The sequence below is a fragment of the Bidens hawaiensis genome, unplaced genomic scaffold (assembly GCF_021521415.1).
Source record: "Bidens hawaiensis isolate Kalapana, Puna unplaced genomic scaffold, B.hawaiensis_p1.1 tig00048041_1, whole genome shotgun sequence".
Lineage (NCBI taxonomy): Eukaryota > Viridiplantae > Streptophyta > Magnoliopsida > Asterales > Asteraceae > Bidens > Bidens hawaiensis.
The window spans coordinates 11,856-83,944 of record NW_027498577.1 but is presented as its reverse complement, the minus strand read 5'-3'; the positions used below and the strand labels follow the sequence as shown (position 1 = coordinate 83,944).

General features: G+C 36.5%; 2 protein-coding genes and 1 pseudogene across 3 annotated transcripts; all 3 read left to right on the top strand.

Moving 5' to 3' along the window:
- The first annotated feature begins 43,327 nt into the window (after positions 1–43,327).
- LOC143597256 (uncharacterized) lies at positions 43,328–53,525 on the top strand (annotated as a pseudogene). The gene is made up of 5 exons (XR_013146860.1): positions 43,328–43,488; positions 43,651–43,951; positions 44,608–44,771; positions 45,730–46,023; positions 53,251–53,525. The product of XR_013146860.1 is annotated as an uncharacterized LOC143597256 (transcript).
- Positions 53,526–61,103: 7,578 nt separating this feature from the next.
- LOC143597258 (protein FAR1-RELATED SEQUENCE 9-like) lies at positions 61,104–64,362 on the top strand. The gene is made up of 3 exons (XM_077075813.1): positions 61,104–61,172; positions 61,455–62,819; positions 64,117–64,362. Exons 2-3 carry the CDS (start codon positions 61,455–61,457, stop codon positions 64,282–64,284), a joined length of 1,533 nt encoding a protein of 510 aa, XP_076931928.1. The 5' UTR covers positions 61,104–61,172; the 3' UTR covers positions 64,285–64,362.
- A 1,463-nt stretch (positions 64,363–65,825) lies between these two features.
- On the top strand, positions 65,826–66,842 carry LOC143597257 (uncharacterized). Its single transcript, XM_077075812.1, has one exon. It carries the CDS (start codon positions 65,826–65,828, stop codon positions 66,840–66,842), a length of 1,017 nt encoding a protein of 338 aa, XP_076931927.1.
- Positions 66,843–72,089: the final 5,247 nt, after the last annotated feature.

Below are 72,089 nucleotides of genomic sequence, written 5' to 3'. Positions count from 1 at the left end.
TAGCCATGTTACCCGACATGACAATTCCTTCAAACGATTAGCGTGTTCTAAGTGATCAGCACACAACATTTCTATCTTCCATAGCTCAGTTTCCAATCGCTGAACTTAATTACTCGAATAAAAGTGCTCTAGCACAAGAATTTTAAATTCCGACCATATCGTCTGAGTAATAATTTTCTAACTATAATTTTGTACCATCGTGTTCCATCACGATACAACATAATCTACCAACATATCTGTAGCATATTTCACTACACCACGTTCCAGACTCTTACCAATATCCTTAACCATTTCGATCTTTCCTATCCACTCGCTAATCTATTCCTCCCTTTACCATCAGTAAACTATTAATAATTTCCTTAACACATCCAACAAACATATCCTTCATACCGGATCTAATTCATTACGACTACTATTCATGTTTAGTTTATAACTAATACTTGTAGTCATAATAGTATTCGGTGGGACATTATCACTCTTAGTAATACCACTAAGAATTGAAATATTCATATTCATGTGATTGCTCAATCTATAATTCTGCGATCACATTTGCATCAACACTAGCAGTGATCTGTGATACGACATTCGGTATCATCATCTGCTATCTTTGAGTAATCAACTGACTCATATCAATCTCCATCATTGGAGTTATTCTTTTTATGTCATTATGCCGTACCCATCCCGTACGCAGTAATCAATACTAATCTCATCGTATAACTCGTTACTAGCTCAATCATAACAGCAGGTACACATACACACCAATTATTATCATACATATTACACATACCAGTATCTAGTATATATGTCCCACAAATATAATAACATATGGACTTAACCTAACGTCGGTTAACGTTTAAATATTTTTCATAACCCTTGTCACCAACTGACATATAGATCTTTCTCAACAAAGATCAATGTTTAATATGCTTGATTTCAATATCCTTCTGCATGTCAGCATAACCGATACATGCTCACCGTGAGCACCAAACGATTACGTACCACGGAGTTATAATATCCGTGTCTATTTGTGTATCCGGTATACACGGTATACCACCTACGAACGAACAACCAACTATGCTCTAATGATTCCAACACCTCTTTGTGTATGGGTAATCATTCTATTCGAGTATACACGGGTATAGGCATCTAACGGATGTAAGGATAACATAGGGAGTTGCAAGGTTTAAGGTAATCGCGCAACATGGGTTGCCTTCAGATATTATCAATTACTATTATGGGAAACTCTACACTTGCTCAGTCAATGTCCTCAGCCGTTCTAGGTTTGCTAAAATCGGTAATTCTCGATTTGGAGGTGGTATGTCTTGTATGTTCGAGAGTGAGAAATACATATATATATTTCTATATATTATTTTTATCTGCTCATTTATTATCAAATTTATTATTATTATCATTTTCTATTTATTTATTTATTTATTTATTTATTTACCTTAATGGAATAAGAATGGGTTCAGGTACAGGTCCGTCCGTACGTGAGGGTCGGCGGTTCGGGTGAACATAGGGAGTTATTACGATATACGGTACCGGTGTTGGTAGGGTAAGGGATTTATCAATTTTGGTTGGGAGTGACGGTTACTAGATATTTCTGGTTAATGTCAAACAGGAGATCTAACTTGGTACTATCATAACTATGGCCCGATAAGTCAGACTTATCATCACCCGATGCTCTAGAAATTTCAGCATCCTCGGTACTTTTATTATTTCATCCCCCGGTTCCTTATCCGGGTCCTATTTCTCAATACACGTATCCACCAGATATGTACATATATATATATACACATTAGCACGCATAAATAATATTATATACTTTACACATATGTTGCCATTTTTACCTATTAATGTACCCACTGACTTCCCCTGAATTCCCTCGTGCGGACAAGTCTGTTATTATGTTCCGGACCATAATAACTCACTTGTCCAATCAAGTTCATCCAGATCCCGTCACTATATATTATTAGTTGATATTCAGATCCTATAATACTTGAGCTACTGGTTATATTTTAGGTATCTTTTAAAGACATCCTAATTCTTTTATAACCAATGGCTCTGATATCAACTTCTGTAACACCCCGTAACCGTAGCGGAAACGTAATCCGGGGCGCAACAGACACCTCTGATATCAACCACATTGTATATAAAGAAAACTGAATACATTAATATACTTCAAATTACATTATCTCGTATTTCATTACCATCTAGGTGATACACACATCGTACAATACGATACATAATTCTATTTAATCTAACGTATCATAACATCCTCCACGCAAATCTTACACACATCAAGCACTTAGCACGTAAGCAATCACTTCATCTTAATTGTACCTGAAAAGCATGTGAGAAAACGGGTCAACTACGAATAGTTGGTGAGTTTCACAATTCGAGTAAACCATGATAAATCATTATCAAAATATAATATTATCGATGTAATTATGCTGAGCCCACAAGTGAAACCTCTGACTATCACACACAACCCCGTGGCATACTCCGCCCACGAACCTGCCCCAAACCGCTATGCCTAACATTACATAGCAAAATAAATATAACACCCGATATAGACATGTGCAACTGGCTGGGAAACATCAGCAAATCCATGCCGGACCAGTTAGGTTTGTCAGACCAATAGTACTATCCACACTCTACCGGCTTTCAGTTAATCACTCGTGTTCCGGGGCCTTAGAATGTTAGCAACTCAGACAATTACCATCTTAGTACATTTCCGTACGATTCCCGTACAATAAAATATATATAAATACACGCAAATCCATGCGTTCAGTATGTACTTAAAAATTTCAGTAGTAACATGCTTCCGCCCCGGGAAAATATTTAAAAACAATTCAGAAAAAGGGGCTCGTGAAACTCACTTTAGCACATGCAAGCAGGTAACAACAATCATTATCAGTTAACACGTCCAATCTGTAATATGATCCCTACGATCGTTACTATACACTCATTATTATTATAACTTTAACCGTGTTAACCGGTACATCTGGGGACACTGTTAACCCAGTACTGTACCCATTCCGGGGGCAATGTTAACCCAGAAACACTTCTCCGGACTCAGATTGTGATATCGTTTAGAGTTCCATGGTCACAATTACTATTAGTCGTTTTTCTCGTTTTGCGTGCCTAGCACGGTTATCCGTTTTTACGTTTCAAAAATGAGTTTGGTCACACACGACCCGAAAGTAGTGGTGACTGATAATTTAATTAAAGTTGTGAAATTTGAGCTCGGTTTAGACGTCCCGATTGGCCGCGAGACCCGTTTCCGTCTTTAGCGTACCGGAAACTGTTAAATCATTTAAAATTACCCAAATCATCCGAATTATTTTCGGATGATTTATTTTTACTTGTTTAACTCAGTTATATAAAAATAGTACATTTTTAGGGTTTTTACACACCAGTCAGCTCGCTTAAGCGAACTTTACCGGTTTACGCGTTTTAAACCTTAAAAGTTTGTTTTTTGCACAAATAATTATCCGTTTAATCTCGGATCTTGAAATTTTGCAAAAATCACTTTTTGACAGTGGGGAATTTTATAAAAATATTTCCAGAATTAATTTCTATATTTAAAATTTATTTATCTATTTTTAAACACTATTTAAACACTAAATATGTCGTAAATACCAAACGACCTTAGAAAAATCCCAAATTTTTCCTGGATGTCCCCTGCATAGTCCCCTGTAATTTTTCCAGAACCAAAATCTTCTTTTACATGCCATTTTCACTAAAACCGAGCTAGAAAACCCTAGAACTCGTTTAACCGAAAAGCCTACTTAGACTTCTCCAACTGACCTCAAATTTTGTGTGTGACTTATACATGTTATAAAAAACTTATCTGGAATTTCCCAGAATTTTTCATGATATTTAACTATTTTTCACCATTTTTGGCCAAAACCGAGCATTAAATTCACCAAATATTCATCCTTTATCCAAACATTACCAAAAATTCACAGAACTCTTATTTTCATGTGTAGAACATCCATGTAAAATTTCATGACCTAACTCTACACGTATCACAATCTGTCCAAATATCCAAAACCGAAAATAAACCGAATATACCTTTCGTTTTCCGCCACTACAAGCTACAAACTCGTCTTTCCGCCTTATCTACCACTAAACACAGAGCCTAAAACCAACATACCACAATACCAAGCAAGTTACACTCACGATCAAGCCTCTTACACTATAGTTTCGGTTATGATTCAAAAACAAAGATTTAAACCGTAAAAATTCGTTTTTGGTTCGTTTAACTCCTTTCTTGGACCAAGATCCCTTGCATAACCCGTATACATCACTTGATCATGCAAGAATCGGTTTTCATCTTTGAAACCTCATTTTCTTGCAAACAAACTCAAGAAACGAAGATGAACACGTGATTAACTCGATTCTTTACCTTGTTTTCTTGCTACAAACTCTTGGTTTTGGATCATGATCTTGAGAGGATTGAAGGATGTTGATATGTTGGTGTAAAAAAAAAAGAAATGAAGTAATGGGGGAGACCCATGTCCGATCGGAACTATGTGGGGGGTGGGGTGGGACCCACCTCTCCATTCTAGGCCACATGTTTGGATATCCGTAATCCGGATAATGTTTTGGATAATCTGGTTCAGTTCGTTTTTCGGTTAAATGTCTAATTCGGCTTAAAACGAGGTTAAAACGGTCGTTTTTCGGCTTAAAAATGAAATTTATATAAACCGATTTAAAAACTTTAAAAAAACTTAAACCATGACATTTATTAACTTAAAACATCATATTATTAATTATTGCGCATCTTTTTCGGCTTGATCGATCATCTCTTGCTCGGTTTGGTATTGAAGGTTTCGTTTAATGTACCGACGTACCATTAAATCGAAATTCTTTTTCTGTGCCGTACTTTACTTACCCCGAAGCATTAATGCTTCGTAACATCACTAAATATTATAGATATCGTCTATAATTGAACCCTCGATTCGTTCGGGTTTCAATAACTATCGACCGATTAATCGCATAATCAATACGATGAATTATATATTCACGTTCAATCAATACAGTGAACCATGTATTCTCGTATAATTACTATGGTAATTCATGTACCCAACATTAAATATGACGTAACTATTGTCTACCGGTTAGGGTATACCGGGTTTCGTCGGAATCGTTACACATATTCGACATGCCTTGCTCTATCTTGATTAAGGAGTGCTTGAACATATCTTGAATTGTTTATAGCAGCCTGCCCTGCCTTGCCCTCGTAAGAATCCAACATGAAACCTCCTAATGTATAAAAAAACATAATTAAAAACATAATTAGTATAAACAATAGTAAAATAATAGCTAGTAAAGAGCATAATTCAAGTAAAAGTGAAATAAAAATGACAATAGTTAATTTGATTATTTACTTATCCAACCTCTTCACCATAGCAAATTAAGAGCATCATTCAGGTGATTTTCACCTGTTCATATGTTTGTACCTGTGTTTCGCCGAGTGCATACCTAAACCAGATCATTTCCCATTTATTACTGAAACCAGAATTTGAACCAGACTTGTTTCTAATACCGATTATTCTAAACAGTTTTAGTAAACCATGTTCGTAAGTCTAACCCATAAGATGCAATAGTTAATTTCATGTATACTGCATTATATCACATATATGTAGTACACAAAACATTATATTACATATATGTATTACATGGATAAAGATGTCACTTTGTTGTTCAACACAATCATATTGCAATAGATTTCTGGTCAGGGTGCCTAAATTTGACTTTACATCTGCAAATGATCTTACATATATCAGGTTATTTATTTTTTAATTAACTATGTATTATTAATAATAATACATATACGTAATACTCAAAACTCAGTATTAAACATATGTAATACCGTATTTTACACATATATAAATATCATACTGCATATTAGGGTTTTTCTTTTTTTTTCTATTATTGCTTATGTATAATACTAATAGTATTACACATATGCAATACTAATAGTATTACACATATAAAATACTCTGTTTGACACATTATCACCCAGCTGTAATACTCAATTATCTCTTAAGAATCTATAACACATGATTCATCACTTAAACTATCAAGGCAAAACATGAAGCAAGCAAATTCTGGTATTTCCCTAGAGTAATAGCCGTTTTAACCTAGAATTAGCAACTTTTGGGCTTTTTTTACCTAGAATAACCAAATTCATATCGTTTTTGACCTAGAATCACAAAATATGGACTTACAATATAATTATTGATTGTAGAATTAGCATATAAAACAATATCTAATCAATTTAACAGTCTAACAATGAGAATCAGTTGAAACACATATGAATAAGGAAGAGATACTGTCACACCCTCAAAATCCACTAACGGAGTTTTACCGTCAGAGGGTGTGAACTAACAGGATCGGAATCATCAGTTATAATCAAACCATAAAATAAAGTTTCAAAACCATGAAAACGTTTACGAGTAATTAAATGCGGAAGCGTAAAACCATAGAAAACAATGTTACGTCACGCATGACGATTTAAAACCAATGATAACAGTTATAAGTAAGTTTGCATAGTTAAAAGTTTTTCAAGCAATGCATGTTCCTAAACCACGCGCCCGCCTCGGCTACCTGAGAATAACATACTAAAAGTGTCAACACAAGGTTGGTGAGTTCACAAGTTATATAAAAATAAATGTTTAGCGTTTGCGTCCAGCGTTTTGCGTTATAGCGTTTTTCGTTAAGCGTTACCAGATAGTGTTATGTCAATTATATATCTATAGGTAGCTAGCCTATAAAACAAGTATTACTAAGTGTTCGACACCGAAGCTGACTGTTTATCAAGTGCCTTGTCACCAGGTCATCCAGACCATGGTACGTGTTAGCCAAAACTACACCCGCTCGACCTCCAGTCAAGTTTAGCGTTGGGTGGGGTTTGTCAAACCCAGTAGTACTACTCAACAGTGACTCGCTATTCCAAATATTAACCGGTTCGATGTGTAGGACTTCAATTGTTTCGTTTGCCACTTAGCCTTTACAAGTGATATGTAATTTACTAACAAAATCCTAAATGCGTATACCGGAGTATGTTATCTCCCCCAAGTGAAAAGCGTTTAAAACAGTTTAAAAGGGGTAAGTGAAACTCACTGTTTGCGAATAATTTCCCAAATTAAATCACCAAGATGCGCGTCACAGAAAAACTCTCTCTAGCGTTATAAAACAACAAAGAGATTTTTCTAAGTGTCGGAATATTATCGAGTCTCTAGACCCGGCACATAATACCTATGCACATAACATGTTTCGTGTTTCGTTTGTGAATCGTGTGTGACTTTAACAAGTGTATTTGTGACACATTACATGTGTAAGCAATCATATACGTGTCATGTATTCATAAAGTACATCACTAGCAATTATTCCCCGTAAGGGCATTTTGGTCAAATCATGACAATTAACTAGCCATTATTCCCCATAAGGGCAATTTGGTCAAATTATGACAATCAATTAGCAGTTATTCCCCGCAAGGGCATTTTAGTCAAAACACGACAATTATCTTGCAATCATTCCCCTCAAGGGCAATTTGGTCAAAACACGATAATAAATTAGCAAGTATCATATTTCATGCATTTTCACAAAACTCAGCAGCTAATTTCACCGAGACAGAAATCCTACTTGAAAGATTGTACTATTCCACCGATCATAGTATCTCAATTAATTCACCAAAAATCATCACAGAAGCATATATGTCTTAGGTTTCCAGAACATATTTTATTATATTTTTATTTCACATAGTTTTCTCACAATCATCAAATCATTACAGCAAACACATAACAGTCACATTCATGCGCAACAGAATGTTATTTGCAATTCCCGTTAAACGAAAAATCCAATAAATGCAAGACCACTTGATTTAGGTTCCTAACTCAATGAGTCAACTTCCAGAAGTGGAACTAACCCAATTGGTCTCGTAGTTCATGAGATATAACATTTACAAAACAACCTAACAGCAGGTCTAGCAGCTCAGCTTTGCACAACGTTTTTGTAAAATCATAAAAGTTAACCTTTACTTGTCCAAAAATTACAAATTTATACTCTATAGAAACTAGACTCAACCTAGTTTACTGTAGTACCAATAATCTCAACCAATTTACACTTCGTTACAGTCACTTAAACATCAAATACACATTCTGTCCAGAAACTGTTTGCATCCAAACTCAATATATTAACAACCTATGAACTATCATGCATTCATATAACACTCTAGACTCCATAAACACCATTCATGCACATCAATTACCCATTACATACATGATTAGGGTTTTTATTTGAACTCAAATCATAGACACAACAATCAACATGTAACAACATCAATACTAGTTATCAATCATCATTAATTCAACAACAATCATGTTAACACAACACCATACAAGAAATCGGCAGCTAGGGTTTGTTATTAACCCAACAAACATCAAAATCAAGTAATAAGGATGTATAGGATGATCAATTATACCTTCCTAGCACCTAATTCTTCAATCAAAAGCTTGAATTGAGGGTTGTATGTGTGTGTGAAGGCGACGGCAGCCAAGGGGAGGGGTGCTTGGGTTCCGATCGGGACTTGTGGGGAAAAGAGAATAGGTTAGGGTTTAGTTATTAAGGATATATTTATAATAATAATAAGTTACACTCAAGTCCCTCCACTATCAATTGTTGTTTTTCTAACTTAACTAACTAGTTTACATCTTGAGTTAACGTTTTTAACCATGTTATCACACAACACATAAGTCTAACACATGATTATCACATAATTACTGTTTTGACGTTTTTCGTTTATTCATCTATCGTTTGTGTCAACTCGTTTGCGTTTCGGTGCAAATCCCGAAAGACTACACATGTAGTAAGTGTTAAGCGTCATTTAAACCCTAGTTTAAATGTAATGAAGTGTGCGTTATAGATTCAGTGATTTTAAGTTTGAATTGACGGAGTTGAGTTAACGGAGTTAACCTGAAATTGACGATTGTCACAGATACCTTCAATTGTCATGTTTAGTGGTTGAATCAAAGCTGGAGATACGGTTAAAGGTTGTATATGCATAATTACACACAAGTAGAGGATCGATATTCAATGATTTAGGGTTCTAATAATCAACATGTGTTGATTCATGATCTGTAGGACTTTAAGGATAGTCCATCGCACAGAGGAAGGTCGTACAGGTAAAGCCGGATTATATTAAAACTATTGGAAAATCAAATTCACAATTATAGCCCTAGAGTTAGGAGTTCCTTAGTTCTCTCCCTAAATAGGAGTTCTCTCTTGATCATTCCCCTATATATATCTATACTATATTATAATACATATAGGAAGGGCAAAATAGTCTTTTCCATAAATCTCTTAAAATTAAGAGTTTACAAGGATTTGAGCACATGGTACAAGTTCTTAAAGAATAAAGTGTTAAACTCCTCAACCATGTTGAAACAGGCGGTTTTTTTAATTTTTTGAAATCTGAATCCACCGCCCCACTTCTTTTTCTTCCATTGTTGCACATCTAGGGTTTCATTTTCTTCCTGATGTCTATTTGCTGACAAGCTGTATCGACCACCACAAAGCCTCATCCGACCATCCTCTCTATCATTGTGATCTTCAAGGTACGCTAAACCTAACCCTAGCTTGATTGTACTCTAATTTTCCCAGACCATGTCTGATTTTGCATGGCACACAACCAACCATTCTTCGTTTTAAGATACAGGTTCGACATGAAATTGATTTTAAGCACGATTAGGGTGAAAATCGAGTCTCCGTTGGTTATGTTTATTACCTTCTAACTTAATAACTGAACTGGTGTTCTCTTCCGTGTTACAAAGAAAGAACACTTGAATAATCTAGAGCTTTTTCGTTTCATTCCCACCATTTAGATCTACAAATCCTCATAACACAAATGATGGGTGTCCTCAGCAAGAAAAATCTTAATTGGAAAATGTATTGTCTAAGGAGGGAAGCATTAACTGAGACCAACGCATTAAACCAGCCTCTTCTTACAAATCAACAGGTTAGGTGCATAGATGTATGATTTTGTTATTATACAATTGCTATGCATTGATATGTTTTTATTATATTTATTTATCTTTTTGTGATTTCATTTATGTATCCAGGCACACGGAAATCATCATTTATATCATTTCCTTGAAATGGCTTACAAAGTAGTGAAGTACCAAATTCTTCACCCAAAGGACTTTATTTTTTGGATTTTGTTCTGCTTATCCTGTTTATCCTAGAGCTGTAACATCCGTTTTTTCTAGTTTCAGTTAATAAAATGAAAATACGAGTTATTATGTGTCGGGCTGGTGTTGGGTTAAATGGATATGGGTTATGGACCTGGGTTATGAAAGAAAGAGGAAAGGACCATGGGCTTAAGCCCATGATCCATAATTATATAAACCATAATTACCCATTTATTACTCATTTCACACATATTCCATACACCACCAAAACACACACTTAGGCTCTCTCTCTCTAGTTTCTCTCTCTAGCCGAAATCACCAAGAAACCGAGCATCAACCCGAGGTAATGATAGTATGATGTTGTAGATATCCAAACCCGTTAGATCTTGTCGCGAAACGACGAGCCGGCACCGTTAAACCGTTTAAGTCACGAGATCCGGGTGGAATCGGGTATAAACCAAGCCTAAGATGAGCTTAGGGATCACCCTAGCTCAGATCTGGATCGAACAGGGCGAAAGAACGGTGAAAAACAAGTCAAAACTCGTTTTTCCGGCGAAACCGCTTTTTTCCGGCGACGGCGCCAGAAAAGTATACGAGGTAAGGGTATGTCAGAGAATGTTTCTGACATTCTCTGACCTAACCCTAATTCGTTAATGGGAAGTTAACGAACTAGGGGTGATTCTCTAGTTGATTCGTTAAAGGAAAACATAACGAACTAGCTTTAGTTTGTCTTCAATTCGTTAAGGGAAAAAGGATAACGAATCACCCTTGATTCGTTATAGCCAGTTCGTTAGAAGAGATAACAAATTAGATGGACTAATTCGTTATATAGACTGGTCCGCTATGGACTGATTCGTTAAGGAGTCCAGTTCGTTAAAGGGTTCAGTTCGTTATAGGAACCAGTTCGCTAAGATAAGCCAATTCGTTATGAACCAGTAACGAATTAGAAGTTTAACGGAATGACAACAACAGTCCCTGAACTTAGTAAAGAATGATTTAATTACAAATAAGCCCTTGAGCTTTTAACTTAGTAAATTAATTAATGATTCAAAATGCTAATTGAAAATATGATAAGAAAGTTAATAGAAATAAAATTTTTCCAAGTTGACCTGGCAGCTCGACCCCAGCCAGAGGCTCTGCCCCTTGAACCCTACTAGGGGCTGCCGCCCCTAGACCCTGCTGCCAGGGGCGCTGCCCCCGGAACCCCGTTCGTTGAGGGTTATAATTGGACTAGAAATACGATATGGATAGTAATAGTAATTAATATGCGTAATTGTTATACAGTTAGTCGTGCACGGCTAAAGAGGGGAATAACCGTAAACGGTGAACGCAACCGCATTGAGGTGAGTTTCTATCCCCACTTCCTTATTATGTTTTCAGGGATGTGTGCATACTCGATGTGATAGTTAATACACTTACCTTAAATGGTAAGTGTATGCCTTGTATGATTTATGATGATGATTGCTTGATGGTGTGTGAACGATCTTCGGATATTGCATGTACCGTCAGGTGGAAGTTAAGGATATGATTGATATGTATGATGTATGAATGATGTATGTATGAATATATATATATATATATATATATATATATATGATGTATAAATAATGTATGTATGATATGTTGATGGTACGTGAACGCTCTTCGGAGATTGCACGCATTGTCAAGGAAAGCATGTAAAGGACAGGTATGTTATAGTAGTACGAATGAAGGGAACCGACCCTAATAGTATCGGCGAACGAAGGTAACCGACCCTAATAGTATCGGAGAACGAAGGGAACCGATCCTAATAGTATCGGCGAACGAAGGGAACCGACCCTAATAGTATCGGCGAATGAAGGGAACCGACCTTAAAAGTATCGGCGAATGTAGGGAACCGATCCTAATAATATCGGCAAAGTTAATAGAACGAATTGCTTTTAAAACGTATATGTACGAATGGAAATATTATGTAAGTATGGAAGGATGAAAGTACGAATGTATGTAAGCATGTAAGTAAATATGAAGTATGTACCTTCGGGTGCATATGTCAGTATGGAAATGTATTGTATGTCGTCTGATTATCTAGAACTCACTCAGCGTAGCTGAATTTTAGTATGCACGCAGGTGAGTAGAATGAGTCAACTTGCTTGAGGGGAAGCACATGGCATGGATTTGAAGACACTAGCATCTCAATGAAGTGTTATGTTATGTTATTTTAAAAGACAATGTTTCAAGTTTAAATGATTTGAATGTTTGTTAAAAACAAGAAATGATGGATATGTAATATATTGGTTTGAAGTTTAATATTCCGCGAATGTTTTATTAACCCTAATATTTAGAACTATGTTAATGAGTAAATCCAACGTCTAAAGGTAACGGAGCCTTACAAGAGCTTGTGTCCAAATGTTGTGCATGATAAAAGACATGGATACGGGAAAGACTACAATCATATGTCAATGAACTTTCAGTGAAGGTGTTGAAGCGGTTAACAAAAGTCAAGAAGCTGGTGAAGCTATGATTGTGCAGGGCCTGGAGGCACAATTAGTCTTTATAAAAACTGACAAACTGCCTTTTGAAGTAAATGTGATCGTGCCAAAGGTCATAACTCAATAATATTTGTTATTTTAATCTCTTTGATTATGATTATAACATTTAGTTTATTGTATTTGTGTACATAACGATGGTGGGCAAGTAGAAGTGTGGTTTGAGAAGTGTTCTTTTTTAGGAACCGTGCACTTAGGGTTTTCAAGAATCTTTGTTGTTAGAAAGAAACTGGAGATCGATTATGCACATGTGATGGTTAAAATTTAACAAATCATTTTCTGTTTGCTTGATGATAAAGTGTTACAAATTATTGATATGTTTGTTTGATCATATACAAATTATTGAAGTAAATGTGATCGTGCCAAAGGTCATAACTCAATAATATTTGTTATTTTAATCTCTTTGATTATGATAATAACATTTAGTTTATTGTATTTGTGTACATAACGATGGTGGGCAAGTAGAAGTGTGGTTTGAGAAGTGTTCTTTTTTAGGAACCGTGCACTTAGGGTTTTCAAGAATCTTTGTTGTTAGAAAGAAACTGGAGATCGATTATGCACATGTGATGGTTAAAATTTAACAAATCATTTTCTGTTTGCTTGATGATAAAGTGTTACAAATTATTGATATGTTTGTTTGATCATATACAGATTGGGAAAGTGGTGGTTGTGAAGCTGGTATTGATGTCTTTTTCTTCCGCTTATATGCTTTTATGTTAAAATTTCTTGATTAATGTATTAACGTGCTTATGTACTGTCTGTTAATCGGATATAAATAGATGTTCATAAACAAAAAATGTATTTGTTTGTTCGAAGAGTAAGATTACTCCTTAAAATTTCTTTCTTTAAAATCAGTTTGGGCAACTTATTTTTTGTACACTGAAATTAAAATGGGTTAACCTGTTTTTAAACCTGTCAAATCGAAGGTTTTTATATAGGTCAACCCAAATACGCGTTTTCTAAATGGTTCAAATTTTCCAACCCAGTATGAAGTCAATTAGCCAGACATGGACGTAGTAGCTTTCATTTTTAACACAAGTAAAGTTGGTTATTGTTTTTGGTTGCTCATTTTGTAAAAGATACATGAGCTATATATAATTATATGGAGCAGAGTAGCAGACAAGTACTTGGATTAGATTCCACAGGTATATAACATAATGAAATCTGCAATGTTGCTTATTTCTAATTTCATGTCATGATCTTTCTTTTTTTATTGATGTTCTGGAAGATGGTTCACGAGATCGTGTTTGGAAGCCATGCAGCTGTTGCATTAGATGTTGAATGCGGTCTAGCCAGTTTTGGTGACGCACTCACGAAGTCAGTTGCGTCAAAATTTGTACATGAGAATCAGATTCAGTTTTAATTAGAACTTGGTGTGCCCGCTACGGTGGCTGATTATGCAACAAGGCAGCTTTAATATTATTGGTAAATCATATCTCTTAATCTAAGTTTTATTTTTTTTATACAGAGATGGTTAGCCTAAAAATTTGTGTTTTACTTAAATCTTGTGAAGAAAGAGGGATATATTGCAATATGGTAGAAACTGCTTAACAGTTGTTATTTGAACTGGGAACTAGGGACTTTTTCATGACGATTATGAAATGTAGCTGCTAAATAGTTAGTTGGGCTCGGTTAGTTCGGTTAGTTTGATCAGAAAACACTCTTGTGTCCATTTTTAGTCTTATTCTAAATAGTTAGTTGGTTTTTTCAAATAAACTTTTTTGTTTCTTGATTTTTATTTATTATAAAGCGGATCAGGTTGGAACGGTTCGAGTCAATTTTGAAAAGAATCAATTTAGATTTGGGTCGTGTCATATATAAAAAGAATCAATTTTGAATCAGGTCGGGTCATTTTTAAAAAGAATCAATTTCGAATCGGGTTGGGTCAAGGGTCAAATTTCTTTTCATTAACAGGTTGATGTGAGATTATGTGTTTAATGAACTGCAATTTATACATGAATGTTTTTGTTCTGAAAAATAATTGCGGTTTTTTATATTAAATTGCAGATCTAAACTATTTTAAATCACTTTCAAAGTTTGCTTAAACATATATCCGCTGAAAACCCAAATAAATTTAATATTTTATATATATATTTGTGGTGGTTAGAATTACCATGTAGTTTGGATGATTTGCTTCATGGATTTGCTAGCAGGTACTCATTGTTATTGAAACAACAAAAATGGATTATGAGATGACATCTGGGCTTCAAAAGGACTACAAGGTAACCCCTTTAATACTCAAGAAAACCATGGTGTGATTATAATTATGTTTATACGAGTTAGGCTAGCTTATTTAACATTATTCACCGATCAAATATCAATTTTGAGGCTGAATTTCAATTTATCTATTTTGTAGATCTAGGGGTAGAACAGTAAAATTTCACAGAAAACCGATGAACGGAGGTGGTGGTGGAGGTCAAAGCGCCAGCGCTACATGGTTACACCCACCAAAAGATCATCTTTTAAATGTATCTTGTTAGTTTCTCGAATTTCTGATTTTTGTTACTCTTTAAAAAGATGTTTTTAGAGGACTTGATGTTTGAATATATATAAAGTTGATTCTTGCTTCTTCATATTGTTTGTATCAGTGTTTTGGATCATGAAACCTGCCTACCCATCCCCACTATGCCCGCTGAAAACCTAAATATGTGTTATTGTTCAGAGTTCGAAAATCGTCGGCGCCGCGGCATCAGTGCGGGTGTCCAACTAGGCTCGAGCTTGTCTCGTGAGTTATTTTTCAAGCTCGAGCTTGGCTTGTTTGTGTTGTATTCATTAATTTATTGATTTTGCATATATAGTAGCATGTTAATTCTTTTATCTGACTACATATATTATAATTGCATAAAGTATGATCAGGAAAGAACTGCAAGTCTGTTTCTATTTTTCCCATCGTTGCTACTAATGCTAAGATCACAAATTTAGTTTTTATGCCATTTGTTTATGGATTGCTTTCTTTCATGCATATTTTATTATGTGTATATGAGTTTGTACTGATTTTAGTTTCATGTAGGGATCACAATGTCCGAGTTTCATTGGATGGGCAGATTCCACTCTCTGTCGATGTTATACCCGCGGACTATTGTGGTCAAAAAGCAAACTCGAAACTGCAAATAGTGAACAAGCTTCATAGAACAAACTTGAAGCTGCAAAGGAGATTGAAGCTGAATTGAAAGCCAATTTAGATGAATCAAGGAAGAAGGCATTTGATATTTAGTTGGTTTTGTTTTTGTTACTACTGTTTCTTTTAAGCTGGTGTAAATATAATTTTTTATCTTTGTTACTGTTGTCATATATCATGTGTACCTTTGTAATGAAGTTATTGTATTGGACTATTGTTTCTTTGTAATGAAATTATTTAATGCATTTTGATTTTGACTTAATATGCAACCTTTTGTGATTGTTCTAGTGGTGTTAGGGGTTAAGTTTTTTGAAGTTGTTTAAACTTGCCATTGGTTTAGTATAACGGTTGGTTTTTCTTGTAAACTTTCGGTCTCAATTTTAAAAATTTCAAACCGTAGTGAACAGTTTGGTTTGCGGTTTATGTTGCAAATTAGCCCTAAAAACCCGACTGTGATATATATATTTTAGATAAAGTTAAACATATATATGATTGATATTGCATTTTCTTTGTTCAAGTCACTTGAGTTAGCATATAAATGTTGCTGGAATTTGAAATACTGCATTACAAGCATGTACATTTCGCTAAAATTTGGAATCCCTACTGTATTATGTCTATATTCTGTTAGTCATTTGTCGCTGGAGTCCAATTATTTTACCAACAAAAGCCTTTTTAGCGATAATTAGTGATAAACTTACAATGCATTTTAAGTTTTGAAACAACATACCGAAATGATATAAAGAATGAGCTCTAATGCATTTTACTTATAATTAATGTTAGTTTTGAAAGAACACATCAATCGTTTAAGTCATAATCAAAACAAGATTACAAAAACCGTGGAACCAAACCATTAGTAACAGCTTGGTTTGGTTCCGTTTAGATCTTCAGCAGTTCGGTTTCGGTTTCGGTTTTGGTTTTGGTTTTGGTTACCAATACCAACGGTTTGGCTCATGGTTTGACCCGACAATCGTCAAAACGGGCCCGCGAACACCCTTAGATAGTTCTAGGCTCAAACATGGCATATACATACGTAATACATATATATGACAATTTGGACTATTTTCCTCCTGCTGCATCGCGCGGGTTTTTACTATACTAGTAGAAACAAGCGCATGCCTTTTAGACTATCAAGCACATACAATTTACAATGAAATATTCAATTGTTAGTCTATCAAGCACATGCCTTTTAGACTTTTCATTATTTTGCATAAATAGATATTCAAAATATCAAAAAAGAAAAAAAAAATAAGGCACAAAATCTATTAACTTACCTTTGTTTGTCCAAAAAAAAATGAAACTCTCAAATCCTTACAGGGTTATGGTTGTTTAATGCCTTGATGCAAATATTAATTTTAGATAACTTGATACTCACTACACTTGCTTTTTGGTTGGTAATATAGGTGGGCCTAAAATAATATTAGGGATAAGTTGGTACCTCTGTCAAGCAATAAAAATGGCATACAAAATGAACAGTAGCCTTTAGTTGACTTTTAATATCGATGATTTTCTACACAATTGCATTCCAGTTTTCAACATACATGTCTTTTCTTTTTGAACATAAAAGAAGTCAAACTTTTGACCATTTGAGTTTTAGATGTTCTCTCTGAAGTAAACAAAAGAATATGCATTCTTACATCTTTTGTGCGCAAGGTTGACCAAAAAAAAATCATCCCTTTGACCTACATTTAAGTTTTATAGGATGTTCCATTTTGTAAATACAAGATTATGCAATCTTATATCTGTTTTGTGCATTTGACCAGTGAATGTGAGTTTATGTCTAACCGTTGAAGTCAAACCTGTTACTTTTTCGTAGTAGTCTATTTGACTTAGAAAGTCAAACATGAACATTCATTTGGTCTCTGTTGCATATTGCAAGGTATTTCACTTTGGATTGTGCTCTATGCCTCTACGCAAGAATAACTATACGCACCAAATGAAATGAAAATTCATTGTTCATCCACCAAAAAGTACAAGTCAAAAATGTTTTGTTTTGCATTAGCTAATTATACACAAAGCCAATAAACTGGATCAACATGACATTTACAAATACATGTAGCATAACAAAATTAGGCCGATGATAACATTTCATATATTACGTGTCAGTTGGACCAAAAGAAAACTATTTGCAATCGACATAACTATTGATCACCTTGTTCCATGCCTAAAGATCCAATTATACAAACGGGCCTCCCTTTTTTTCTTTCTTCTCGTACCTTGTAACAAGCTCCGAACAGACCATATGAGTTTTGATCTCAAACAAAGTACCAAACGATCCGGGTTCTCCACTTCTACGGAGATCTCAACCAAATTTGGATTAAAACACCTAGAAATATAAGAAAAAAAATACTTAAAATCCTATGATTAAATAATTGTCATGCATCCGATTTTTTTTTTACGAAAAACATGTTAATATTAGTATCTGTCAATTTTGGTGTTGTTATGTAAACAGAATATAATATATAATAATGTTAAAAAATGTAAAGTCAATAGATGAGTACAAGAAATTATACTCGAATACTCATACGCGCAAACTAGCAACAATGAGTTCCTTGTAGAGTTATAGACGAGAAGCATTGGCAACGGAGAGTCTATCCAAATATCAATGCAATTAAGAAGATTTAACACCAAAATTAGTTGTGTATAATTCACATTTGACACCCTAAACATTTATTATTTACATTCACCTAAAACATAACCTTCTATCATTAGTTGTATACTTGGATAAAATTGATATTGGCTCACTAACTCTGCCTGGAGTGCTGATACCTATTATTCGTCGGCGGGGGCGGTCCGGAAGATTGGTCCGCTCCGCAAAGCTTAGCTTTTCGGTTCCCTCCCCCTATGTGGGAGGCCTTATTACCAGTCTGCCTCCTTTCTCTTGAGAGATTATCTCAATCACATTTCTTTTGACATTCAAACTCGGATAAAATAATAATCGATTTATAAGAAAACACAGAGCATTTAACAGTTGATAAGAAAGACCCACCGAATCCCGCATAAGTAGCCGCTGCGAAGAAACAATCTGGGTGTTCATAAAAACAATTAAACAATAAAATACGTAAACAAACAAACAAATATTTATGATTTAGAGAAAATACTATTATTAAATGATTTTATAACATTTTGTACACTCAAGTCATATTTTTTTCTTTCTAAAACATATGAAACACCATTTAAAAGTAAAGAAATCTAAACCATTATAAGACATTTGTAGCGCCATTTAACAATCAAAACATGTAGCAACCACTTTCTTCAAACTTCAAAGTATATTGATTTTCAATTATTCCCAATTTACCCCAAGAAACCGAATCTGCAGATGACCCATAACATATTGTAAATTTGTAATATCCAACTCTTAAATGGTTGTATGCAACAAGGACATGTTACAAAGAGATTTATCACACTTATCGAGTTTCTAAAACATTTGGATTCAAACAGTGCCTACAATACATTAGAAGGTTGTTACAAACATGGCCATTCTTGTATTAATTTACTTATAAAAAGAGTTACCTCATAAAGTTAGACTACAACAATAGCATAGATGCAAAAAAATTCCTCACAAAGTTACAAAATAACACATCGTAAAAACTTAAATATCCTTTAGCAGCAACAAATAATATTGACATTAATTTAAGAAATTAACATAAAATATGTCATAATAGTTGAACAAATCTAACACAAATAAGTAATAAAAACCCTGCTTCAATCCCTAAAATAAGATGATATGAACAAATAAACCATCTGTATTGTAGTAACAAAGTCTTTGAAAGAAAGAACCCCTATTTTGATTGTTAGGACAGTAGATGGTTGTTGCACATCATTGACGATAATAAAACATATTAAATTTTTATATATAATATGACAATCGGATAACATACCAGATCAGGTCAGTATATCTTTAGCGGGTCTAGATCAAGGTTGGCCATTTCTTAAGTTCGTAAACAACAATAAACATAGTTGATGCGCTGAAAAGTATAATCACTCCCCCTCTCCTGAACTATCTACCATGAAAAAGAAACAAAACCAAAAATGGGCTAAATAAATAATATTATATTAAAATGACTTAAAGCAAACATTTTACCTGCTTGGATACAAAGCTTATTCGACTACACAACTCCTACAGCAGCTCCAGCAATGGCACCGTCTACAAAAAAGAGTTTAAAATACTTTTACAACCATAATCAAAGGGGTGATAACATACCCAACAAAATTGTAACATAATCAAAGGGGTCTTCTTTTCTGCAGATTGATTCATCTTTAGGGCTGAATAAAAAAACATGCAACATTACAATATGAACAACTTGCCAGTGTCCTGCAATAATCAACACTTTTAATAAACAAACAATCACAACTTCAAATCCAAACTAAATGTAGATGATTAAAGGAGAGATGAATGTTCCTGTAAATGCAAATCGAAACCGAAGAACCACGGGATGAGGCTTGACGGAGAATCTGTTTGCGTCGGATTTTAGGGTTTTTAATATGTGCAATTCAATTTGAGTAAGGTTTTTCATCTTCAAAGGGAAGATGGCGGCTAACAGGGAGAGCTCCTTCAATTTGCTAATTCAGAGTTCAGATCTGAAGGAGAGTGTGTTTGTAATTGGCGGTAGGGGAATTCAAAGCATTATGAGTTGTACTTTATGTTATAAGGATTGTAAGAGCATTCCCGACTTATCCTCTAAATTTTGGTGAAGAGAGTTTATAAATTATAGGGTGAGGTTTTGACAGCGAATGTTAGTGTAAATTATAGGGTGGAGAGGGAAAAGATGGTGATTTTTGTAAATTTGGGGGGAAAAAGTTTGCCCCTGTTTATTTTTATAATATTTGTTGAATTGGTTGTAAGTAGATGAGAGAAAAAACTTTAATAATAAAAATATAAAAAAAAATTATTTAATTAAATATGAGAGAGAAATGTAGTTTATTTTAGTTTAATTATAGATATGGGGATAGGGGACCAGATGGGAATGCTCTAAAACTCTTAAATTTAAGAGTTTTTGTTGAAATTACCATGTTGCCCATCCTATATGTATATTAATATAGTGTGTGTGTGTGTGTGTGTGTGTGTGTGTGTGTGTGTGTGTGTGTGTGTGTGTGTGTGTGTGTAAAGCATGATCAAATACATTTTATTCTTAACATGAAAACGGTGAGAACCAATTTGCTGTTATTATTAGGTTTATTTTTATATGTGTTTGCTGTTATTTTTTGTTCGTATTTGCTAATTTTCCACTATGAGACGTTATAACTATTTCCTGATTATATTTTGCTGTTATTATTAGATATTTTTTTGTTGTTACAAGTATTTGTTTGTTGTTATTATTTTGTTCTTGATTTTGATTCTTTTGTTGTAATTTTTAGGTTCTTTTCTTTGTTACTATAAAACATTGTTTATGTAGATTGGTATTGCAATTGGTATTATTTCTTACGTTCTCATTTTTTTTATAAATTATCATTATTTCCTACGTTCTCATGTTAAGATTAAAATGCAAATGAACCTTCCCCTAAAAAATACAATAAAATAATAAAAATTAAGAACAAGATAATAACAGCAAATACCAACAAATACTTATAACAGCAAAAGAAAAAATCTAATAATAACAACAAAATATAAATCAACAAATACTTATAACGTCTCATGATCGAAAACTAGCAAATACGAATAAAAAATAACAACAAACACCTATAAAAATAAACCTAATAATAACAACAAATTGGTTCTCATTGTTTTCATGTTAAGAATAAAATGTATTTGATCCTGTTTATATATATATATATGGTAGAGATACTCTACGATAATGCCTTAACGTACGAGAGGTACGCGAGACGCTCAAAGGCAAAAAAAAGTAAAAACCTAAAACGCTCAGAAAACGCTCACAAAAACTTAAACGCTCAGCCAAAACCTAAAACGCTCAAAAAACGGTCTTCGTGAAAAAAAGTAAAAAATTGGTCGATTAACGATCCAAAACTGTTTTTCGGTTAACCAATGATTAATTGGATATGTATTGACAATTCCGAGATGTTGGAATGTGATTTCATGGATCGATTCGTGAAAAACGGGATTCGCGTACGTTTATGTACGTTAAGAATTAGTGTATTGGATCTTTTCAATATATATATATATATATATATAGAGAGAGAGAGAGAGAGCAAGGTTAAAATAAGAAGTAGATTTTTCCTAAGAAGTGTAGAAAGTGTGTTTTCACCACTATATCTATTAAAACACACTGAACAAAAAACACACCACAACTAAAATAAAACACACCGAACAAAAAACACACTTTCCATATCCACCGTTAGATCAACATATCTAACGCACCAGATTACTTCTTACACTTTTTAGACAAACTCCACTTCTTATTTTAACCCTTTTCTATATATATATATATATATATATATAGAGAGAGAGAGAGAGGGTTATCCTAAAAATAAGTAGTTTCCTAGGAAGACTAAGAATAAATCATAGCCATTGGATCATAACAATCAATGGTTGAGATTTAAAATTACTAAAACCGTCATAATTTCCTACAATTACTCTTTCACCATTATAACCGACATAGTTTCCTAGAATTATTCTTTCACCATAGGTTTTAATGCCAAATGTCAAAATTCTATTGGTTCTTACCATTCCTAGGAAACAACTTCTAGGAACGGTAAGAACCAACTAGAGAGGAGAGGAGAGGCGTGTATTACAAATGTCAAAATAAAGAGTTTCCTAGGTATGGTGAGAACCAACAAAATTTTGACATTTGGCATTACAAATTATGGTGAAAGAACAATTCTAGGAAACTATGTCGGTTATAATGATGAAAGAGTAATTTTAGGAAACTATGTCGGTTATTGGTAATTTTAAATCTCAACCATTGATTAACATGATCCAGTGGCTATGATTTATTCCTAGTCTTCCTAGGAAAACTATTTATTTTTAGGATAACCCTCCCCTATATATATAATGTTTAAAGTTACCGTTTACATTTTAAGGAACTTTTGGTTTCTTCAGTAACCCCCACTAAAGAGGAGAGGAGAGGCGTGTATTAGTCATCAACCAACCTATAGAGGTAGGGTACCAAAAAGACCCAAATACCCTTAAGTACCACCCGCGGGTCATAGAGAAACCTCTCATACACCACCCGCGGGACATATGGATCATCCGCATAACTCGGTAGAGGAAGAACGTCCTCACACCACGCGCGGAAGCATTCAGGCACCCTCAGAAGTCATCCGTAAGATAGGACATATGTCCGCCAAAATGACCGGAAGGCAATGCCAACTGGACAGCTGTCATGAACTAATTATCCTCTAGAAGAGTATCCACGATTGTTACTTGAAGGATACGTGACTCGCCAAACAATGAGCAAAAGACACCTGACCAGGTTGTTATAACCGTGCACATGGCTTGGGTATGACCCGTCCTATCATCAGACGACGCGTGTCCAGGTTGTTATACCCATGCACATGGGACGTATAGCTCAACCTGTCACAAAGGGACACGCGTCCAGGTGGTTACCAAGATCTTCTAGAAGAGGACAACTGGCCAATCACCTTCCTACATCGTTCGGCTATAAATACCTTGTCAACCTGCATGAGGTATTCATTCATTCATTCACATTCACTCTGACTCACTTATACTCTGAATATACTTAGTCTGTATACTTCAGTACTTTCTTCTTTATGAACGATATTGATTCTCACGCTGGAGGGTGGTTACAGGAAAACCCCCCCTCCCCCTCTTGTCATTCCTGTAACAAGACTCACGGTGTTTGTTTTGCAGGTTCCGGTCATTGGACTTTGGGAAGTTGTGCTCATACTGTATTAGTAGTTATCGTATTTTACCCTGTGGACTCATTGGATCCAGGACCCATACCCGGGGATTGGATCCGTGTTTCTTCATTGGCGCCATCCGTTTTGGTGTTAGAACAGCAAAAACTTTCGTTGGTTTTTCGGTTCGTTTAAAGTATGAGTAAACTTCCTGAGGGGCCGACGGGAACTCCTGCACTTACTTCACGTGTGACTAACACTGAAATACCCGAAGGCTTTGTCTTGAGTGTTTTTGCACGTGTGACGGCTCCGGGTTCACGAACTACCGAAACAACACCAGGTGGTCGTTCCCTTTAACGCGTCACTGCACCAACTGGGCCAAGTCCTACCTATCTAGGACATGTAACGGCTCCAGAAGGTTCTAATCTTGGTGACCTTAGACGAATCATGAGGAAGACCCGCCGAACTTGATCATTATTAGATCCAGAAGATGATTCTGATGATTCTGATATGGCGAGGTCTCACCGTCATAATTTTAGACCCGGCGGACTACTGTCCCCGGAAGAATGGCTTCGTGTCCAATAAGAGAACCTGAAGGCGGAATATGAGCGTAAAGTGCGGAATGCACATCTTCACGCCCGTGCTCTGACTTACGAAGAATCTCCCCGGAGATCTCTTTCTCCTCCTCCAATGGGGAGGGGAAGTCAGATCCGCCATAGTCAACAAACCGAGCAAGAATTTGTTGAACCACGAAGGTTGCGCCCTCGTCCTCGCATAGACATGCGGGTGCCGTCTTAATTTGATGAGTATGATAGTCATGACTCAACGTACCACCCTGGAAACTACAGTTTTTACACGAGTGATAGCAGAATGAGTTCACGGGCAAGAAGCAGTCGTCCGCGGGACGTAGTCCGCCACACCGAGTATCATAGTGATGCTGAGGAAGATTTCACCAAGCCATAACGTCCGGCAGCTTTTGCCGAGAAGTCGAAATTTATAGCAAGCATTGCGACAGCACCTTTTCTGTCAATGCTAAGATACCTACATCAGTGGGTAAATACAATGGCATGACTGATCCAAGTGATCATCTCCAAAACTTCATGGCGGTAGGTGGTGTGAGCGGATGGACGCTCCCTTATTGGTGTCACATGTTCGCATTGACACTAACAGGGGCAGCGAGGGAATGGTCGGTCAAATCTGCAGCTGGGATGATCTAGTGAAGAAATTTTCACAACAGTTCATCCAACAAAAGACACACACGCGCGACCAGTCAAAAATTTTGGATGTTATCTGATGTGTGAAAATGTATAATATAAATAAAGAACGAATCACAATTAAGCTTTAAATTTATAAAAACGAAAATCCTATAGAAACCACACAAAACCGGCAAGTGTACCGATCATAAATAGTATAGCATCAAGGAAGTCCGGATGTCGAACGCAAAGACACGTGAAAACGTTTTTAATTACGAAACTCTAATTAAGACTTACCAAAATAATATTTATTTGATTTTTAAGATTTTATTTAACTACTTAACTTAATTAAAAGAAAACTGTTAACAAAATACTTTAAGAAAACTTTCGGATTAAATTCAATATGTAAAAACGTCTACCTAGGACTGACTCGTGTTTAATGAAAATGACAACGGATTGGAAAAATGTTTAAGATACCGGTTTCAAAATATGACATAATTGAAAATCCTTTAAGACAGTCAAATTACTTTTCAGTCTCATCAACTAATCTCTATTTCATTTTAATTGATTATTAAAACATTACCGGATAATTAATTAATTACGTGTTCTAATGACGAATTACCTTTCGGTCTCATCGACACACCATCCCATGGAACACCCAGTTATGTAACCAAGAACAGAGGAACAATTTAACCAAACCCTAATTAAGCCAACTCATTGCACATAACACTTAAATTCAACAAGAGCAAAACCCCCTTTCGCGCGGTCCTAATTCTAGCAAATAAAGATATGTGACAACTTTACTTCCTATCACCTTTCGGTCTCAAGGAAGGTATATTAACTGATTTTATATGATTAGTTACCCAACATATCCCTACGGTGATCAACCCGCAATAAAACCCAAAACACCAAGTAATAGGCTAAACTATGCAAACGATAATAAAAACCGATTCAATTAAAGCAAGCAAGTGGGAATTAAGTAACACATCAAAAATCACAGCCAACATACAACCTAATTATATGGTCTAATCAAACTTTACATAATCAATTTTACAACTTAAACATTACCAATCCGTTTATTATGTCAATTACATGTCAACACTACATCATTCCTAGGTAGAACAACGAGTTTAGCTCATAATCAAATTTGGACAGCCACAAACACTTAATAAACACATCATATTAACCAACATAAACATCATAAAACTCAACCAAGATTCAAGATCAATCAATAATAAACCAAACCACTAGTTACTTGCAAAACAATTCACTTTGAAAGATCAAAACAACTAGTTAAACAATCTTGAACAATAGAACAAAGTTTATAGAGGTTTACTATGATTATGTGGCTGATATTATGGATTAAAAACACTTGTAGCTGCTGTCCCAAACCTCTCTTTGCTGTCTTCTTTCTTTTCCAGCCGTCACAAACAACAGCCGCCAAACAGCTTCTCCTTTTTTCTTCTTTCTTGGCCGACCAGCGGCTGCACAGTTCCGATCGGAACTTTCCTTTGGGGTTAGGGTTTGTATATTTCCGGATTTGCTGATCAATTATGGCTGATTAATTGTGATATTATCTTAATATAATATATTATAAGGCTTTTAATTCATGGGCTTGGACCGGGCCTTGCTTAAACTTTGAAAACTTGACACTTAAACCCTTCAAGTTCCTTTTTTTTCTTGTTCTTTCTTTCTTCTTTGCATCACCTACATAAGTTAACATGTCTTTGTAATATTTATCATTTAAACCCTTAAAGACATATAAAAGTAATACTTTATTAATAAAAACATGATAAAAACGTAAGGAAAAGAGGTGTGTTTTGCAACACATCATTATCCGCCGTGATAACGAATCCATAGAAGATTTTATTACCAGGTTCAATGACAAAAGTCTGAATATTGGTGGGATCAGCAAAGACATGCTTCGCGGTGCCATTCGCAAGAATGTCAGGTGTGACGAGTTAATCCACACACTCACTGGTAGGGATGGAATGCCGAAAGAATGGGACGATATTATGACTGCGGAAAAATTGTTTGCCAACACTGATAAAATATTGGGAAATAATAATTCAAAACAAAAACTCAAAGTTGAATTTCAAACTCTGAGACCCAATAAACAGGCAAATGGACCAATCTGGTCAAGACTTCAGCCAAACACGGAAGTATCAAAGCCATTCGATGCAAGATCCCTCATCGGAAACAAAAACAAAGGGGGACCCTCGAGTCGAGGTCCTAACAGATGGACTCCTCTTTCAAAGACTCCCGCAGAAATTCTCACTACTGAGAATGTGAATTTCTGGAAACCACAGCCACTTACGAGGAGATCATTCCTCGACACCAAAAAACATTGTTCGTTTCATAATAACATCGGTCATAACACGAACGAATGTAATGCTTTGAGGAGCAAAATTGAAACGGCTGTGAAATCCGGGAAACTTGGACACCTGGTGAAAGATGGGAAACCTGGGACTGGTAAAGCTCCCATGCGGGACAACCAGGGCCCATCCAAGAAACAAGTCAAGGACTTAAACGTTCACATGATTCAAGGTGGACGAAAGGTCGGAGGAAAGAGGCGGGAATACGATGAGGAAGAGTGGAAGAATGAGCCAGTGATCTTTCCACGAGTCAAGGGAGGTCCCAGAAACAAAAACCCCTTGATCATTACTGCTCTCTTCGGTTATTATCGCTCTCGGTATGTTTTCTTTGACACTGGTAGTAGATCGGACATTATGTACGAACAGTGCTTTAAACAACTTGATGAAGAGGACAAGGAAAGACTGAAACCCATCCATGCTCATGTGTCAGGATTTGGAGGAGAGATAATGCACCCGCCAGGGGTGATTTCATTCGCAGTCACTTTAAGCAATGGAATTCATTCAAGGACCGAGGAGGTCGAATTTTTAGTTTTGCCTGCAACATCGAAACATGACATCATTTTAGGGCGAGAAGCGATTGGAGATTTCAATGCTCATCCGTCTACGGCTCACGGTGCGGTAGGGGTTCCAACCCGCACCGGCGTAGCAATATTCATGTTAACCGACATTGTTTCGCTACAGAAAGCTCAAAACCCAGCAAGATTCCAAAATAATCTCAACGGACTGAACTGGAAAAGTAGGTTTTGAACAAAAAATTTCCTTTTCAGACTGTAACAATTGGACCTGGTATTTCTGAGATAGTAAGGACTTTTCTGAAGCAATTGTTAACAAAGAACGTCGATGTCTTCGCATGGCAACCCGCGGACATGACTCGTGTCCCACGGAGTATTGCGGAGCACAAATTGAGGGTAAACCCGATTTTTACACCAATTGTTCAGAAACAATGTAAGATGGGTCCGGAACAAACAAAAGCAATGAATGAGCAAGTTCAGGACCTCTTACAGGCATGAATCATTCGTCCAATTCAATATCAGACCTGGGTCGCCAATCCGGTCATCGTTCACAAAAGTAACGGGACATGGCGGATGTGTATAGATTTCAAGGATCTAAACAAGGCGTGTCCCAAGGACTGTTATCCGCTACCAGAAATAGACCTCAAGGTTGATGTTGTGGCACCATTTAAATTCAAATGCTTCTTAGATGCTTACAAAGGCTATCATCAAATCCGCATGGCCGCAGGTGATGAAGATAAAACAGCTTTTCATACCGATCAAGGCACTTTTTGCTACAAAATGATGCCTTTCGGACTAAAGAATGCGGGGGCCACGTATCAGCGATTGATGGACATAGCGTTTAAAGGTCAAATTGGTCGAAATCTGGAAGTTTATATGGATGACCTTGTTATCAAGAGTGTTGAGGAAGACCAAATGTTAAGAGACATTGAAGAGACGTTCGAAACATTGAAAAGTATCAACATGAAGCTGAATCCAGCTAAATGTTCGTTCGGGATGGAGGAAGGAAATTTCCTTGGAGTAATTGTCACGGGTGCGGGCTTCAAAGCTAATCTGGATAAAGTCCAAGCTGTAGCCCGCATGCCTTCTCCTTCCTCCCTCAAGAAAGTTCAGACGCTCAATGGTCATTTGGTTGCTTTGAATCGTTTTTTGGTGAATCATGCAGCCAAATCTTATCCTTTTGTCTCAACACTAAGTAAATGCCTCAAGAAAGCACAATTCATATGGACCGTGGAAGCGGAACAAGCTTTCTTGGAGGTTAAGAAATGTTTGATGGAGCTTCCCACATTGACAGCACCTTATGCGGGGGAACCTCTAACGATGTACTTATCAGCATCCGACATTGCTATCGGGGCTGTCCTCCTGAAGGATCGAAAGAACGTTCAAACACTGATTTATTACGTCAGCAGAACACTGTTAGACCCAGAAACAAGATATTCAATGCTGGAAAAACTTGTCTTAGCATTGGTCTATGCTGCACGACGCCTTCGTAGGTACTTTCAGGGACATCCCATCAACCTTTTAACCGGATATAAACTCAAAAACTTTCTTAGTATGTCGGAACTGTCTGGGCTAAGTGTGCCATCAAGCTAGGTGAACACGCGATAGAATACAAACCTAGGCCAACAATTAAAGGGCAGGTGTTGGCGGACTTCGTCACTGAAGTCCCACAGCACAAAGAGAAAGAATGTTTGATTGAGCAACAACCCCAAGCACCTCCTGAGCAAGGGAAAATTTGGTCGTTGTTCACGGACGAGGCTTCAAGCAGTGAGGGATCTGGCGCAGGCCTCAGGCTAGTCAATCCTGAAGGCCACGAGTTTACATACGCCATAAAGTTAGACTTCATGAGTACTAACAACGAGGCAGAGTATAAAGCTTTCTTGGCAGGCTTACGGATAGCCAAAAAGCTTAGGGTGAACATTTGGAAGCCCGCGTGGACTCTATGTTAACTGCGGGACAGATCAATGACACATATAAAGCAAAGAATGACATAATGGCTTCTTATGTGTCACAGGCGAAAGATTTGATGCTCCAGTTCTCCTTATGCAAAGTAATCCACATAAAAATAAGCGAGAACAAATCAGCAGATGATCTTAGCAAATTGGCTTCAACGAACTTCGAATACTTTGATAAAGACATCCGCATTGAAATATTGGACCGCCCGTCTGTCCCGCAACATCAAGTTTTGGTGATTCAAACCGGAGTGGAATCCTGGATAACACCTATCATAGCATATTTGTCATCAGGAACCCTCCCAGAAGAAAAAGCTCGGCCCGGAAGATAAAACACAAAGCCTTGAACTACCAGATACATGACAATGTTTTATACCGACGTTCCTTCCTCGGACCACTACTTCGACGTGTGGACGCCGAGGACGCGAATTACTTAATCAGAGAAGTTCATGAAGGCATCTGTGGTCTTCACGCAGGCCCGCGCATGGTCATAGCAAAATTGATGAATGCTGGATATTATTGGTCAGGAATGCACCTGGACGCTGTGCATGAAATCAGAAAGTGTGATTATTGCCAACACCATGCTCCTAACACGCTACGACCAAAGAACGAGCTTGTTCCAGTCACTTTAGCTTGGTCGTTCAAGAAATGGGCTATCGATATAATGGGACCTTTCCTCGAAGCCCCGTGACGTGTCAAATTCTTAATAGTAGCCATCGACTACTTCACGAAGTGGGTGGAAGCCAAACCGGTTGCTTCCATACAGCAGGAAGTGTTAAGAAATTCCTGTGGCAATTCATAATCTGCCGGTTTGGTCTTCTGCTGGAACTCGTTAGTGATAACGGTACTCAGTTCGCGGACAGTGGACTACAGGAATGGCTGAATGAATTGCAGATATCTCAAATTTTCACATATGTAGCCCACCCGCAGGAGAACGGTCAGGTTGAGAGAACCAACCAGACAATCAAGGCAAGGTTAGGGACTAAACGGACGGGTTGGGTTGACAAATTACCCCATGTACTGTGGGCCTTCCGCACCCAAAAGAACTCCAGTAATTCTGAGACCCCCTTTAGTCTAACCTACGGCACAGAGGCCATGATTCTAGTCGAGATTGGGATTCCATCCGCAAGAGTTTTGCTTATCGATGACAATGATCACGAACTCCGGATGAATCTTGACCTCCTAGAAGAGAGGAGAGAGCTAGCATCGATCCGCGAGCATAATTACAAACGCCAGTTAAAAAAATATTACAACTCGCGGGTTCAGAAATGAGAGTTCGATGCGGGAGACTTTGTCTTCCGCAACAATGAGGCCTCCGGGCAAGTTGGCCCCGACTTGGGAAGGACCTTATAGAGTTAAAAAAGTGATATCTAAAGGTGCCTACAAGTTAGAAAAGTTGGACGAGACTGAGGTCCCTAGAACTTGGAATGGGGCCCAATTAAAGAAGTGTTACATATAGAATGTTTTTCTTTTTGGACTGCGTGCCTAAATAGGCTAACAATGTTATGTAATTTCATTTTTTGTAATTCGGCTTATGCCTCATTTATGGAAATTTTATTTCAAGACATCTATTGTTATGTAATCCTTTATTGGCATACAAAGAAGATCCTACAAACACTTATGTTATAAAAATAAACAAAGTGTACCGGACAACAAAGACTTCTTATCACTGATCAAAAGGGATTACAAAAAGTTCAAATTACAAGGAAGGAAAAAATATATTTACAACGCTGCATCTTTATGCTCCGTGTTATCGCCTTCCGCATCATCTGAGTCTTCTTCTTCCTCCCCAAGGTCAAGAAGGCCCTTTATTTGCTCGATGCTATCCTCCTTATCCGCAAGCTCAGATATCTGCTCCGCCAAAGAAAACTTTAAGGTATCAAATCTTTTTTTTTTCTGGATAAGGACGGCAGTAGTATCCTAGCCAGTCAACACATATTCTTCCGGAAGCTTATATGTTGAACCAAATTTGTAGCCTTCCTCGAAGCCTAGTTGACGACCAGCTTGCTTAGATGCTTTCAGGAGGATATCAACACAGTTACCAAGCTCATCACTCGCCTGGACATCGGCGATGACCTGTGTAAATAATAAAATATAAGAAATTACAAACACTTAGATTATTTACATCAAGACAGGATTCATACCGTGGGAATGCCATCCGCTAGCAGCCATTTTTTGTCCGCCTTCGCCCGGACAAGCTCCATCTTATGGCCGACACATTCTAAGGCCTGCTCTCGGATCTTAGCAGCAAGGTCAGCCAAGCGCTTGTCTTTTGCTGCCGACTCAGCCTGGAGAGTCCTCACCAATTCGGCTTGTTCATCCAATTGTTTTTGGAGAACAGCCTTGGCTTCCTCGGTGGCAGAATGAGCGGTCCTCTCAGCTTCCAGCGCTTGGCGGCTCTCTCTGGCCTCGTTTGTAGCCTTAAAGGCTTCCTCCTTAGCATCGGACGCTGAGGCCGCCAGCTCGTCCCATTCCTCGTTCATCGCTAACCAATCCCGAGTTATTTCCCGACAGGTGGAAATAGTATTCGCCAAGTGATAAGAGTTTGAGTTTAATAACTCTTGGCGAATACTGCGATGACGTCGCTCCTTTTCAGCGGGAGGAAGACTCTCCTACAAATACTCGAAGCATACGTCCACGTCACGGAACGTTGAATCTCGGCGTAAAGACCAACGTGGATGATGTGGAGTAGGATCTTCCTCCTGAGGGGCCAGAGAAGTTCAAGGCCCATGAGCAAACATACTCACACCCCCTTGATCCCTGAAGTGATGAACGTCGAAGGAAGGTGACATACTGATGTGATCAATATCGTCAACTTCCTTATTCTTCAAAGGAGAGTCATCAGCTACAAAGATTGAATCGTTGGCAGTGTTGGGAGGCGGAGATGGCGGCGGCGGAAGAGGAGTTGAACTCTTTAAACCTGAAACACTCCCAGAAAAATCATTCAGAGCCACCGAAAAATGTCAATAATGGATCAGATACTCATTTGATCCATAACAATTGATAAGTTAGAAGAATATCAAACTTACCCAAGGAAGGGTCTTCCGAGTCAAGCTTATGGAGGCGCGCCTCCAAGTCAGCAGCAGGCGTCCGCTTTTACGATTTCTTCGGCGGGGCAACCTTAGCAGGTTGGGCTTTGCGTTTTCCGGCTGCCTTGGAAGCACCTGCATCAGCAGTTTGATGATCACCCTCAGTGGCGACGTCATCAGATGCGGGACGATTACCCTCCGCGGTAGCATCAACATCGTCATGGTCCGCCGCTTGACTGGTAGTGGCTTTCTGACGGGTCAGAACTACAGTCGAATGCACTGCGTTAGTAGAAGAACTTCCTCCGCAGAGTGACGACTCTTCACTAGACGAAAAGAGTACAATCACCCCGCTGGAAGTAATAGCAGTCACAGGTCGAGGTTGTAAAATGCCCTCACCTTTTTGAATAGACTCTTGAACATAGTCCTCAACTTTGGCGTACATCGCTTCGGAAACTACTGGTTCCGAACGAAAAGCGGTGGGGAATAGGAAGTTAACTCTAGTGCGTTCTAAAAAGGGCACGTCCCTTGGATCGATCGGGAAACGAACCATCATGCCCCCTTCATGTTCCAACAAAGTATCGAAGGCGGAACCCTCACCTGTACAAACAATAATAAAAGTTAGAAATCGGACATTTATTAATGAGAGAATAGGAGTAACACCAAACTCACTCTTGTTGGTCTTCTCATAATACGGCTCCAAGTCAGGGAACGGCAATAAGCGGCTCATCTTTGCACTCACCATCGCCCCCTCATGGATGGGGCGCATAGGAGTCGGCGTGGCGGTCAAGGTCAAAAACCATGGTAGACCCTCATGAGCAGCGGCCGGAACCACTGGCATGGCATCCTCCGCCTTGCGATGAACCATTGCGAAAGGCACAACATCCTCCCGGATCCAGAAAAATTTTGGCTTCCAGCCATGAAGGCTACGGATCTATTCCGTACCTACAACTTTCTTCACGGTAGAAGCAAAACTATACCATCCGTCGTGGAAGGTCATTTTGTAGAAAACGGCGAACATGCCAACCGATGGTTCGAAATTACGAGTTTGGCAATAGAATTCGAAATGTCGAATTCTCAGCATCCCGAAGGGATGGATTTGTGATAGGCGAATCCCGTAGGTTGTCAAGACCGACTGGACGAACCTAGTCACCGGGATCCGGAAATTCCCCGTTATAAAATGGTCAATATATACGGACATCTTCCTCGGAAGCAGACTGGTAGCGATAGAACCACTCGTCGGACGCTCCGGATCCCATTCAGATGCCAGACCATACACGTTAACAACGTTGTCATAATCTTTCTCCTTGAGATTCACGATAACCTCATGAATGGCAGGAGCACCTTTTTTATCTCCAGCCATCGAAATAAGATTGGTAACAAGAAATACAAAGAAATCTCAGAAAGTTCAAATTTTGAAGATTTGAGAGCGAAAGAGCTTTGAAAGAGATAAGAGTAAAATGGAAATCACGAATGATCTATTTATACTCATAGCAATTAATGAGACTGATAGAGTGCCAGAGAAAAGAGAAACCGCGGACCGCCAGATGATTGACACGTCAGGCGGGAGATTCAAGAAAGTGCGAACATGCTGTCAAGAACGTCATACACGTCTTTTCAGTTGTCCCTAAGAAGTCTCTCTCCCCGCCACGTCATCAAAATTATCCAACTTGTAGAAATTTTGAATTTCAAAAATATCTTCCAAGGATATTTTTCACAAATCATATAGATATTCTCAAAGATAAAAGGTTCTTTTCCATTACATAAAATAAATAATTACAATACGAGAAATAATAATTACAATGGTTTAAAAACCTAACTTATCGAATCCTATTGGTTCGGGACCACAACATCTTCCGGAGGAGTTGGTGGAGTGTCCTCAGATGAGACATCCTCAGATTCATCGTTAAGGTACTCCTTCAGTTGTTGCACAACATCACTGGCCGCAGCAAATTCCGGAAGCTTATTTTACAGCGTAAACACCAGGCTGTCAGGGTCCTTAATCCGCATATTATATTCCTGCTTGACGTCAAGGCCATGAAGCGGATGAGTTTCTGGAGAAACATTCGTTTGAGCATAGGTCATCCCTTCATTAAAACCTTTCATCCATCCAAGCTGAGTTGAGGCAAGCTGAGTTGAGGCAGTCATCAGGTCAGTAAAGCTGTCAATAAGCTCTGGACTACTCTTAATATGGCGGATGACCTGGAAACATAAAAACATAAGTTATTTAGTATCAAGACACGTATAATAGACAACAGATGAGGAAAGCTTACTGAATCAAGTCCCCGAGTGAGGAACCACTGACGGTCTTGCTCCACGCGTTCAGCTCGTGCCCAGAGCTCTTCAGATTCCGCAATCGCCTGTTGTCTTTCATTTAAGGCTGAGGTGGCACGGGTCTTCGCTTCTTCGCGAGCTTGCAAAAGGGAGTCATAAGCAGCTTGAACCTCAGCAGCACTTTTATCTCTAAGCTCAATCTGCTCCTTCTGCAGCTTCAGTTCCGCTTCAAGATCTTGGATTCGAGTGCCTTGAAGGGTCACTTGATTTTCCAAAGCCGAGTTCACTTCTTGAGCCCGTTCCAAATCATCATTTTCCTTCCGTGCCATAGCCCGGGCAGCCTCAAGAAGGGAGTTCTGTTTTTCACAAGCTTCCTTCCATTGACGGGCGGCGGCAGCACTTCGGTCCTGTTCACCCTTAAGGGCGGCTTCCACGTCCGCCTGTTACCACTGGGCGGTCTTAGCTGCCAGACGATGATCTTCAGCCTCTTTCTTCGCAGCTTCAAGAGCTCGAGAGGTTTCACCCAGTTTCCCACCCATAGTACGCCATTCATGTAGGATTTCCTGGCTACAGGCTAAGGTGTTAGCCAGGGAAAAAGATAAGTCCGTGTGAAGGTCGTGGCGGGAACGGTCACGCTGGTGCACCATTTCAGCAGGTGGCACGCAGTGCTTGACGAAGCTCATGCAAACCTTAGGGTCGGTAAACCGAGACCCATTAATAATATCCCAAGGCGGGACAAATAGGTCAAAGTTATCCCCTAGATTCGCATCCTCGTAGTAACGCGAACTTGACGATTCGCGACGCAGAGGGGCACCTTGCATCGAACTCCCTCCAGTTTCCTGGACAGATGGTCCAGATTGAAAATGTCCTCCTGCACCCGTAGTAAAAGGTGAGGAGGTGGAGGTAAATTGTGGAGGAGGACGAGGGGGAGACTCCTCAGTCCTGAAAACCTCCGCATTCATGGCAAGGTTGTTCTCCTGGAAACTAGTGGCACTCCAGTCTGAAAAAGATAGTCAAAACGACTATCAGTACCAGATTGGATGTTGGGTTCCTCCACCGAAGCATCAATCGGATGAGTGGGTGGTTTTTATTCTGTTGTCTTCTCAGGCGGAGGAGATGGTGGTTTATCATATTTGGGAGTTGGAGTGGGTAACCTCTCAGATACATCATCCCCAAAGATCGATGGATCTGCAAAAAAAAAGCTATACTTAGCTAACACTTCAAAAACAATACAATACGGAAAGTGAAATACGTACCTTCTACTATATCCATACGTTCCGCAAGACTATATTGAGGCTTCTTGGGACTTTGGGTTTTTCTTTTCTTCTTCGAAGACCCCTCTCCAGCATCCGCGGTTTTTGTACCCGCGTCACCCGCTTGAAAGGACGAAAAAGCTCTCTTATTCTCCAACTCTGTCAATAAATGAGAGACAGAGGAAAATTCGGGGGCATCGTCATCAGAATTCCTCTCCTCTTGAGAGGCGGAAAAATCAGAGGCATCGTCGTCATCATCGCTTGATGATAGAATGGCGATCATCCCATCAGAAGTAATGGCATTAAGCGGAGGAGGGTTTAGAACATACGCACATGTTTGAAAGGTGGCGTCCGAAATTACAGGTTCAGCCTGCACTTTCGTCGGAAAAAGAAATCGGGCCTTAGTTTTCTTAAGGATAGGTTTGTCCCCTGCATCACAGATACTTTTCCGGACACAACCCCTATCCTCAAAAAGAGCGTTAAGCATAGAACCCCGACCTAAAAAGATAAAAAATCAATCATAAAAAGATTCGAGGAAGAGAAGGGGCAAAAAAGATAATTTACATTCATTCAAATCAATGAAAACAGGTTCCATGAATTCAGTTGGCCATAGACGGCTCATGCCTGCCCACACTAGAGCCTCCTCATGTAGTGCTCGCATTGACGTTGGCTCCGCCATTAGAGTGCGCTACCAGTCACGACCCTCGTGAGCGGCCGTGACAACTTCCGGAAGTGCAGAATTAACCGGACGACGGACCATGGCAACAGGCACCACATCCTAGAGATCCAAAAGAACTTATTGCGCCAGTTAGCGGACCCCTTCTCGACTTCGTAACCAAGGCTCCTATCGGAAAAGCCTTGGCACGTAAACCAACCGTCACGGTTGGCGAAGCGATAAAAGACCGGAAATCGGTCAAGATGTGGTAGCATATCATGTGCTGCACATACGAATTCGTAATGACGAATTCGCATTACAGCACGAGGATGCAATTGGCATAAATGGATCCCATATGCAGTCAGCTGCTTCATAAAAAAGTTCGTTATGGGAAAACGGAAATTCCCATAGACGAATTAATCGGAATAGACAGCCATTTTTCCAGGCGGTGGCAGGCTGGCTATAGAGCCGGGAGAAGGAAATTCTGGTTCCCATTCCGGTGGAATGCCGTAGGTCTCAAGCAGCTTCTCGTATTCAGAACGATCCTATAAAACTTCTATTTCAACCTCAGTCTGAACGTTCGACATCACAGTATGATTTGGTGAAATAGCAAGAGAATGTACGAGAAGTTCAGTATTTTATCAGAGAAAGAAAGAAGGTAATCAGGAATCAAAGGCGATAAAAACTTCGATTTGAAGATATCTCTCACTATTTATACCCATCGCAATTAATGCGATGGGATATGAACAGTGGAGAAAGAAAGTCATCACCTAATCAACAACCGCCACGTCACGCGGGAAATTCAAAAAAGAGAAAAAGTTGCACAGTCGGGTATAGTGACAGCCGTAAAAAACGTTCCATCAGCTGTTCACAGCGCCTGCGAGTGGTCAACTTGTCCTTTTTTCATGATTATCTACACCAACAGAAGATATTTTCTACCAAACCTCAAAATTCAAAAACCCCCCAAAATACATTAAGTCCAAAATTTCACCCGCATAAAGACTTCACGCGGAAGAAACACTGGACTGGGGGGACTTATAGAGGTAGGGTACCAAAAAGACCCAAATACCCTTAAGTACCACCCGTGGGTCATAGAGAAACCTCTCATACACCACCCGCAGGACATATGGATCAACCGCATAACTCGGTAGAGGAAGAACGTCCTCACACCACGCACGGAAGCATCCAGGCACCCTCAGAAGTCATCCGCAAGATAGGACATCTGTTTGCCAAAATGACCGGAAGGCAATGCCAACTGGACAGCTGTCATGAACTAACTATCCTCTAGAAGAGTATCCAGGATTGTTACTTGAAGGATACGTGACTCGCCAAACAATGAGCAAAAGACACCTGGCTAGGTTGTTATAACCGTGCACATGGCCAGGGTATGACCCGTCCTATCATCAGGCAACGTGTGTCCAGGTTGTTATGCCCATGCACATGGGACGTATAGCTCAACCTGTCACAAAGGGACACGCGTCCAGGTGGTTACCAAGATCTTCTAGAAAAGGACAGCTAGCCCAATCACCTTCCTACATCCTTCGGCTATAAATACCTTGTCAACCTGCATGGGGTATTCATTCATTCACATTCATTCTGACTCACTTATACTCTAAGTATACTTAGTCTGTATACTTCAGTACTTTCTTCTTTACGAATGTTACTGATTCTCACGCCGGATGGTGGTTACAGGAAGACCCCCCTCTTGTCATTCCTGTAACGAGACTCACGGTGTTTGTTTTGCAGGTTCCGGTCATTGGACTTTGGGAAGTTGTGCTCATACTGTGTTAGTAGTTATCGTATTTTACCCTCTGGACTCATTGGATCCAGGACCCATACCCGGGGATTGGATCCGTGTTTCTTCACAACCACATCTTTCGACTACCGACGACTCTCCTTGTAATCCTATCCTATGGCCAAATCCTCACCTTCTACTCCGACCTTCTAACTCCTCACTCATCTCACCGTACCACCAGTATCGACTTCGACGAGACCGACGTCCTCTGGTCCTCTTCCTCTGATATTCCCTCACCGTACAACGTCTCCACCTCACCTCCGCTTCACCGCCCCGATCTCTACGCCGCCTTATCCGACGACCACCACCCCTTGGTCCGCCGAAAGCCTGCCATCAGTCCCTCGCAATTCGCCGGTTGTCTCTTAGGCGTTCGTTGGAGCACTGTCACCAGTCGGTGCCGGTGTAGCCGAAGAATAAGACTTTACGGCGGTTTGATGAAGAGGCTGATGACGTGGCGGAGGAAGATGGTTCCGCCTCATGAGATTGTTCGGAGATCCTACGTCACGTTTTCGGTGTTCAAAGGAGCTGGTAGGACGCTTAAAGGAAGGGATTTGAGGCGTGTTCAGAATGCTATGTTTTAGAAAACAGGTTTTCTCGATTGAGTATTCGCTTGTTCATCTGGTGACCTCATTTTGCAAATTTCATCTTTTATATTGATGATGAAAGTAATCTGAACTTGTGAAAATTTGATTGAAATTTAGTTATTAGAAACCGGTATCACTCTGCAGGATCAATATTGGATGATAATACTGTAAAAGATGGAAGCATGGATTTGTGACTTAAACCGCAGATTATCTTTCTTGGTAGGTCTTCCAATTCAAGTTTAATTTGATTAGAAATGAATTTAGCTCCCTTTTGACATACTAAAAACACTCGATACTGCTTGATGTATCAAAACTAGTAAGCTTATCATTTCAATAGACAATCACAACTATTACTATCATTGTTCTGAACAATGGCTAGAATTAGGGTTGTAAACGATCCAAGATGAGCATGGCCTCGACTCGAGTGCTCGAACTTTAGTTGTATCTAGTTGGATTTTCAAAAGCTCAAGTTCAAGTTCGACTCATTACTATTTATTAATTAACTTATGTATGTTTATAATTATTTTAAATTATGTTTATAATATAATTTTTATATATAACATATTATGCAGTGTTTAGTTATTTTTTAGCAATCTAACTATATTCATAAAAGAAAATAATGAGGATGATGTGGTAATCCCACATTCATTCTAGGCCTAATATCTCTTTTCATTCATCCTATCTATCCATGGGTTATAGAGCAAAACCATATTGACAAATGGGTTATAATTTCCTTTCTAATTCTCTAATTTATCATCTCATTTATTTTAACTATCCATTGGTCATGGGCCAAAACAATTTTGGCAAATGGGTTATAATTTCATCTCCAATTCTCTAATTTCACATCTTATTTATCCTACATATCCATGGGTCATGGGAGAAAACAATTTTGAGAAATAGATTATAATTTCTCTAATCTCTCATCTCATTTATCATAGTTATCAACGGGTAATTGGTCAAAACATTTTTTTGCAAATGTTGTACATTAAAAAATTAAATTTGTAAATTTGAGATTTTAGACTTCTTATTGTTTATACTATATATTTTATCTTCTTTTTACCTATAATTATGTTCATTTCTTTTAAGTAATGGATATTTTTTAGTTTTATTATTTGACAAATCCGGTGTAAATACACGGGTTCAAAAGCTAGTATTGTATATATTAATAACTATTATGTATATATATTTACTATATTAAATAAAAGTGTGTAAATAATAGGTTAATAGGTTTTGTTTAGGCTTGCGAGCCTACTTGAGCTCGATAAATGAATTTCGGAAGAGGGGGGCAATTATTGAACAAGTTTATTTCTAGGATCAAGCTCGTTTCCTTACAGCTAGAATATACTTTTATTTTCTGAAAGATTGTGTTGTTCTTAGATAAAGTAGAGCATCTCTTGAACCACAAACAGAAATAGATATTTTTCCTCTTTTGTTTTCATTGGTGGTTGGTGGAATATATGCTTCTCGTCTTGTTATTTTGTAGAATATGTTGCAAAAAAAATATCATGTGGCATCACTGGTCTTTGACTCTTTCGCATCCGCTTTTAAGAATAAGAATAGACTTGGATAATTATGGTTCTGTGGGTGTTCAAGGGAATGGGTTTTAGAGCTATTTAATTATTGATTTTTTCTTTTTAAGTTAGTTCGAATTGCCAATTATGATTTAGAATTCAAAATGCCATTCGGATTGAGTCAAATAAACTGAATAACTATAAATGCAACTCGGTTATTCATGTTGAATAATATCAAAAGTTACAAATTTGAGTTCGATACGAAGATTAAATTCGAAATTCAAATGCTAATCCGATTAGGTAAAAACAAATCATAGGGTGTATCAACAAAATATAAAGAGTATCATATTTTTACATGGGATTTAATTATTGCTTTAAGGACTTTTGTCTAGGGACTTAAGTCTCCAAGCAATGCATGAAAATTCGGAGTTTTTGGCTAAAGGTAGTTAAAATGATTCCTAATTGATTATATATAGGAAATGATTCAAACCGTATATCAAGCCTTTGGGTGTTAAGAGCGAAAGTTGGATAAACGGGTCAAAATGGGAGAAAATGAGTTGTTAATCGATGTTGGGCCTGATATTTATATGAACAAGTAATTTGAACTTGATGGAAGTATTATGATAATATCCCTAAAAGGCCTCGAATATCCAATATGTGTTTTACTTTTGAGAGTCAACTAATCGGTGAGAAAACATAAAGATTCAATCTATCAAACGGGTGAAGGTGAGTGATTTATATTCCTTACCTGAAATACAATTTTTTTTCTTTTTAGACAAAAAAATGTATTTTACATTAATAAATTTTTTTGTCGTTAAACAAAACAAAAAAATGTTTTATAATATGAAAAAAAGGAAAAGAATAACTTTTTAAAGAATAAAAAAAGCTTTCTAAAATAATAATGATAATAAAAGATAACTAAACAGTAAAGGAAAAACAAAAAGGTTTAAATCGTATTAATGCAAAAATTGAGGGAGGGAGTATGTTTAGTAAATATGAAGGAGAGGAGGGTACGTTTAATAACACTTAATTAGAATATGTTGTTGAATTCGTTGAATGCCTTTAAATGAATATTTCAAGTAAATAAAGAGGGGAAATCTATATACGATTTCTTTGATGTAGTTAAACAAGTTTAAGTCATACGCAGATAATTCATAGATGTTGGCGTGTTGAATGATTGAATAAAGTCCTAAATGGACAAATTATTAACTTTATATAAAAAGAAGTAGAAACAAAAGGATTAGCTGACAATGTAAATTATAGAATGTGTAAATTCTCCTTATAATGGTAATGAAATTTTAATATTTATTTTGTGACACTTTTGTTGAATTTGAATGTAATAGTTGCTTTGTATGGACACTTTTTCAAGGAAGTTGTTAACATATGTTTAGAACACGCCATACATGTATTTGTGGAGTGCTCAACAGGTGTGAAGGATTGCATATCAGTTAGAATAATCTACGACCAACCTCCTATATTCTATGGACAACCTTGTACGCTGGTGGCCATAGAGTAGTTTAAACCAGGCCAGCTAAGAAAATGCAATAACCGAACGTTTCAGTTTCAATGAATGCGTCAAACCAAACCGAATGCGAAAACACGTTTTCATGTAAAGACTAGCCACACTACATTCTCACAATAGACCGAGTGTAGCCCAACCCGCTTAGCAAATTTTGCAGCAATCTCATCTGTCAAATCATTACAAAATAGAGCGCCAAGGGCAATTGACCTTTGAGCGCTAAGATGGCTTGTTGTGGACATGTGAACAAGGGCACTATCCCCCGCCGCGACTGCGCCACTTGCAAACACCATAACGGCCTCCAGTCAACAGTGCTAACAGTCGGGCGCTAGCCCGCTCATGGCCCGTTTAGGCTTTGGAAAATGGGGAAACCCCCTTGACCGTTAGAGACAATTGAAAAAAAAAAAAGAAGAAAAACATAAAATCCTTATGTGTATTTTTTAACAACTTGTTGGATGTGGATGGATGGAAAAGACTTGTTCGACACTTTGACCTAATTTTTTTTTTTTGGATTTTGCCTTTATTAGTTTTTTTCCGTTTTCTTTTGACTTTTTGTATATTATGTTTATTGTAATTTGTATTGTTCGGTTGTTTTATAAAACTAGTATAAAACTTGAGTTATTTTATATAGTCAATAATTTATATTAGTTTTTTATAAAACCGGTATATGATTTTTATCTTATATTTAAAAGTTTATTTTTTTTTGTAATTTATAGTGTTATTTTACATCTTTGAAAAAAAGATATGTCGTTGAAGCCCCTGTTCACCAGAACCACAACAAGTTTAGGTGGTTTTAACAGGGGACTTCATCAGGTGTACAGACGTATAGTTAACATCTAGTCAGCGCCATGGATACAATATTTACGGTCAAAGTTGCAAAAGAAAAACTTATAATGAGACGGAGGGAGTATTTGTATTTATGGTAATTTCGTGGTGTGGAATCCAAGCAAGCGTAAACAGCAGCACACGAAAACGTAGATCGGACCAACACATACATATATAAAACTGGAATAGTAGAAGACGAAAGAAACTACACAATAATAATAATAATAATAATAATAATAGTAATCGAAGGTTGGGAGAGATGAGGGAGACGAAGTTTTTGCAGGAACTTTTACTTTATGCGGCGAGGGACTGAAGCATCTGGATCCTAATCGAGAAGCTTCCAAGAAAGCCATGGAAAACAAGAAGGAAATCTCCAAGCGCTTAGGCCGTCCTCTTATTCATACCAATCCCTACGAGGTAGGTCATAACCATACATATAATACTATTTCATCTTTCTAACAACTACGATTTCGGTTTGCTGGCTATTCAATATTCTTAATCCATATCAACAAGTATGTTAGGGTTTCTTTCTGTTTATGCAGTTTGCCTTTTGATTATTATTTGATGCATAACAAACAGGATGTGATTGCGTGCAATGTGATCAATCCCGATCATATTGATGTGGAATTTAACTCCATTGGAGGCCTGGAATCCATCAAGCAATCACTATTTGAATTGGTCATATTGCCTCTGCGTAGGCCCGAGCTTTTTTTTCAAGGGAAGCTGCTTGGCCCCCAAAAAGGTGTTTTGTTGTATGGCCCACCTGGCACCGGGAAGACTATGCTTGCAAAAGCTATTGCAAAAGAATCGGGGGCTGTTTTTATCAACGTCAGAATATCAGATTTGATGAGCAAATGGTTTGGAGATGCTCAAAAACTCGGTTAGTGTTTGAATTATTATGTTTTTCAACTGTGTAAATTGTTCATGTTTGGGTTTTTCGGTTATATATGTGTTATGAAGATGATTGGTAGACGTGGTAATTTTGGTCCTTTCTCTTATGAATGGGCCGGGCTATATTTTGTCTCGAATCATTTAGGAAAAGAACGGATGGGTCAAATGGGTTGAACGCATTATAAATGTTGAAAATCATTCATGGGTAAGTTTTTTAAACGCATTTAGCCTTTTCTATCACTTTTTTAAAAACTCTAGATTATTGTTATATTATATTATTATATTTTGTTTGTGATTTATGGAGGAGTCTTATAAAGTGGGCAAGTCAATCTAAACTTGAATCAAGCTCCTTTTGGTAATTTTGAAATGTTTGACTTGTTCGATTCAATAATTCTACAAGATGTTAGCAGCATGTTATTTAGTTTTGACCATTTGACCGGTTGGACATAAAGACCAACACAGGTTGACCCATGTAACTGTAAGTGAATCAATTTTTTTACTTCTAGTTAACAACTATCTACTGCTTCTGTAACCATTCTTTCACTGGTTACTAAATGCTTCTGTTTGATTTTAGCTAATTACTTTTAGATATTTAAGCTTTCTTTTTACAAAGTATAACTCATAATGATGGTTGATTTTTGGCAGTTACTGCTGTGTTTAGTTTGGCACACAAACTCCAGCCTGCAATAATTTTCATTGACGAGGTGGATAGTTTTCTTGGTCAGCGCCGAAGTTCAGACCATGAAGCATTGACCAATATGAAAACCGAGTTTATGGCTTTATGGGATGGTTTTACCACAGACCGGTAAGTTTTTAATTTATTAACTTTTGCGTGCATCGTTCATAGGTCAAAACTGGATCAGGAGACCATAGTCAGAAAATTAAAAATGATGTGATTAAAAACCTTTTAATCTAGAATGGTACGGCTTACTGGTCTGGTCTTTTAGAACCTATTTGGCATTTTGGCCACAAACCCAACCGTAAACAGAATACAAACTTGAGTTTTATAGTTAGAAAAAGGGATAATGTATACAAAGAAGGGTTAAGTATCAATTTGGTTTCGTTATGTCAGTTCCGGTAAAAATTTGGTATAAAATGACAAAATGCTCTCAAGATTAAAGTTTTTATTTTCTTTGAAGTTGTAAAATGACAAAAGTAGCACTCGACTTTACTGAATTATGTTTTGAAAGCCTTTGAGTTAGGGTGGTTCATCATTCAGTTTGAAACCAATTAAAACTGAAAACCAAACTGAACCAGATTTTTATTCAGTTCGAGTTGTAACAGTGAATACCAAGCTGAACTAGATTCTTATTCAGTTCGGGTTGTAACAGTAACTGGATATACAGTTCTGTTTTGGTTAACAGTTACACAAAATCTTGAATTCAGGTTATTTAGTTAACCCATATGTAACCGATTAATATCATCAATACACTAACCCAATACTACCAGTAGGTCCAAACCGTCGAATTGGACCTAGTACTAGTATTTTGGTAATATTAATAGGTTATGTACGGAGTCAACCAAATAACCTGAATTCAGGATTGGGTTAACCGTTAATTGAATTTGGTTATTCGGTTATACCGATTAAGAATCTGGTTCGGGTTTTTTCCAGTTTTGGTTCAGTTTAGTTTGCTTCAAACCGAATAATGAACACCTCGAGTTAAGTGGACTTGACGAAAACTTCAAATACTTGGGTGGCCTATGCTTTTGCATTATTCTTTTGAAAAATATAAATATCAAATTTGTGAATATTTGGTTTATGTAGAGAATGCTAGAGTGATGGTACTTGCTGCAACTAATCGTCCTTCAGAGCTTGATGAAGCAATACTAAGACGACTTCCACAGGCATTTGAGATTGGGATACCTGACCGTAAAGAAAGGGCTGCCATTCTGAAGGTGATTCTGAAGGGTGAGAGAGTAGAGGATGAGATTGATTATGACTCCATAGCTGCACTGTGTGAAGGTTTTACTGGCTCAGATCTTTTAGAGCTTTGCAAGCAAGCAGCCTATTTACCCATCAAAGATCTTCTAGATGATGAAAAGAACGGCAATTCATCACATGTGAGTTCTCTCTCTCTCTTTCTTACACACACGTTTGTGGTAGGGATGAAGCCTAGCTGAGCCGCTTGTGAGCTACTCAAGATTGGCTGTTTAAAAACTCAATTCGAGCTGAGCCTAAACAAACTTGAGCTCGAGCTTTTATTGAGGCTCAATAATTAATGACCTCGAGCCCGAGCTTTACATATATAGCTCGAGCTGGCTCGCAAGCCTAAAGGATCCTTTTTTATATTAATGTATATATTACATTATTATGTTTTATAGAAAAACTAGATTTATTATAAGTATAATTGAAAGAAATTATAAAAATATGTGAGTATATTATTTAAATAATTATAAAATAAACGAGCTGAGCTCGAGCTTTAGATATAGAGCTCTAAATGAGGCTTGGCTCTGCTTAGCTCGTCCTGCATTCACTTCTAACTTAATAGTGGGAATTTTAATCCATTTAGTGTTAAGTGGATAGATGTGGTTTTTGCTCTCTTTATTACTGGGTCAAATGAAACTAAAAAAAATATAATCAAAAGGGAAACAAGTCAAAACAGGTTAAAAGTCGCTCAAGTGTAATACATATTTTGACAAAAGAAATTATTAACACGGGTTGTTGATAAAAAGTTATGAAATTTGCACCAGTGGACTTGTGATACGATAGAAAATTAGTATGAAAAAGGTAGGTCATTTGAGAGGTCGGATGAGCTCCCAATTGGTAAATAGTCTTAATATTCAGCCTAATAGGTTATAAAGTTTGCAGAAATTAACCTTATGTTAACAGCTTTGTAATTGGAGGGCAGAATGTTTTTAGATCACATTCAAGTACTTTATTTTATGTTATACTAGGTTATTAACCCGTGTACGACACGGGTGGAAATATTGAAATTTTCAAACTAACACGTGTCATTTGAAAGGACAACATAAGTTGTTATATGTTATTCAGGACGACAATATACTTTAAGTTGTAAATAATATTTGTACGAAAACAAATGATTGTGAAATACAAAGATAAACCAAAATAACATTCAAATTACAGTGAAAATATAATCAAAAGTTAAAAATGTAAAATACGTAAGCTATTAAAAAAAACTTCCTTATAAACAATATTGATTCTTTATTTGTAACTTTGTCTTCCTTTTTTAATATAAGAATTTTGACATCACTCTTCGCTCTTGTAAACACCGGGTCTCTGAGATATATGTCAACTCTTGTTAGAGATTGACCTTGACTTTTATTAATGGTCATTGCAAAACAGACTACAACTGGAAAAAAACTACATTCTCTTCAATTTAAACGAAAGTTTCTTATCTGAAGGTGTTACACCATAACGAATTATATAAGTGCGATAATCAGCGTTAGTACCTGAAATAACTTTTACTTCAACAAAACGCATACCCAAATTAATTACTCGCAATCTAGTTCCATTACACAAACCGTTATTTTAATCCATATTCTTTAGTAACATTATTGGCACATCGACTTTTAGAACCAATCTATGAGTCAAAATAATTTTGGTTTTTCTGATTTATTTAGCATAATGTGTTTTTTAAAATTTTAGTTCTAATTAAAATATAAAAATATAATTAGTATGGTCTTAATTAAAAACCAAAAAATTGATTTTTTTATATGGAGCACAACTAAATTTGTTAATTTTGTTGAGGTATGGAAACAATATAAATTGAGTAAACCAGATATAAGTAAAAAAATAATGGTGAAATATCTTTGCGCCTCTAATTAACATAAATTTATTCGTATATACATCTTAATTAAAACATATATTTTAATTGGTTTTGAGAAAATAAAATAGTATGGATAACTGGAAATTATGTTTCCTATCAATTCTAAAACAGAAAATAGAAAAAAGAAATATGTAAACATACACTAATGTTATTAAAAATTCGTTTATTAAAAATGTATAATGTAGTTAATAATAAAAATATCAAAAATCGTTTATAAATTTCTGTTACAAGTGCCAAATTTTTAGGTAATAACATATTAATTTTTATTTACTATATTTTAGTTAATAAAAAAATTATACTTTAGTGTATTAACGCGTTTAAAACAAAATGTTACCGTTCAAAATGTTAATAAGTGTTCTCTTGGCGTTGAAGCTGCACGTTTACAAAAAATATGCATACTTAAAAAAATTTAAAGGGTAACTAAAAAATATTAAACTGACTAACCGTTTGAAATCTTTTTATTGGAAAGCGTTGATTGACCAAAAATTATGTTTTCTTTAATTTTGAATACATCTGTAATACAATATAATATGGTTAGCATATGAAAAAGATGAACATAAATATAAAAACAGAATTTTATAGATCATGATGTTTGAATTTTGTTGACTTAATGAATGATTTTAATACAAAAAACAGATAAATTAGAAAACCAGGAAACCAATTAGGTTATTTATATTTGATGTTCATAAATATATTAAATACACGATAATTAGAAATATTACACAGGAAACAACAATAACACAACTTACTATACTTGAATCCACATAGATGATCAGAAATTCATTTATGTAAAAGTATCTAACCCACCAATATATTTCTAGAATAGTAGCCCATGTTACAAATGGGTTGAAAGCATATCAACAACAATATATATATAGACAACCATAAAATTTCATAACTAACATATTAACCAACAAAAATATTTAACATAAATTTGTAACCAAAATATTAAACATTTAGATTGTATAAATAAAAAGGTAATACTTACACAAACTTACTATACACCTAAACTATAAAACCAAATGAAGATATGAACATGTTATAATCATATTAGCCCACCATTAACTTCTTCGACATTTCACAAACAAAAAAAGTAATTTCGCTTCACAATCTAAAAAACAAAATAAACCATAGCAGCCTGATTAATATACAACTAAAGTTTTTAAGATATTATGAGTTTCATTTCAACATTAATAAATAAATAAGATATATTTTATTATAAATTATTTTGTAATTAAACTTTTGTTTTATTTAGATTCAAAGACCTTTTAGTTAAATGTATTAAGTTAAATCGAAGTAATAAAGATTTATTATACTAATTTCACTAATTAAGTCTAACTAAACTAATATAGAGATAATTAAAATTAAACCGGTTAATTTTAATTTTATTACATAGAAGTCATTCCCTAATTAAAGTTCTATTAAAGTGACTGCAATCTAAAGTAAATTATGTTTCAAACTCTTTAACATCATTACATTATTTAAATCAATTTCATTATATAACTATTCTTTCAATTGTATACATTAATCTGGACATTTATGCGTAATTAAAAATTGTTCAAATATAAAAGATGAAAACTTTGTTGAGATTGAAGACTATTAAAAAGTACAAAAGAGTTGTTAAATTCGGTTATTGAAAACAGAAATAAATAAATGTGTAAATGATTGGAATGTATCATTAAAATTAAAGATGATGATTATTTAGCATTAATAAGCAATTATAGTGAATATCTAAGATTTTTAAAAATAAATTTGAAATAAGTAATTAACAACATATTAAATTGGTCAAATAGATTAATGGGTATTTTATACAAAACATATTAACTCTTTAGTATAATCAAAAGTAAATTATTTAAATTTACAGTATACATTAAATTTGTCACTTATGCTAATTAAAATTTGGTCAATTATAAAAGATGGAAAGTTTTAATACATTAAATTTGTCATTTAATACAAAACATATTAACTTTTTTAGTTTAATGACATTGAATACTATTAAAAACTACAAAAGATTGTTGCGAAAGTTGTCAATTTCGGTTTTGTAAAAACATAAATAAATAAATGTGAATATTATTATAAAAAAATTTCCATTTTTCTTGGAAATTCAGTAGCTAAACAATATACTATTAATTTTTTTAATTATCACGAAATTATTGTCAACACTTTAGCATCATTACCTTATTTAACAATAAATTTCATTAGATAATTCTTTTTTTCAATTTTATACATTAATCTTGACATTTATGCCTAATTAAAAATTGGTCAACTATAAAAGATGGAAAGTTTTATTTTCTGTTTACTTTATTAGTTTATTTTTTAATTTAGCCTGAATAAATTAGACAAATTGGTAATTCTTGACATTTATGCCTAATTAAAATTGTTCAAATATAAAATATGGAAAGTTTATTGAGATTGGAGACTAAAATTTTAATTTACATTAAATTTGCCATTTATACTAATAAAAAATTTGGTCAAATATAAAAGATGGCAAGTTTGTTGACATTGAAAACTATTAAAAACTTCAAAAGATTGTTGCAAGAGTGGTCAATTTCGGTTTTTAAAAACAAAAATAAATAAATGTAAATATTATTATAAAAAACTTTCATTTTTTTAGAAATTTACTAACTAAACAATATACTATTCATTTTTTTAATTATCACGAAATTATTGTCAAGACTTTAGCATCATTAACTTATTTAACAGTAAATTCATTAGATAATTCTTTTTTCAATTTTATACATTAATCTTGACATTTATACCTGATGAAAAATTGGTCAAATATAAAATATGGAAAGTTTTTTATTTTCTATTTAGTTTATTAGTTTATTTTTTAATTTGAACGAAATAATTTAGACGAATCGGTAATTCTTGGCATTTATGTCTAATAAAAAATTGGTCAAAATATAAAAGATTTAAAGTTTATTTAGATTGGAGAATATTAAAACTAAAAAAGAGTGGTCAAATTCGGTTCTTAAAAATATAAATAAATAAATGTATAAATGATTAGAATGTATCATAAAAATTAAAGATGATGAATGTTTTAAAATAAATAAGCAATTATAGTAAATATTTAAGATTTTTTAAATATAAATTTGAAATAAGTAATATATCATATATTAACTTGGTCAAATAAATTAATGCGTTTTTAATACAAAACTTATTAACTTTCAAGTATACTCAAAAGTAAATTATTTAAAATTTCCCATATATATTAAATATGTCATTTATGCTAATTAAAATTTGGTAAAATATAAAAGATGAAAAGTTTGTTGAGATTGAATACTACTAAAAACTAAAATAAGATTGTTGTAATAATGGCCAATTTTGAATTTTAAAACAGAAATAAATAATTGTAAATATTATTATAAAAAAACATTCCATTTTTTGAAAGTTCAATAAATAATTGTTAAAACTTTCAATATAAGATTCAAAAATTTTAACACAGAAAAAATAAAGATTGTTGTTCATATAAAAATGAATTAATTTATATGAATTATCTAAGCTACATAAAATAAAAAATGATAGAAAATTAATAACTAAAATACATTAGTAATGACCAAAACAAACACAACCAACTTACTCTACATCAAATACTTTTTCTATGCAATTAGCCAATCTACCAATTTGGGCCGTCATAAACTAAAATTATTAAAAATAAAGTAATGTTAGATACATTGAACTATTAAAAAGCAAATTAGTAAGAATTATCAATGAATGTAATCGGAATAATTAGCATGATAATTTCGATAAGGAAATAAATCAACAATATTTTCGTATTTCTCAAAACCTTCAACATGTCTATTGAATCTTGGAAGGAGTAGGTGGAACTTTGGTGACCCAGTCCTACCATGGCTAGAGCTAGTCTCAAAATCGTCCTTAAACTGTAAATATGAATAGAGGGAGCTCTCAACATATAAAAATAAAACTGTAAATATGAATTTCAAGAAATCTTACATTAGTAAGAACACACATTTGGTTACCAGGTCCTACTGTGGCTCGAGCTATACTTTGAATGGTCCTCAAACTTCATGTTACTTGCCGTATATCTCATAAAATTTTAGATCTAATAAAAAAATACAGTCATAAAATATTAACATTTTAAATCAATTGATGGTTTATTAAAAAATTATTACCGTTGGATATGATACGCAATGGTTGTCTAGACGATGACACTGCACTTTGTGCAAACAAAATTATTATTATTATAACTTAGTATTTAGAGAGTAACCTTAAATTATTAAACTCACTAACCATTTGTATTATTCCTTTTATTGGAAGATGATGTTTGAGAATTAGTGCGTCTTTTGGAACTTGAAGACATCTAAAATATAGAATAAAAAAAATACGATTAACATGTGAAAAATTTAGAAATCTTATATCATGCAGAGAACAATAAGTTAAATAGAATGACGTATAGTTATATCGATTATACAAAGTAGCGTATTTTACAAACAAATCGTACATACCTTCAAACTTATAATATCATTCAACTTAAAATGTTATCAACACTTCCAAATTATTGAATCTCCGAGTTAATAACCCACCAAGTATTAGGAGTGACAATTTAAGAGTGACATATTTTGTAAGCTCAAGTATTTAATATATAGGCTTGAAGTTTATGTGTGAAAGTTTATGGCAAAAGTATTTTAAGGGAAGACTAAGTTTCTATGGTTAGCATAAATTATGTTTTTTCTATATAAATAATAATTCAATAAATTATGAAAAGTTTGTTTGGATTTTATTTTGCATAAATTAAGTTTCCTCTTTTGAAAGAATCATTATGATTGCTTAATTTGTTTGACCAAATCAATATATTGTAGTATATAGTGTATTTTATATAATATTGAGTAGGTTGAAAAATTAATTTTCAACTATATTTATTACGAATTAAAAAGAATGACCGAGATATTTGTTAATAATGACATATGTAAAACAAAATTATTGTTCATAATAAATAAATAAAATCTAATTACCATAAACTTTGATGATAATTTGAACGAAAAACTTAAATGAAATTACATTTATTGATGAATTTGGTCCAATTTTAACTAATTAGATGTGAACATTAAAAAAAAAGAAAACAATCTACATTTATTGATGAATTTGTTCATATTTTAAGTGATTGTTAGTTACAAATTATATGCAACTCTCAAAATAAAAAATAGTTAAAATCTAAAATTAGAAACCGGTATATTGACTTAAATGAATACATTAAGTATTTTAGTTATTAGGAATAAAATTTATTTTTGATTTATTTAATTAGTAAGAAAAATAAAGAAGTGAAAGATAATTTTGGAAGGAAAGACAATCGTCCAATAGGCAAGGGGCATGTGGCACAAAACTAATTTGTTTTAATAGTATAGTAGGATTTCTAGTAATTAGTAATAGGGGGGGGGGCATTCATACAATTATCCAAGCCTTAGATTTGTGTCGTTTTGTTGTCAACATTTATAACAATTGGAGGACATAGTTTTTGATGGAAAAGTGATACATTATGCAGTTGCCAAGAGCATTAACAAAAACAGATTTGGAGAAAGTGGCGATGAAATCCAAAAAGACAAGGGTTGCGGCCAGGGAGTACTGTTCACAATCTGAGGAATGGTCAGTGCCAAGGGAAACACCAGATCCAGATGATGATTTTCAAGTTCAAGATGCCATTAATGAGCTCTCCAAGATTGTTGCTTCCCAGATTATCAAGATTAGATCAGATGGTCAACATCATTGATTTCACTTTCACCTCCCAGTTTTGAATAATGTTTATTTTATTATTATTATTATTATTATTAATTATTAATTATTATTGTTATCTTGTACAATAGTCTCATGCCTGTAGTATAATTTATGGAATAGTTGTGATATGATGATTTTAGGGCTAAGATTATAGTAGCTCTCAAATAAAAACTCAATTATTTATAAAAAAATTTTAGAACATGTATCTATATTACTATTGATGATTGTTTTACCCTTTACTATAATAGATGATTTTCACTTTATTCTAAGTACATTTCTTCTGATAACTTGAGCATAAAAAGGCAAATTGTTGGAACATATTCATGGCAGTTTTAAAAATTATTAATACAGTTTAATCAACATATTATTATGTTTGATGAAATGAACGGAGATTTTCATAAAATTACACATGTATACACTCCAAAAATATCATGTTTGCCACCATCGCAATCCTAGCCGGTCACTCCATACATCCCGTCACCACTGAGATCCAACCTGGTGGAAGAACGCCAATGGTTTAACATTCCCTCACAAGTTGAGGGTGGGGAACGACTTGTAACTTTGGATCTTAGGAAAATTAAAGGAGGTTGTGAAAGAAAGAAAAGATAAGGAGGAGAGGAAGAGGAAGATGAGAAATTAGAAGATCAGTTGAAAGAAGAAAGACTTACGTAAAAGAAAACAAACTGAGGTACGTAACAAGGAGAAGAGAAGCAAGGCATCCCAGTGACTGATGTTGGTGTTGAAAGTACAAGACAGCTGATATCCAGAGACTTAAAATTGAACGTTGTAATTGAATTAATGCAACGGTAACTCTAACACCACCCGAAAACTAACCGTAGGGCGACCCTATTAAATCACGATACAGAAAATCACCACATGACCCGGATAGGGTTCCACAGTCACCACTTAATCTGCCAAAATTACGCTAGCAGTGGACGATCTATCTCAAAGAGAAAGAACAAAAGTTTTTGTTGAAATATTTTCTGATGTCTTTCATTCAAACTGCATACGGATTACATAGGAAAAAGAAAAACAAGAACTAGAACATGAGTACACCACTACTACCATTTAGGAAATTAAAATAACTGAAATAGGAAACAAATTAAAATAATGCAGAAATAAAATTGCTTGTGAAAATCAAAGAACGTGGGTAGGTGGTGCAAACTAGCTGGTAGGTTATGGATCCTCCATGTGGATCAGGTTAACCCACTGACCCGACTTGTTAAGCTCCTGGCCATCATTGTTAACAACTATGAAATTTGAATCTCCACCCGTATGGCTATCATCCTCCCCATCTTTGGAAAAGTTTGCCTTTAAACTTGGGAGTAATTCGTCAGGGTCATAATAAGGTTGCAGGTCAGCGACATTAAACGTGGCTGCAACTCCATATTCACCTGAAAGGTCAATTTTATAAGCATTGTCATTAACCTTTGCAAGAACCTTAAACGGGCCATCAGAACGGGGGCTGAGTTTGGATTTGCGTTTGGAAGGGAAACGTTCCTTTCGCAGATGAACCCAAACAAGATCACCAGGTTGAAAAGTAATGAGCCTTCTGCCCTTGTCAACACGCCGCTTAACTTGTTCATTCATCTTGGAAATACGCTCATAGACCTGGTTATGAAGTGATTTAATGTCGGCAGCCATGGCGTCAGCTTCAGGACTGAATCGCTGGGATGTATCTAGGATTGCCAAATCAACATGCGTGTGTGGGTTAACACCGTAGACAACCATGAAAGGGCTCAAACCCGTAGTTTTGTTTGGCGCTCGATTGTAAGCAAATTCAGCATGTGATAACAATGTATCCCACTGCTTGAGGTTCTTGTGAATAAGACCACGCAAAAGAGTTCCGAGCGTTCGGTTAGTCACTTCTATTTGCCCATCAGTTTGGGGATGGCTAGAAGTGCTGAATTTGAGCTTAGTTCCCATCTTTTTCCGTAGTGTAATCCAAAAGTGGCTAAGGAACTTAACGTCCCGGTCACTCACCAAGGATTTAGGAATACCATGTAGTTGGACGATCTCTTTGAAGTATAGGTTGGCAACTTGGACTGCGTCGTACGTTGTATGACAGGCGTCAGATGAAGAAATGGGCCATCTTGGAAAAATGGTCAACTACAACCATAATAGAATCATTGTGACGCTGAGTACGAGGCAACCCGGTAATAAAGTCAATACTAAAATCTTCCCAGGGAGTTGTTGGTACCGGTAAAGGGTGATACAAACCATTAGGAGATGACCGACTCTTGGTCTGATGGCAGGTGAGACAACGACGTACTAGATGTTCAACGTCTCTCGAAAGCTTGGGCCAAAAGAAACGTTGTTTGAGCATTACAGCTGTTTTATCAACACCAAAATGACCTGCCATACCTCCACTCTGAACCTCTCTAATTAACGTTTCCCGCAGGCTATGCTTTGGTATACAAATGAGTGAAATTTTGAAAAAGGTACCCGTCAATGACGTGGAAATCGTTGACAACATGTTGTTGACATCTCGAATATAAGTCTCCAAAATAAGGATCACCAATATAAACGTATTTCAACAATTCTAGCCCAATTACTTTAGGGGACAACATAGACAACAGTAGGTGTTTACGAGATAATGTGTCAGTTGCCTTATTCAATTTTCCAGACCTGTGACGGATAGAAAAACTGAAATTTTGCATAAATTCAACCCATTTGGCATGGCGCGGCTGGAGCTTATGTTGACCCTGTATGAACTTTAATGCTTCGTGATCTGAATGGAGTATAAACTCTCTACAAATCAAATAATGTTGCCAGTGGTTGAGGGCTCGGACAATGGCATAACTCCTTGTCATAGGTGGAATAACGACGCTTCGGGTCATTGAATTTTTCACTGAAATATGCAATCGGGCGACCCTTTTGGACTAGGACTGCACGATGCCGACCCCCGACGCATCACATTCTACTTCGAATACTTCATCAAAACAAGGCAGGGCTAAAACGGGGGTGGTTGAAAGCTGCTTCTTAAGCTCTTCAAAAGCATGTTGCGCCTGATCATTCGATTCAAAGTGGCGGAGCTTGGTGAGCTCAGTCATCGGAGCCACAACAGAACTGAAATTCTTTACAAAACGACGATAAAATGAAGCGAGCCCGTGAAAACTGCGTATTTGCTGGATTGTTGTAGGTGTGGGCCAGTCCCTAATTGCCTGCATTCTCCGTTCATCAACTCGTATACCCTGAGCAGAAACCAAGTAACCAAGAAAAGTAACCTGGTTAGTAAAAAACTCACATTTATCCTTGTTCCCATACAACTTTTCTCGTTCCAGCACTTTGAATAATTGTTGTAGACGGCTGAGGTGGTCCTCTTCAGTTTTGCTGTACACGAGGATGCCATCAAAATAGACCACAATGAAACGGTTCAAAAACGTCTTTAAAACATGATTCATCAAACGCATAAAAGTGCACGGAGCATTTGATAAACCAAACGGCATAACGAGCCATTCAGATAACCCTTCTTTTGTTTTGAAAGCTGTTTTCCACTCATCACCTTCACACATTCGAATCTGATGGTACCCACTTCGTAGATCAATTTTGGAAAAGACCACTGATCCATGTAACTCGTCTAGCATATCATTCAATCGGGGTATAGGAAAACGGTACTTAATCGTAATTTTGTTTATGGCCGGGCTATCCATACACATTCGCCATTCACTGTTTTTCTTAGGAACAAGTAAAGTAGGAACCCCACAGGGACTTAAAGACTCACGGATGAGCCCTTTACTTAACAGTCCATCTACTTGCTTATGAATCTCTAGGGTTTCTTGAGGGTTGGTACGATAAGCGGGTTTATTTGGAAGTGTTGAACCGGGTATGAAATCAATTTTGTGTTCAATGGCACGAGTGGGGGGTAACCCAGCGGGGATTTCTAGGGGAAACACGTGTGAAAAGGAATTAAGTAGGGGTTGAACAAGGGGATGGGATTCGGTTGAAGGGTTTCGTCACTGTCGTCGAGACCTACCAATATAAATTCTTGATGACAAGCAAATTCATGTTGGTCAGCTTTCAGTAAATTGCTCAACAGTATGAGTGGTTTTTGGGTTAGGTTCTTAGGTGCGATAGGGGTTAGAACAATCCGTTGTTTTCCGTGCTCGAAGGAATAAGTATTCCGATAACCATCATGCATTACCCGCCGATCAGATAACCAAGGCCGACCAAATAGTATATGGCAGGCATCCATTGGAATAATATCACACCAAACATTATCTTCATATTTTCTGCTAATGCTTAAAGATAACAAAACACGACGAGTTACGTGAATACCCTTACCTTGGTTTAGCCACTGGATTGTGTAGGGGTTGGGGTGTTGTTCCGTGACCAGATTTAGCTTAGTAACAAGTGTTTGGGAGGCTACATTTGCATAGCTCCCTCCATCTATTATGACATTGCAAACTTTCTCCTTGATTGTACATCGAGTATGGAAGATCGCCTCACATTGTAGGTTAGGTTCTCTTCCGGGTCATTAGTGCTATTGAGTACTCGTCTGATAACCAGACAATCACCTTCATCAGGTCCTAACACTTCTCCTTTAACCTCATGAGTCTCGACAGTATTGACCATATGAAGGGAATTTTCCGTTTCTTCTAATTCTGCAAGGTAACAATCTTCTTATTAGGGCATTCTGATGCGACATGACCAAGCCCCTGGCATCGGAAGGGAATCAACCTTGTGTGTAAGCATGGCTAATTCCTCCAACGTGGAGTATGGGTATAATTCCACCACATGGGCGACCCGGGGCTCTAGTCCTCCCAGGTACCGAACTAGGGTCTGCGGTTCATCTTCGGGTAGGTCACATTTCATGAGAAGATATTCATTGTCACGGGTGTATTCTTCAGCCGGTCGGTTTCCTTGTTTGATGTTATGTAACTGAGAAAAACTTGCTTTCATGTAATAGGTGGGAAGAAATTTTTGTTTCAACAATTTCTTCATCTTTTGCCATGTTTTAACCTTTTCTTTCCCCATTCGTTCTCGTTTCACGCAGGTATTAGCCCACCAGGTGGACGCATACTTGGGTAATTTGAGAGCCACAACTTTCACTTTGTTCTCTTCACTGGTCTGTTTATAATCAAACACCCGCTCGACCGTATTTAGCCACTCGACAAACTCATCAGGATCGAGTTTACCATCATATTCAGGAAGGTCTACCTTAATGTCATTGGGAGCCCAATTGCCCAACTGATAATCATTATTGTCACCGTCAGATTCATCACCCCTCCTTGGCTTTTGGTTTGCAATAATTAACTCCTTGATCTGTTCTTGCATCACTCTCATCTGTTGGGGCATCTCTCTTTTCTCGGTCTCAAGAGATTCAATTGCTTTCTTCAAATTAGCGCTGTTTCGGGTATCCATCGAATTGGATCAGGTTTCAAGTACGTCTCTGGTTTATTCTTTGGGCTGGGCAGAATTTCTCAACCTAAGCTCTGATACCAAATGATATCCAGAGACTTAAAATTGAACGTTGTAATTGAATTAATGCAACGGTAACTCTCGGGATACAGATTAACACCACCCGAAAACTAACCGTAGGGCGACCCTATTAAATCACGATACAGAAAATCACCACGTGACCCGGATAGGGTTCCATAGTCACCACTTAATCTGCCAAAATAAAGCTAGTAGTGGACGATCTATCTCAAAGAGGAAGAACAAAAGTTTTTGTTGAAATATTTTCCGATGTCTTTCATTCAAACTGCATACAAATTACATAGGAAAAAGAAAAACATGAACTAGAACATGGGTACACCACTACTACCATTTAGGAAATTAAAATAACTGAAATAGGAAACAAATTAAAATAATGCAGAAATAAAATCGCTTGTGAAAATCAAAGAACGTGGGTAGGTGGTGCAAACTAGCTGGTAGGTTATGAATCCTCCACGTGGATCAGGTTAACCCACTAACCCGACCCGTTAAGCTCGTGGCCATCATTGTTAACAGCTATGAAATTTGAATCTCCACTCGTGTGGCTATCAACAGCTCTTAGCCAGTGAGGGTTATGATGAATCAGACTTGCTTCAGATGTCCAAACAACAGCTCGGTAACTTATTGAAAGTTGTTACTGACAGAATCAATGCACATGCCAGAGTTGTGGAAGAACACCATCAAGAATCTGTTAAACAAACTCTACACAAGAAGAAGAGGATGAATGAAAAGCTAAGAAAGGAGGTAGAGAAAGAAAAGAAAGTCTAATATTGAAAGTTCATCTTTAAATCTTCCTAAAGGATTGACACCAGTTGACTTAAGGTTCCAAGGAAGCCTGGTAATTCCCAAGAGGGGACGTACGTGCGTGGGATGGGATAGTCATCTGATCATTATTAGAATGACAAATGTCAAGGACTACTTGATTGAGTGGTCTGAGCAATACACAAGATTTACTCCTGGAAATGAATCTAAACTTGTCAAAGCTCAACAGACAGTACCTCTAGCCTCTTACTTAAGAAGACAAGTCGATGAAGGATTTCCCTTGTACAGAAAGAAAAAGAAGATTTAAGGGGTTGATTCCAAATTTAATTTAACTGCTGAGGAAAGAAGAGCCCATAAAGTTTTACAAGAAAGAAGACACCATGTGATAGTTGGACTCTTCATGAAGCAATCAAGCATTGTATGATAAAAGAATTAGAAGACCTTCAGGGAGGATAACTCACATCGGCTAGCTCTCAACAAGTGCTAGGGAGTTCATGGATGCTGTTCAAGACAGACTTGATGATATAGAGGCATTTGAGCGTGATAGAGAAAGATGGGAAAAGGAGCAGTTTGAGAGAGTGAGAGTTGAAAGAGCAGAATGCTTAATGAGTTTGCATGTATTTTTCTTATTTTGAATGCAATATTCTCTTTATGTAATGCCTTAAAGGTGGACTTTGTTGATTGTAAATTACTTTCTAAGTATTGTAATTTATTGCTTTTTAAGAATTTGATGTGTATATGCAAGATGTAAACAGAGGATTTTGGTCGCATCTGAAGTGATTCAATCATAGGGGGAGACTGTTGGGTCAAAGAAATGACCGAATCTCAACCTCCCCAGAATATGCTAAGTATAAACTATGAGCACCTCTATGCAACCTCGAGCATCAAAATACTTTCACAAGCACGTAATTGCTATTGAGCACCTACTGCATCTTCAGATATTGCTAGGTGTTGGTCACGAGCACCTAAGGCATCCAAGAGAGCCTTAGTGTTGGACACAAGCACCAAAACACTTTACAAGCACCTTTGATGTTGGAAAACTTGCTTAAACATAAGTCATGTGTGAATGTTTGATGTTTAAGTGCAAGTGACGGGCACATATGGATTAACGAGTAGTTTGAATTCGGATATCCAAACGAATATCTGAATACACACATAAAGGATGTTTTTAGACATTTGGTGATAAAGATAAATAACAACTATTGAAAACTAAATAAAACCGAATTTTCCTAATTTGTCAAATTATTTTTTGTTAAAATATGAATACGAAGGTTGGGACTTTAGGAGATGGGTTTTTATGAAGTATTTATTAATTCCAACTCCAACCAAACAATCAAGGCCTGGAGTGGTTGATGTTGATACATACATACATACATACATAGACATAGTGATAGTCATACTATACTACCGCAGGCAGGCAGGCAGGCAGGCAGGCAATCGCCACCACCGCAGCGCTGAACTTAACATAACAGGCTCCTGGTTTCAATCTTACCGGTATCCTTATTCTATTCCATCTTGCTATTATATCTGTAAACCTAATATTGGTAAACTATTACTTGCTTATTCTAATTCAACTTATTATTATTATAACCGCTGTGCAGTGGAAGACAAAATAAGTAAGGCTAGAAGGTTTCATTTGATTTAGTGGTTTAGGAAGAAGGTATTAGGGCTTAATATCAGATAGGGTGTCATTTTTGCTCAACAAAAAACCCCCAGCATTTATTGTCTTTTCTTTATAGACGTGCTTTGGTATTTGAAATATCATGTTTTATAGAGATGAGTCTGGGAAATGATGACGAGTATGTTACTGATTATCTGAAGCGAAAGCATGCGGAGAATCCCAATTTCTTTTATGCAATTGAATGCACCGCTGACCAATCTAACCCAAATATATTTTGGGTTGATACCACTTTCAGAACAAACTACAGTTACTTTGGTGACACCGTTAGACTCGACACCTCATACAAACTCCATCACTGTATGCCACCATTAGTCTCCATCACCGGCCTTAGCCACCACGGCCAACCCCTCTTATTCGGTTGCGGATTACTTAATTACGACTCCGATTCTTCTTACATTTGGCTGCTCCAAAATTGGCTGCATGCAATGTCCGGAAACCATCCAGTCTCTATGACAACCGAACCCGATCACCGTATTCGGATGGCGGTTGCAAAAGTTTTGCCTCAAACCCGTCATCGGTTCTGCAGATGGAGCATATTAAGAGAAACCCATGAGAAACTTGCGCATCCCACCTTTCATGAGGAGCTTAAGAAATGTGTTCACGAGACCGAGACAGTTAACGAGTTTGAATCGTGTTGGCATGATCTTGTTGACCGATACAAAATTGGAGATAATGAATGGCTTAAGTCTATCTACAGTGCGCGCCACCAATGGGTTCCTGTTTACATGAAAGACACATTTTTTGGAGAACTGCACCCTACTGAAGAAACCAGTAACCGAAACATGTTCTTTGACGGGTATGTAAACGCCACATCATCGATGCAATCACTGGTTAAACAGTACGAAAGTGCGTTAACAAGCTGGCATGAGTTGGAATTAAGGGCGGATTTTGAGACCACCAACACGACACCGGTCCTAAAAACACCTTCCCCTATGGAAAAACAAGCTGCCAGTCTTTACACCCGATTGGCGTTTTTGAAATTTCAAGATGAGCTAGTGGAGACGCTTGCGAATCCAGCTACTAAAGTTGAAGATATTGGGACGGTCACAACGTATCGGGTGGCTAAATTTGGGGACAGGGAGAAAGCATATATTGTTCGGTTTAATTCGTCTGAGATGAAAGCTGTTTGTAGCTGCCATATGTTTGAGTTTTCAGGGATTATATGTCGACATGCTTTGTCAGTTTTTAGAGCTAAAAATGTTCTTACGCTTCCGTCTCAATATGTTTTGAAGAGATGGAGTCGGGATGCAAATGTACCAAATATTAATTCTGAACACGACTCTTTGACCAAACGTTATGACACTTTAAGAAAGGAGGCTATGAAGTTTGTAGAAGAAGGATCAAAGTCTATACATATTTACAATGTAGCACGAGATGCTCTGAAAGTGGCTGCAAATAAAGTTGCAGTCTCAAAGAAACGAGTTAACCACAGTCTCATGCTAAATCAAGAAACGCAAGAGGTAATGTTTTTATTTTTTATCGAGTATATTAAACGGATGGTCCCATTGGTTTGGTCCAAATATCCTAACAACGTAGTTTTCTTTCATAAATGATCTCTGAGTCAGATAAGATTACTATATTGTGCTTTTTAAAAGATGCATCTTAACCTGTTTACTGGATTACTCTTTTAGAAATTACAGTTCAGCCCATGCTGCTTATTTTTGTTATTAGTAATGATAGTTTATAGTTGTTAGGGGTGAGCAATAACCGAATCGTTAACCGAAACCGAACCGAAAACCGACGAAACCGAACCGAAAAAACCAAAAACTGAATTAACCGAAATTAACCGAATCGTACTGAACTATTCAATTTTTTCATATTTTCTAGCATTTTTTCCTCTATTTCATGTATTATATGTATTAATTGTTTAATACTATCATTTTCATGTATTTATATCTCCACTTCATGTACTAAAATCTTAATTTCATATATTTTTACCATCATTTCATATAGTTATACATTCATTTCATGTATTTAAGCATTCATTTCATGTATTTTTAAGCAAAATTTTAGCCCAAGTTTGATATAGGTTATTAATCGAAATTAATCGAACCGAACTGATAACCGATTGGTTAGGTTGGGTTAATGCTAATAACCGAACCGAACCGTGCACACCCCTAATAGTTGTAATAATAATAGTGATAGTGATAATAATAATAATAATAATAATAATAATAATAATAATAATAATAATAATAATAATAAGCCGCCGACGCCGCAAAATAGGGGTGGGATCCGGTACAAATGAAATTAACCTACTAAATATACAAAACTAAAGTTTTTATTATCACTCTATAGTTTTAAACTAGCAATTGCACTACAAAACTAGTAGAGTGATAATAATTACTCTAGTTTAAAAACTATAGAGTAATAGTAAGAACTCTAGTGTTAAGCATAATTAATTTAGTTATTTATACACTTCTCACATTAAGATTTGTTTGTATTCGATCCTAAAACTAAAAATTAGTATATATACTGATAACAAAAATTAAAACATTATGGCTTAATTGTAGTTTCTAAAAGAATAAACTCGTAAAGGGGTTAGAAGTGTAACTAGATGGTTAGGGACCATATAGTAATCTTACCTGACTCCTGGGAGGCTGGGACCATATATGAAAGCAAACTAGATGGTTAATTGGTTAGGGACTAAATCCTTAACTTTTAAAAATCAGGGATGATATTCAAGATTTGGACCATCCGTGTAATTTGCTTCTTTTTATTTTATTTTATGACTTAGGCTGACACGGATTCTTTTAGGGTGAGAAGGAAAAGAGAATTCGCGAACTGACTACTGAGCTGGAAAATACAAATGAGCGATGCGAAATGTATCGTTCAAATCTATTGGCGGTGTTGAGAGAAATGGAGGAGCAGAAGTTGAAGCTTTCAGTTAAAGTGCAGAATGCCAGGCTAACCTTGAAAGAATGATGCACGGCCGTGGGTGTGAGTTGTCGACATGCTTTTATGTCACCAAGTTGTCTTTTATCGTTTTGCCCAAAGCAATCCCAACCATTGAACCAAACATCTGGGATGATATCTGAAAGTTTGTTGTTCACCGGAATAGAATGCTTTGTAAATTATTTGGTAGGCACAATTAAGTTGAGTGCTTTACTTGTGGATCTCTTAAGCTATTTATTCTAAATAACAAGGGTAAAATTTGAAAACTAATATTTTTCAACTTCCTTTCTCTTGTATCTACTTCTGGTCACACTTTTTTTTATGCGTTGTGAACAGAACCCGACAAGGGTTTATATGCTAAGGATGAGTAAACCCTTACGAATTGTATCCGAAGACATGGAAAGAGATCTTATAATATCAAATATACAGTTTTAAGTATACAACTTGTAATGACTTATAATATGCTTGATGAGCCCATTGGACCACTTTTAGCCTGCCCGTATTCAAGTTTATGACAAACCAGCAGGTATCGCCTCCGAAGTTAGATAAGCGTACGTGTCTTCTCTTTATTAACTCATGTGACTAGAATTAATAATTTCAAGTAATTTTGACACATTATTATGCAATTTCGTTACAACTGTAATTATTTTTTTACCTTTGTTGATGTTGTATCACTGATATCTTCATCCAACACTAGTACCAGTACGCGTCTTCATTTTCAGAATTAGAACATTGAGTTCACAGCGGTTGGTTTCGTTATGGCAATTTGAATGAAGTTGAAAGTTATCTAGTAGGTCTTACTCATATTCGGAACCTAAGATATCTGGTCATAATATCATGTCAATTAATTAATCACCCAGATTGTTTCTAAAATGTTAGGGACTTATTATATATTTAATCCTGATTCATTAAACCGAGGGGTGACTAGGTTGATCTCAAGGGGAGGAGAAAGAGGAGATCAAAATTCTAATATATTATTATTTAGTTTTATTTATTTACATGTTTATGTTTATCTTTTTAGTTTCCTAGTTCTAGTCAAGTGTGATTGTTAGGTTTATAAATACTTGAGTTTGTTTTATAATAAGTTAGAAAAATAGAGTTGAAGTTCAAAAGAAACCGAACCTACTGTCTTCGATTTCTTTATACCACCACATATTGGTGTTCTTTCGAGCCGGGGGTCTCACCGGAAGCAGCCTCTCTATCCCTATGGGGTAGAGGTAAGGCTGCCTACATCTTACCCTCCTCAGACCCTACCATAGCTTTGCTATTGGTGGGATATACTGAGTACGATGATGATGATGATATTGGTGTTCTTTGTTTTTGCTTTATTCTACCAACCAACAACTATATATATTTGCCATATATATGCCGTACTCTATCCACCAGTGATGAAAAGGTTCCGACTCTGTAATCAAGTTTCAGTAACAACTCACAGTTAAGAGTTCTAAATCCAATATGGTTTTACAACAATTGGTACCAGAGCGTAGGGGATCTACGATCTTTGGGAAGAACAAGAACAGTGTGGGGCGACTAACCACATCAAATCGGAAACTCGAAGAAGACCGGGTATTATGGCGGATGAAAGACCGGTTGTGCAAGCAAGGGAACCAAGTTCAACTTCGTTGCAATGTACGAAGTTAACAAAAACAAACTACAACACGTGGGTTATAATTATGGAATCGATCCTTGATGCTCAAGGATTATGGGAGGTGGTGTCCGGAGAAGCCCTATACGAGAGAAAGAACAAGATGGCTAGGGCTATTATTTTTCAAGCCTTACCGGAAAACGTGTTGATGCAAGTTGCAAGAACCCGTGATGCTCAAGAGATTTGGGAATCACTACGGGTTAGATTTCTCGGTGCTGATCGAGTGCAACAAGCTCACTTACAATCGTTAAAGAGAAATTTTAATCAATTAAAAATGGGAGAAAAAGAATTCGTTGAAGACTTTGCCGAGAAGGTAACGGAATACGCCTCGCAATTTGATAGTTTGGGTAGTCCAATGGAAGATCACGAACTTGTGAAAAAATTGCTCGATAGCGTTCCAGATCGTTTTATTGCTATTGTAGCAACTATCGAACAGTGGGCCGATCTTAACACTATGGTATTTAAAGATTTTATAGCAAGGTTAAAAGCTTTTGAAGAGAGAATCAAAGGCAAGGAAGCATTGGCCGAGATGGGAAAATTATTTTATGCCAAAAACGATAATCAAGGAAGAAAGGACACCGATCAAGACCGGAAAAATTATGCTCGTGGTCGTGGCTCATCGGGTTATGACCAACGGGGCCGTGGAAGAGGCCGTGGTCGAGGTCCGATTAGAGGACGAGGTCGGTTTAATCAAAACAATGATAACCGAAGAGATGGTAACCAACCGAACACGAACAACCAAGGCAGAGATGGCAATCAAGGTATTAATCATAATAATCAAAATCATGGTAGAGATAAAAGCGGTGTTCAGTGTTATAACTGCAATGTTTTGGGCCACTTTGAGTGGGAATGTCCGAGTCCGCCGACTCAAGAAGCGAATCTTAACCAAGCCGAGGCTAAGCCGCCAACTCTTATGATGTCATTGGTTGAAGTTGATAAATAACAAAATATGTTAAACGAAGAAAAGCTTCATCCAATCCACTACGCAAACGACTCGGTAAGCGATTCAATTTGGTATTTAGATAATGGGGCGTCTAATCACATGACCGAATGTGAAGCTCACATTTCCCAAATTGATTATCGAGTGAGCGGTTTGGTGAAATTTGGAGACGGGTCCAAAGTGAATACTAAAGGGAGCGGTTCCATTATTTTCGATTGCAAGAATGTTGAGTAGCGGGTTATGAATGACGTTTATTACATACCTGACTTAAATAGCAACATATTGAGCATCAGTTAGTTAATCGAAGAAGGGTGTAAGGTTTGGATAGAAAACGACCACTTGTGGTTATATGAGGAAGGAGATCGCTTGCTAATGAGAGTCCCGAGAAGTCCAAACCGTCTTTATAAGATCGAGCTCATAATCGGAACCCCGGTATGTCTTTTAGCTTCCGTTAGAGACCAAGTATGGCTATGGCACGCTAGACTTGGTCATGTTAATTTTGAAACATTAACTAATATGAAGTCTAAAAATATGGTACGTGGTGATATTCAAACTTTACATGGTGAGCATGTTTGCAATGCATATATGCTAGGCAAACATAGTAGAAACTGTTTCCTAAAACCACTATGTTCCGTGCCACGAGACCATTCGAGTTGGTTCATACCGATTTATGTGGACCAATATCAACTCCTACCTTAGGAGGAAACCGGTCTATTTTGCTTCTTATAGATGATCATACGAGGTACATGTGAGTTTATACCATTAAAAATAAGAATGATGCTTTGGGTATTTTCAAAAAGTTTAAATAGGAAGTGGAGTTAGAGCATTTGTTAAAGGTTAAAGCTTTAAGAAGTGATCGAGGTGGCGAGTTTCTCAACAAACTTTTCACCGAATTTTGTGATCAAGAAGGAATAAAAAGAATGTTTACGGCTCCTTACTCTCCTCAACAAAACGGTGTAGTTGAAAGACGAAACCGAACGGACCTAAATGCAACAAGAAGTATGATGAAAGCTATGGACCTTCCACAAAATTTATTGGGAGAAATGGTGAGACACTCGATTTACGTGTTGAATCGGGTACCAAATAAAGCATTGAAGACGGTACCCCCCCCCTATGAAGATTTGATGGGCCGAAAGCCCAACGTAACACACTTACGAGTGTTTGGGTGTTTAACATATATGAAGACACCTGCTGTCAACCTTCAAAAGTTAGATGATCGAAGTATGGAGGTTGTACATCTTGGAACCGAACCGGGATCAAAAGCTTATAGATTGTACGACCAGGCTCAAAACCGTATTTATGTGAGCCGGGATGTCCATTTCGAAGAAAGTCAAAAGTTTGATTGGTCTCGACATACCGACTCGTTTCAAGTCGGACCCGAACCTGAATGGGCTGTATTTATAATCGAGCCGATCCAAGAAGTTCCAGTTGAAATCGAAGACCCAAGAGACCTTAACGTACCTGAATTCGAAGCCTAACCGAAAGAAAATCTCGAACCTGAGCGGCGAAGAACTGGTCGTCAATCGGCCTCTCCTAAAAGGTATGAAGATTATGTTATGTTGAGTGAAGGAGAATGTCTTCTCCTAGATGAAGAGCCAGCTACCTTTGAAGAGGCGAAGAATTCAAAGAAGTGGCGAGAAGCAATGAGATCCGAATTAGTCTCAATCGAACAAAACAATACGTGGGACTTATGTTACCTACCAGCGGGTCACATGGTGGTCGGTTTGAAATGGGTGTTTAAAACCAAACGTGATGCGGACGGGTCAATAACAAAGTACAAAACAAGATTAGTCGTGAAGGGGTACGTGCAAGAGCACGGGGTAGACTTTGATGAGGTTTTGCCCCCGTGGCGAGAATGGAAACCGTACGTTTGATTTTAGCAATTGCAGCAAATTATGATTGGTTTGTTTACAATTTGAACGTTAAATCGGCGTTCTTATATGGCGAGTTGAAGGAAGAAGTGTACATGAAGCAACCTGGTGGTTTTGAAGTTCCCGGGAAACATGGTATGATTTATAAGAAACAAAAGGCGGATATTCTTACAAAAGCACTATCGAAGTTAAAGTTTGAAGAGATGAGGAAATTGCTCGGGATTGAAGATCTGAAAGGAACGAATCAAGATTATGGGGTAAATGATATATTTAATCCCGTTTCGTTAAACCGAGGGGTGGCTAGGTTGATCTCAAAGGGAGGATAAGGAGGAGATCAAAATTCTAACATTATTATTATTTAAGTTTTATTTATTTAAATGTTTATATTTATCTTTTTAGTTTCCTAGTTTTAGTCAAAGTGTGATTGTTAGGTTTATAAATACTTGAGTTTGTTTTTAATAAGTTAGAGAAAAAGAGTTGAAGTTCAAAAGAAACCAACCTAGTGCCTTCGATTTCTTTATACCACCACATATTGGTGTTCTTTGTTTTTGCTTTATTCTACCAACCAACAACTATATATATATTTGCCATATATTTGCCTTACTCTATCCACCAGTGAAGAAAAAGTTCCGACTCTGTAATCAAGTTTCGGTAACAATTCATAATTAAGAGTTCTAAATTCGATTTGGTTTTCCAACACTTATTGGCATGTTGGAGCATCATACTTAGCTTTTGGTTGTTAGAAAATCTCTACACTTGGTGAGAATGAGTAATCACACCTTGTCCAGAAAATTTAATTTGTTCTATCTATGCACTTGTATATATCAATCGACTCCTGTAGTGAATTTGATACAGTTTTACACTTGATGTTCTCAAATTGGAATTTTTCAGGATGACTGGTTTGTGTCCAAGCATTATTCACACTGACTTGTTACACAAAAGGAATAATTAAATATTTGAGTTAAGTGTCATTTTAATACCTGTGGTTTGGCCAACTACGCAACTTTAGTACCTATTCTTTATTTTGTGCAAATGGCTACCTCAGTTTCAAAAAACTTGCATTTTTAGTACTTTTTTTCTAACCCCGTCTATTTTTTCCGTTAAGTCAGGGATAATTTGGTAACTTCGTTATTTTCTTTGTTTTTTTCCTTTATTTTAAATGTTTATATCTTGTAAACTCTAAATCCCCATATCATAACATCAAAATCAAATCCTAAATCCCCAAATATCGTAGAAATTCAAACCCTATGATGATATGGAGAAAGGGTTTGGGGATTTAGGATTTGGATTTTGATGTTATGATTTGGGGATTTAGGGTTTCAAGATATATGTGTTTAAAATAAAAGAAAAAAAACAAAGAAAATAACGAAGTTATCAAATTATCCCTGACTTAAAGGAATAAATAGACGGGGTTAGAAATAAGGTACTATAAATGCAAATTTTTTAAAACTAATGTAACCATTTGCACAAAATAAAGAATAGGTATTAAAGTTGCGTAGTTTGCCAAATCACATGTACAAAAATGACACTTAACTCTTAAATATTTTATACCCCCCCAAAGGAACATGTAACACGAGGTACTTGTATCTGGAGCCCGGAGGGATATCTATTCCGTTTTTAGGTTTTGATTATGCTACTTGAAGAAACACAAAGCTACCCCTTAGGTACAAGTTAATCCAAGGGTAATGGTCAAGTATTTCCCACGATGGGTTATAATCATTCTTGGCGCAGATGAGTATTTTCTGTAAAACTGAATACCGTGAGCTCGTTACGAGGAATTAGGGGGGGGGGGGTAATTCTCTCGTAACCACCCTTCGGCGTGAGAATCAATACTTGGTCGTATAGTGGAAATATATTGAGAGAGAGTTAGAATATTGGATCATGGATCCTCTACCGTTTGGAGGTATTTCAGTATTTATAGCCAGAGGAGAAAGAATGTAGCCAACTGCCTTGTCAGGCTTTTCACCAATTATATTCTCCATTCATGCGGTCATGGAGGTTGGTGGACATCATGACCTTTTGATATTGACGTGGTGTACTGATGTGTTGTAAAACACACTTGTCTGCCGCACGCTTTTATCATCTTTTAAGTGCTTAATTACATAATAATTCATGATTTTAACTCGTTTTAACTTGATCTTACAAAGTTTAGTATTTTGTGTAGGTTACGAGTTTTAAAAGAGAAAAGGTTCGGGTTTTTTTGAAGACATTGGAGGCCTTTACGATCAAGATAACAAGACCAAACTCAAAGCCTGATCCAAGCCTACAAGAATTAAGCCTTTCATATCATATTATATTAGAACACAAAAAAATAAAAAACTCTAGCACCTCAATCATTTTTCCGATCGGAAACGTCAACACAAGAGCAAAAACAGTTTTATTGGTTTTAAGGGACCACACAATATATATTTGTGTGGTTGAAAGTTGGTAAACGGAGCAGCAGCACAAAGGAATCAAAACAATGAAAAAATAATATATCCTAACACTCTTGAGCAGTTCCGATCGGCAGCCCCATTGGAAGAGAAAAAATCATTTTTTTTACCTGTGAGACCAAAGGGAAGAAGAATATCATTAGACACGATTGTGGACAACAGCTAGGGTTGATATTAATCATTAAACTCAGCCCCAATCGGTTGTAAACATTCCATAAACTTTGTGTTCTTGTTCAAGGTTCATAACTTGTTGATTTGAACTTTAAACTTGAATTCTTTTGCAATTGAGTTAGGGTTTGAGTTGTTATTGATTATCATTGATTGTTGGATGATTTTAACTATGTTTTTGATGATTAATATGGTGTTTACATTGAGTTATACCTGCTGTCCAAAAATCATAAGTAGCTAATCTTCTTTGTTCTACCTAGGATAGATGATTATTGTTAGGTTTTAATGGGTTTAGTGGATTGTTTGATCAATATGACTTGATTTGCTATTGAAAGTTTGGTTTAATATCGAATTAGGTTGTGTTTAGCGGCTGTGATTTTTCTAATTATACTCATAAACCCCTTGCTTTGATTGATTGAATTAGTTTTGATTGATTGTAGCTTGTTTGACTCTTTACTTTGTGTTTAGAAATTGTTTGCGAGGTGTACAACCGTAGGGTTTAGTTGGGTATGTTAACTGATTGAATTCAACGAGTTACCTTCTTTGAGACCGAGAGGTAATAGGAAGTAAAGTCGTCGTATAGCTTTTACATGTTAGAATTAGGATCGCGCGAGAGCGGGTTCCGGTCTTGTCGGGTTTGGGTTTGTGAGCGATTAGTTGATCTAGTTTAAGTTAAACCAAATTGTTCCTCTATCCTTGGTTGCGTAGTATTCATTTTCATCAAGGTCGTGTGTCGGTGAGTCCGAGAGAAGAGTCGACATTAGAACACCTTAGCAATT

Excerpts from the sequence above, each read along its gene's own strand:
- LOC143597258 (XM_077075813.1), top strand. The coding sequence starts at position 61,455 with ATGAGTCTGGGAAATGATGACGAGTATGTTACTGATTATCTGAAGCGA. Across the intron at positions 62,820-64,116 it reads TAAATCAAGAAACGCAAGAG|GGTGAGAAGGAAAAGAGAAT; the intron begins GTAATGTTTTTA and ends GGATTCTTTTAG.
- LOC143597257 (XM_077075812.1), top strand. The coding sequence starts at position 65,826 with ATGGCGGATGAAAGACCGGTTGTGCAAGCAAGGGAACCAAGTTCAACT.